General features: G+C 34.7%; 3 protein-coding genes and 1 long non-coding RNA gene across 10 annotated transcripts in view; 3 read left to right on the top strand and 1 right to left on the bottom strand.

Annotated features, from left to right (window-relative positions):
• Positions 1–33,623: 33,623 nt before the first annotated feature.
• LOC129890406 (uncharacterized) lies at positions 33,624–36,234 on the top strand. The gene is made up of 3 exons (XR_008767024.1): positions 33,624–33,884; positions 34,896–34,939; positions 35,941–36,234. It is a non-coding gene; the product is annotated as an uncharacterized LOC129890406 (long non-coding RNA).
• A 7,342-nt stretch (positions 36,235–43,576) lies between these two features.
• Positions 43,577–51,074, top strand: LOC129888987 (integrin-linked protein kinase 1-like). 2 transcript variants are annotated; one of them, XM_055964071.1, is made up of 12 exons: positions 43,577–44,318; positions 45,101–45,175; positions 45,251–45,355; positions 45,776–45,861; positions 47,454–47,574; positions 48,119–48,198; positions 48,339–48,401; positions 48,509–48,627; positions 48,823–48,908; positions 49,078–49,199; positions 49,597–49,728; positions 50,674–51,074. In XM_055964071.1, exons 1-12 carry the CDS (start codon positions 43,884–43,886, stop codon positions 50,678–50,680), a joined length of 1,431 nt encoding a protein of 476 aa, XP_055820046.1. In that variant the 5' UTR covers positions 43,577–43,883; the 3' UTR covers positions 50,681–51,074. The 2 variants fall into 2 exon arrangements, with proteins under 2 accessions (XP_055820046.1, XP_055820047.1); XM_055964072.1 differs by lacking the exon at positions 50,674–51,074 and having other exon boundaries at positions 43,610–44,318; positions 49,597–49,732.
• Positions 51,075–62,505: 11,431 nt separating this feature from the next.
• LOC129888986 (BTB/POZ and TAZ domain-containing protein 3-like) lies at positions 62,506–68,635 on the top strand. 6 transcript variants are annotated; one of them, XM_055964068.1, is made up of 7 exons: positions 62,506–62,582; positions 62,797–62,883; positions 64,530–64,862; positions 65,179–65,309; positions 65,817–66,123; positions 66,292–66,605; positions 68,243–68,635. In XM_055964068.1, exons 3-7 carry the CDS (start codon positions 64,533–64,535, stop codon positions 68,367–68,369), a joined length of 1,209 nt encoding a protein of 402 aa, XP_055820043.1. In that variant the 5' UTR covers positions 62,506–62,582; positions 62,797–62,883; positions 64,530–64,532; the 3' UTR covers positions 68,370–68,635. The 6 variants fall into 6 exon arrangements, with proteins under 6 accessions (XP_055820043.1, XP_055820040.1, XP_055820045.1 ...); XM_055964065.1 differs by having other exon boundaries at positions 64,527–64,862; XM_055964070.1 differs by lacking the exon at positions 62,506–62,582 and adding an exon at positions 66,844–66,914 and having other exon boundaries at positions 62,625–62,883; positions 64,527–64,862; positions 68,243–68,326.
• Positions 68,636–69,638: 1,003 nt separating this feature from the next.
• Positions 69,639–72,089, bottom strand: part of LOC129888985 (formin-like protein 2) — a 4,858-nt gene continuing 2,407 nt past the window's right edge. The window contains exons 3-4 of the mRNA XM_055964063.1: positions 71,086–71,330; positions 69,639–70,510 (exon numbers count right to left, since the gene is read on the bottom strand). Of these exons, the coding sequence (XP_055820038.1) occupies positions 69,854–70,510; positions 71,086–71,330 (902 nt within the window). The 3' untranslated portion in view covers positions 69,639–69,853. The remainder of the gene's footprint in view (positions 70,511–71,085; positions 71,331–72,089) is intronic.

Raw genomic sequence — 72,089 nt, 5'->3', positions numbered from 1 at the left:
CGGGATACCAGTATTGAGTCACCTCCTATAGAGATGGTTCCAGTGGTTAAGGAGTTTTCTGATATATTTCCTACTAATCTTCCTGGTGTTCCTCTGGATAGGGACATTGATTTTGCTATTGACTTAGAGCCTGGCACTAAACCCATTTCTATTCCTCCATATCGTATGGCTCTAGTTGAGTTGAAGGAGTTGAAGGATCAGTTGCAAGACTTGTTGAGTAAGGGGTTTATTCGCCCTATTATGTCGCCTTGGGGTGCACCAGTTCTGTTTGTAAAGAAGAAAGATGGGACTATGAGGATGTGTATCAATTACAGGAAGTTGAACAAGGTAACTATTAAAAATAAGTATCCTCTTCCCCGTATTGATGGTATTTGATCATGTACAGGGAGCGGCATTATTTTCCAAAATAGACTTGAGGTCCAATTATCACCAGTTGAAGATTAGGGCTTCAGATATCCCTAAGACAGCTTTTCGGACTCGTTATGGTTACTATGAGTTCTTGGTGATGTCATTTGGGTTGACCAATGCCCTCGAAATATTCATGGAGTTGATGAACAGAGTGTTTCACCCGTACTTAGATTCTTTTGTGATAGTATTCATTGATGACATCTTGGTGTATTCCAAAACTGAGGCAGATCATGTCCGTCATTTGAGGTTGGTACTTCAAAAGTTAAGGGAAGAAAAGTTTTATGAAAAGTTCTCCAAGTGTGAATTTTGGCTTGATTCTGTGACATTCTTAGGACATGTGGTGTCCAAAGAGGGGATTAGAGTGGACCTAGCTAAGATTGAGGCAGTTAGAGGTTGGACAAGGCCTACTTCTCCAACTGAGATTCGTAGTTTTATGGGGTTAGCTAGGTATTACAGATGGTTCGTGCAGGGCTTCTCCACTATTGGAGCTCCATTGACTAGATTGACTCAGAAGGCTGTGGATTTTCATTGGTCGGACGAGTGTGAAGTGAGCTTCCAAAAGCTTAAGACTTTATTGACTTCGGCTCCTATTTTGATGCTACCCGAGGAAGGTGTGGGATTTATTGTACACTGTGATACTTCCGGTGTTGGTTTAGACGGTGTGTTGATGCAGAAGGGGAAAGTGATTTCCTATGCCTCGAGACAATTGAAGGCCCATGAGAAAAACTATCCTACTCGTGATTTGGAGTTAGCAGTTGTGGTTTTCGTGCTTAAGTTGTAGCGTCATTACCTATATGGTATGCATTACGAGGTCTTCACCGATCATAGGAGTCTTCAATATATATTCAGTTAGAGGGATTTGAACTTGAGGCAACGTAGATGGCTTGAGTTGCTGAAGTACTATGACATGATTATTTTGTCTCACCCAGGAAAAGCCAATGTGGTGGCGGATGCCTTGAGTAGGAAGTCCTCTAGTATGGGGAGTCTTGCGGCGATTCGAGTTGAGGAATGACCATTGGCTAGAGATGTTCAGAGGCTAGCTAATAGCCTTGTTCGGTTGCAGATTTCAGAGAATGGTGGTGTTATTTCCTTTGTGGAGGCACGTTCTTCCTTGGTTGAGCAGATTTAGGAGAGATATTTTGAGAATGAGAAGTTATGTATCATTCGAGACAAGGTATTCAGAGGTAAAGCTAAGGAGGCGGTACTTGATTCGGAAGGCGTACTGAGGATTGGAGGCAGAATTTGTGTGCCTAAGGTGGGTGACCTGACTAGACTTATTTTGGAAGAGGCTCATTGTTCAAGGTATTTCATCCATCCGGGAGCGAACAAGATCTATCATGATCTGTGCCAGCACTATTGGTGGTGTTGGATGAAGAAGGATATCGCAGAGTTCGTGTCCAAGTGTTTGACTTGCCAGCAAGTAAAGTGTGAGCACCAGCGGCCTGGGGGTGTGAGACAGAGGATGCCTATTCCCACTTGGAAGTGGGAAATGATCACCATGGACTTCGTTGTGGGTTTACCTCCCACCGTGGCTGGCTACGACTCTATATGGGTGGTGGTTGATAGACTGACCAAGTCCTCCCATTTTATTCCAGTTAAGATGAGGTACACAACGGATAAACTGGCCTAATTGTATATTAATTAGATCGTTCGGCTTCATGGTGTCCTAGTATCCATTATTTTGGATCGGGATTTAGTATTTACTTCACACTTTTAGCAGGCATTACAACATGGTTTGGGCACTAGACTTGATATGAGTATAACTTTTCATCCACATATCGATGGTCAGTTTGAGCGGACGATTCAGGTGTTGGAGGACATGCTCCGAGCTTGTGTTATTGATTTTGGTGCTACATGGGATCAACACTTGCCCCTAGCGGAGTTTGCCTACAACAACAGTTATCACTCCAATATCCAGATGGCTCAATTTGAGGCTTTGTATGGTAGGCGGTGTCGATCCCCTATTGGATGGTTTGACTTAGCTGAAATAGACATCTTAGACATAGACTTGCTTAGAGATGCTATGGAGCAGGTTCGTAGGATTCAAGGTAGACTCTTGACAGCCCAGAGTAGGCAAAAAAGTTATGCAGATCGGAGAGTTTGATCATTAGAGTTCATGGTGGGTGATCACATTTGGCTTCGAGTGTCGCCCACGAAGGGCGTGATTCGGTTTGGGAAGAAGGGCAAGATCAGCTCTTAATTCATTAGGCCATTTGAGATTTTAGCGCGTGTTGGAGAGGTAGCTTATAAATTAGCCCTACCACCTAGCTTATCGACTGTGCATAACATGTTTCATGTTTCCATGCTTCGAAAGTATGTTCCAGATGAGTCCCATGTGTTATCACTCAATTCAGTGGAGTTGGGTCCAGACCTGACATTTGAGGAGGAGCCTATAGCTATTCTAGAAAAGCAGGTTCGTAAGCTTAGAACCAAGGAGATAGCTTCAGTGAAGGTACAATGAAAACAGCATTCAGTCGGAGAGGCGACTTGGGAATCAGAGGCTGATATCCACGCTAGATATCCCCAGCTTTTTGAGGCTTCAGGTATATTCCTTTACTTTATGTTCGAAAAAGAACATGATTTTTAGTGGTGGATAATGTAATGATCCGTTAGGTCATTTTGAGAATGAGTCATCTTTCCTTCATAAAAGACTCCTTACGTACATTTAAATTGGAAATTTTGGACTATTCAAAACTTCATTTAATTAATTTAAGGGTGATTTTAAATAATTAATTTAATTGATGGGCTAAAGTGTTAATTTATCTAATACTTATACCACTTTTCTTATATTTAATAAAATAGGTTAGTAGGGTTTGTTATTTTAGTACATAATTAATAAGAAAAAGAAGGAAATAAAAATAATATATATATATATATAAAATAAAAAAAACTGATGGCATAATGCCATTAGATGTAAACGAGTATAACACAGCGGTGACAGAAAACTAGAAAACAAAAATATACGAAGGAAGAAAGAAAAGAAAGGGGAAAAGAAAAATAAAGGAGAAGAGAAAAATAGAATTTTCATTCCAAAGCATCAAGGTAATTATTCTCATCCTTTCCATTAAATTTTCATGTGATTATGAACATATTTTTAGGGTATATTGGTGGAGAAATAACGCTGAAATAAGAAAATATGACCCTAGGGTTCTTCACATAAAATCTTGATTTGGGGGTCAAATAACGATCCGTTTTAGCTGAAATTTGACATGTGAGCTTATTTTATCATGACTGAACATAATCGAAAAGAAAATTTTATATTTGACTTCAATAACTCGGGATGACTTTTTGACCCAATTTTTTATCCGAAAATAAATATAGCAATATGGGTATCATTCGATTTGTATTCTTATAAAGATTATGTATTTGAACAAATTTTGATCTTTTGGAAGAGTTATGAAAGGCTCAATTTTTAAAGTGATTATTCAATTTAATTGAGGTTTAACCTTAGTTTTGAAATTCAGAAAATATGGGAGTTGACATGTTATGTGGCATCAAGATTAGGAACGTGATTATAGATTTGTATGAGTTTTTGGGTCTAGGCTAGACATATGGTAATAAGGGTGTTGTTAATTTTGAAAATCTTATTGTGATTATTTATTTGACTAGATTCCGTTGATTTGGAGGCCCAACGAAAAGGGAAGGCTCAAGTCCCGGAGTGACTGCTTGATAAATTAAGGCAAGTGAATTTCTAAACCTCAATTTAAGCTTGTAGATGCTTGTATTTCTATGTTATGTGTACTGGGGAGTAATTAGAATTGGACTGGGTTATTCACTGTATGATTGGCCTTAAAACAATAGAGACGAGAGGTATAAAATGGTGATCTAATGACATGTATTGGTGGAATTGATAAGTTATGATTATGGATTTATTTTGGACACGTGAAATGACTATGTTGATGTGAGATAGGAAAAATTATTATTGTTGTCATGTTATTCTCGTGAATTATATGAACATGAATTGATTGCATTGGTTCTGACATATTGTGTTAAGAATGAAAATGATATGAAATAAAAGGGGTCGGGCCACATGCTCCATGGAAGGTATTATGAAATAAAGGGATCGGGCCACACGCTCCATGGCAGGTATTATGCAACAAAGAGGTCAGGCCACATGCTATGTGGCAAGATATATATATTGAGGGGATGGGCCACACTCTCTGTGGCAGGTTACATGGACAGAAATGTCCCTGATGAGTTTTGGACTGTAATTCAGCTGATGTGTACTGATAGGACAGACATGCATCATCTCATTGCATTGCATCACATTTTTTTTGATATTTGTGAAATTTGTGTTTACCACTTATTGATCTATATATGCTGAAATTGATTTGATATGATTCATTAATAAGACTATTGATTAGTATTCATGGACTGTAATACTATTGTTATTGTACAATTGTAGAGTTGGGTTGGTTTTATGCATGTTGTAGTTGAGGAGGTTCGGTTGGGAGGACAGGAGTACTTGTATCTATTGAGCTTTGCTTAGTTTTAGTTGTCTACTTGATGAGTACCGTGTTGTTTGATACTCACCCCTTACTTCTACACTTGTGTAGGTTGTGAGCCCGGACCTGCTAGATCTCCTACTATTTTCCACTACATCCGAGGCTATCATTCCGAGTGTTGAGGGAGTTGTTACATCCATCTAGCGGACACATCTTACTTTTTTATTATGTTTTAGTCATATTCAAGAGACAAAGACATTGTGACTATATTTTCTTTTGTACTTCAGTAATGTATTAGTGGCTTGTACACGTGATAACCAATATAGGGGGATTTTGAGGTAATTTTAGGTGTTTTCGGTTAAGTTAAATTTTGATTTATGTCTTTTGCTTCCGCATCTACTTTCTTTTGGGTATTAGGCTGACTTGTCTCGGTGAGTAGAGATGAGTGTCATCACACCCGTATTTGGGTCATGACATTTAAATTCAAAAAAATTTGGATGAAATTTTTCCTTTTGGTCTTAGGAACTCAATATCAACAACTGTTTCAAAAACTCATCCCTAAGCAAGTCGCAATCAATGATTTAAGATTTTTCTCAAGTTCTTGAAAATGGCCATTTTCACCCATTCAAATCCCCAAATACATGTTAGAATCATCAATTAATCAATGGGAAATGATGAAGTAGGGTTAAAATAACTTACCCAATGAAATCCCACAAAAACTCCATCTACAAATCGCCACTACCGAGCTCAAAAGTTCAAAAATGGAGAAAATAACTTAAACCTCAGTCAAAACCCCTCTCAGATGTCACTTAAGTAATAGGGGTTCGCTTAAGAAGACCATTGCTTTTGCAGGATTTGGGTCGCCTTTGCGACCCTCGCCCCTTCGTTAAAGCGGCCACTTTGGTCGCTTTTGCGACTCTTTCTCAAAACCCGAGGCTTCACCTTTGCGATAGGGTATTCGCTTAAGCAATGGTCGCTTTTGCGACACCCCCTTCGCTAAAGCGAAGGCACCAAAACCAACAACTTTCAATAAATCTCAAAGTCTCTAAATTGACCCTCGGGATTTGTTCGGGATCCCGTATAGACAAACCATATAAATATTCCCACTAAACTCGATATTTCGTATTCATTGAAATTCGATTTCGATCCCTCCTTGACTTGAAAACCAAAAAGTCGCAACTAAACCAACTTTATACCTCAAAAGACCAAAATGCCCTTGAAGCTTCCAAAAATTACACAAGAACTCTCCCCAGGCCTTAAATCACCCTCTGAATCCAACAAAGTTGTTGAAATTTAATTCCGAGAATCCGATCCTCAAATGTTGACCAAAGTCAAACCCATGGCCAAAACTCAAATATTTTCCAACCCAACCCCTCAAATCCACAATATGACCCCAAATGCAATTCTATCAACTTTCCTAGACCAATTTTAATATTTTGAAATTGATGGAATTGACAGAATTTTATTTTGAAACTCGAAACTCCGAATGAACTCAAATACCACTTTAGAGTCATTATAAACTTCTAAAACTCAAAGTTTACCAAAAATCTCATTTTTTAAAGAAAACTATGAAAAAGACATCAGATATCATTCAAATATAACTGGAAAATTATCAGAAAGGGTAGAATAGTCATTTTTATGAAAAATTCCAAAAATGACTTTCAAGGTCATTACATCCCAATAGGTCTACAGTATCCAGGGTCACGACCCAAGCCTAGGGCCTAGACGTGACATGGCGAATGAGGAACCCGAAAGTACCTCAAACAAGACTCTTAGCATTCCTTTAGCCTTTCATAGGTAATGACAATAAATAAACAAGCGAAAATCATAATAGTAAATCTTCAACTTATATATGTCCAACATTACCTCTAACTTTTAGATTTAATGGGGCTAAGATAAGTCTCTAGCTCACCCTCAATCATAATAGAAAGAAATACCATAGTAAGTGTTTAAAGATCTCAATATATTATAAGCTAGAAAGATAAAGGAGTATTGTTCCCGAAACATGGGAACTCACCAAAAGTAGCCTTCAAAAGAAATCTCAATTAGTCACGTGGAGGAGAACAAGGAGGAGGAACACCTGTCCCTACATGGTGATATCATGTAGGTAAAAGAGTATGTGTTAGTACTTTAAATGTACTAAGTATATAGGCATGCATGAACATTAACAAAACATTAAAATATTTATGTAATATGAAACATAATGCAATGCATGCATAATCAATCATATAGATATCTTTTAAAACATTCATTTTGTGGAAAAATAACCATAACCGATATTTAAGATCATGCGAGCTATTACATAGAATCCAACATAACCCCCTACGTTGGCCGGGGAGATTACTTGCCGGGTAGAACTCCGTCAACATCATTCATTTCTTTAACTTTACTTTAAGGGCTTTCATGGATCCATTAGCCTAAGCCTACAAGGGCTCCTATGTTGGCACATAGTTAATGAGACAATGGGTTGCTACTAGGATTCCCTTATCGAATCCCACCTCAATGACCCATTCGGTGCTAAGTCAATCCCACAAAATAGTTTAATACTTCAAAATATTCATAGCATATAGCTTGAGAATTCAAAACATCATATTCGATAGAATAGCTCATTAAAACATTTGGTGATTCAAATATGCAAGAATTATCCTTATAGCATAAACAATCCATCATTCATAGCATTTCATCATTCTTTTATTTTATAAGACTCCCTTTTTATCATGGACATTGCTTTCATAAACATTCATTTGGAGTCAAAGCTTTTAAGTCAAATTTCATTGAAAATATAGTAAAACTAGGTGGGTTCAAATCACTTCAACTTGCAAATATGTATGTAAATAAATATCATAAATACTTTGAAATCCATTAATTAAAAATCATATTTTAAACAGCCCAACATAAATTTCAAGAACCTTTAAAGAGATAAATAAATAAATTACTTGCAAACTATTAATTCATACATATGAAATCATGTTGCATAAAAATAGACCAATAATCATTATTTTAACCATGATTCATGCTATTAAGTAAAAATAAGAATTATCCATAAGAAAATATTACTTGAAATCAAGAGATTTAATTGAAAGGGTTTTTGGACTACATGGGTGGAAGAATTCATGGATAAACACCCACATAACTTAGAGTAAGGCTTAAAGAAAATAAACATAATTTATCATATAATCAAAATATTTTAGGCATGGGAGTGAAAGGAATACTCTCATTGAAGCCTTACATATGCTAACATAAGATAGGTAATTAAACTTCAAATACTTAATAATCTATGCATTTGGAATCATGATATGAAAACCAATAAAGTTTCATACTTGAATTAAATAGAAAACTTTGATAATTCATTTGGGCTTCATGGATGAAAGGATCCATAAATCAATATGCATATACGTTAGAGTAAAGATTAAAAAAAATAAACATAATTTATTATATAATTAAAATACTTTAGGCGTGAGTGGAAGGCATACTCTCATTGAAACCTTACATACCTAGAATTCGAAGCGTTACTCAGAATCGAAGGACTTAATAAATACTCTTGAGTACTAGTCTTTTCTCCTCATCGGAGCATTTTGTGTACTAGTAGGAGTATATGAATTACCGAAATAGTATTTCTACACTATTAAGAACTAAAACTATATTTTGAGAATGAGTAAAGAGGTGTATAGAGACAAGACTTGCTTGAGAAAGCTTGATGAACAAAATGATGAAATAAGGTGGGTATTTATAGGTGGGAAGGAGAGACTTAACAATAAGTAAAATAATTATAAAAAAAATCTGAAAATTTAATGGAGGATTGTGATGTCATGGGTGATGTCAAATGGATCTAGATCTTTCCATGGTTGGTGAGATGAACCTTCTTTTAATGGAATACCTTTTTTGGAGCTACGTTTGAACAAGATAAATTCCTCATTAGGATTTGGTTTCTTCATATGAATTGTTGCTATAGAAGTCTACTTTTATGTCGTTTAAGAATCAACTAATTTGGAGCATCATACAGTGAGATATGATTTTTTTTTCTATAAATACTCAATTTCATAACAGCACTATGTCTTGCAAAAATTAATTTATTTGACCTACTTAGCCTCCGAATCTTATGATATGGTCTTCAAAAAGGTTGTAGTTCATGATATTGGGGTTATTCAGAAATTTGAATCACCTAATTTGGACCAAACTATGAAAAGTTATGTCCAAAATATAGAAGCTATATCATTTTCATAGAGAATTGGAAAACCATATACAATGTTTTTAGGGGGTGTTACACCCAGCCATGTAAATATTCTAATCCACAGTTGATTATTGTAGACACATTTAAAGAACAAATGCTTAAATGAATCCACCTCCTTTTCACATAAAACGCAATCCATTGGTACTTGGGTACCAAACTTTTGAAGTCTCTCCATGGTAGCAATCCTATTTTGTACAGCTAGCCACAAATTGAATCTATGTCTTGGTTGCATCTGCTTGTATAGTGTGATTTCTTTCCATGGAGCCTTAGGGATGGTAGGCTGTAAGGATGTTTAAGTTTTCTTGATTTAGAATCTCCCCTCTTTGGTAAGTGTGTCTAAGGTTTGTTGAAGGGTACCTTGGTTGAAGCTCTGATTCAGTAAACTCTTCCTACTATCAATGATCTTCTTGACTACTCATGCTGCATTTTTCGGTGAGCTCATTACCTCTACATTTAAGTTCTTGACATAATAATAGTGAATCCATCTTATCCACAAGGTGTCCTTTTTGATGATATAGCCAACAAGTGTTTTAATACTGCAGCTTTATTCCATAACTAAAGGTTTATGACATTCAGACTGTTATGTCGGAAAAGACGATTTAAAATTAATTTTAACTTTATAGAGAAAAAATCAATTTTAGAAAAGAAGAGTCACCAGTTAATTTTTAAGAAAAATCAAGAAACCTTAATTTTAAAGACCCTAACCGATTTAAGTCTTAAAATTGGAGAAAATGGGTAAGAGGTTCTTATTTTCACTTTGAGAAAGTATTAAGCATTCAAAGTGGCTGCTAATGCGTGGTTATCCGGTGATTTTAAAACTCTGATTTTGACTAACTTTCGGAAATTGTGTTTAACAATAATCGAGGCATTAAACAATTTGAAAGGAATATAAACTTTAAAACATTTAGGATAATTTATAAGAGAAATAGACTTGGTATGAAATAATTAAATAAAGCAAGAATAATTTAAAATAAATCATTTAAATGAAACAAATGATCATGAAAATGGTCTTTCTTCAAGGAATTTAATTAATTAAACTAAACAATTAATGTTAGAATTAATACAGGATAAATAAATATCACCAACTAATTAAATAAGAATAAAGGCAAGCAAAATAATAGAAATTAGAGATGCCTAAAAAGAATCATTTCAGTGTTTTAAAATATTAAACTACTCCAAATATGTACAAACGAAAATATTTAAAGGTTGACGGATAAAAATATTTATGTACTTATATTCTTCGGATCAGCACTGGCTTATTAGTCGAAAGATAAAAATATAGTGTTTTATCATTTTTCTGCTCGAGTCAACTTTCAGCATTCTCGAAGGGTCTATCTACCCCTACCCCTCTTAGATTTATTTATTATTATAATCCTAAAGCGATCTAAAAGAAATAATAAAAACTAACGTCCTAAAGGGTGTCTAACGTCCCAACTTAATATCCAAGAGGCATTAGACGTGCTACTAGGGTAGGTTTTAGACTAAAAAAAATATTAGCATCCTAATTAGAGACATCGTCAAAAAAACAGATAGGACGAGCAGTTAGTACATAGAATCTCAAGTAAGCCTCTAGATTAATTAATTAGCATGCTTTAAAACACAGATAAATAGTGAAAAATCATAAAAATTATCATGTGTGCATACACAATCAGACGTATGTATCACAAATATAAAAACTTGAATAACATGGAGACAAGTTTTATTATTTAGACATATGAGGGCAATTTTAATTATTAAGGTGATTGTACTAAAAGAAGGCATGCTTGACAATTTTAGTCATTAACTAATAGTATTAACATGTTTTTTAGTTAATAGCATGCTGAGAATTTATTGAAACTATAGATATGGTTTCTAAATATTGTGTTGAAATTTATTAAAATGTCACATGCATAATCTCTTTATAAAATAACATTATGAAAATATATTTAAAATCCTATAAGCATGATTTCTAACAATTTATTGAAAATTTATGAAAAATAGTAACCATGCTTTCTAATACAATTATATGCTGAAATATTTATTCAAATATTATAGGCACGGTTTCAATATAAAATAATATGATAAATAATTATTAAAATCATATATGCATGATTTCTACACATAATATCATGATAAACATTTATTAAAATTCTATGAACATAATTTCTATACATATTAATATGTTGAGAGTATTAAAATAAGTCCTATGAACATGGTGTCTAAATTAATAAAATATATGTCACCAATATTAGGCATGATTATGTAACACCCTAATTTTTTTTGGCGAAGACTCGAACCATTCTTCGTGTGCGTATAGACTCGAACTGAATGACTTCTAGTTGTGTATATGAGTTAGGATCAATTCCTAAGCATTTGAAGAGTATTAGATGTGATTTAGGTTAATGAGGAATCTCTAACACCAAGTCAAGTCCAAAAAATATCTATCGGCTAAGTTTTCAGATGAGCAACTTTAAATGACCATAACTTTTAGAATATTAATAGTTAGGAGAACCCATGACCTATCCAATTAAAGGTCATTGAGTTCTCTTTCAAAGGCACCGGGTTTGACTCATTCCGAGTTCGGAGTCAAACGTTATGACCATTTTACCAAAGACTACCGCTGAAGCAGTTTATGGGCTTGGTGCGGCGTGCCAGAAGAGCGCCTGAAACTAGCTACAGTAGTTTGGGTGATGGCGTGAGTGCCACTATCCCGCTTGCAGGGTTTTGAACCCGTTTTTAGTTTTTTTTCTTGAGAAAGGGCATTTCGAACTTTTCCCCACCTATCTCAAGTATAACCCTAGCCGTTTTGGGACTGAAAATTAGTTCCCTCATAATATCCAAGGAGGTTTTCCTCTCCTTCACCTTAGGAGATTTGAGACAAGAGACTAGAAAGGAGAAGAAGAGTTAGGATTCAAGATCGTCAATCCATGTCCTTGGTTTTTGGTGAGATAATCTTCATTCCAGGTATGTATGGCTAACCTAAAATATGGATTGAGTTCTTCCATATGCCCCATAGATGTGTTGGATGGAAATTATGAAAGACTTGAACCTTCTATGAATGTTTTCTTGAATTTTTCCTAAACTCTAGATTATTTTTACATACTATTAATTGATTGATGATTTTCATGACTTGAATTCTTGAATAATTACTTTTCATATTTCATTTCATAAATCGTAGCTACATATTGACTAAAAATGATTATGTATATGTATTGATTGGAATGAAAAGAATGAATTGGATAGCTATGAATGTGAATGGCATAAATAGTAACGAAACTGTAATGCCTCGGGAGGGTACCCTAGACGTGGCTGACACTCAAAAACCATTACTGGCTCCCAAGAGAACCACTTGACCTGATCACATATCCGTTCATTCATTCAATCAGCGAAAGACTTAAAATAAAGAGGTGATTAAGTGGGCAACTCAAATCAACAATCTAGCTCAAGGAAGAAAGGTCATGGGCCAAAGAGTCTAACTCCAGTCTTTGTCATTAAATAGTCTGACAAGAACAATTCAAGGAAATAAAATATTCAATTGACCCATCACTATCTAATCTATGAATTCTCTATCACTACTATCTAATTGATGCCAATAACAGGTCCATGGCTACCTCAAATCAGAATGAAAAGACTAAACTCATCGCAAGAACAACTCAACTAGTATCCTCCGAATGTAGGGGAGGATTCACCAATAAACTGAGTATAAACAGATATTCAACGGTGCGCCTATTAATGATCTCTTAAACATGTCTCTACATCATGAAATGATGCAGGCCAAATGGCTTCAATACATGAAATATACAAGTATGTAAAAGGGCAAAATGAAACATGCGTCAAGATAGAATAATATGGATTCAAATATCTCAAGTCAGAAAGATAAGAGATACTCAATCAAGGTTTCATAAGTCTAAAGTAAGAATACAGTTTAGACAGAGACGAATCATATACAATCCAATCCAATCATGTACAATCCAATTCAATACAATCATTTACAATTCGATCAAATTAAATCATATAAAATTAGATTCAATCCAATTCAATCGTATACAATCCAATCACATACCATCCAATCCAATCTAATCATATACAATCCAATCCAATCCAATCATTTACAATTCGATCCAATCCAATCATATACAATCCGATAAAATCCAATCATATACAATCTGATCCAATCCAATCCAATCGTATACAATCCAATCACATACCATCCAATTCAATACAATCATATACAATCAACTCAACAATAAAGTCAAAGGACTCAACTCAATAGATATACAAATTAGAATTTAGCAATGTTTTACAATTCGACTCAATCATCTTCAATCTCAATCAAACCAACCATATCATGCACAATCCACTCAATTTGGGAGTTTCTCTAACCAACAAACATCACCTATGAGCCAGTGATGTAAAACAAGCCGACATTGTTGCCAGGTCTATCCATACTTTTCTAGGGTATGAACGAATCAACCAACCATGGATACAATAATCAATCAAGTCCTATCATTTCAAGACAATGAAATAGGGAAACACCCGACTTTAACGGTCCAATCCCTTTCTACGTTGGCTACATATTTCATGGGATTCGAGTATGGACTATACTCTTACCCAATTCGGTGCTCAATACTCCTCCCAAGAATCAATATGCCCATATCTATCAGGTGAGTAAAATACTCAAAATACTCATTAAGTCTCTTTGAACTTAGTTTCAAATTAACTCATTTAGTCTCATTGAACTCTTTTCAAAACTCAATCAATCTAGTCTCATTGGACCTTCTTTCAAAACTCAATCAATTTCAATCATCACTTCATTCAATTAGACAATCCTTTTAAGACTCATTCATGACTCATCAGGACTCCAATTCAACAATCATTAATGTTTTTTATTTAATACACGCTTTCAACTAAATCATGCAGTAAATATTAAATGTATTTGAAATATAATTTTCACTCCTTAACTCAACTCAAAATAGACGTTTTAATGTAAAAATATTCAACTCATTTATAATCAAAATACTCATGCTCAAAATGATAATTAAGAGACTTCTCAAACTCAAATCTTGTTTAAACTCTTTCTAAATCAAAGATAAAAATAATCATTCATTAAACTCAAAATAGTGCATAAATAATTTATTCAAAAACGTTCACAAATCAATTTTAAAACTCTTTCTCAAACAGTCATTTATATTCAAGATCTTCATATGACTCCAATCAAATCAAATTATGCAAATCATATCATGTAGTCACAATAGACTCCAATTCATTGCATCTCAAAATATCATCATCAACATTACCTCTTCATCAATCATTTTAAAACTAAACATCATCTACATCATCATCAAACATATTTATTCAAAATCCTTATTTAATTCTATGTTCAATTTATAGAGACACAAAGGACATTCTAGTTCAACCAAGGTTTTGTTCCTATTTATGCCATTCACATTCATAGCTATCCCAATTCCTTCTTTCCATTCCAATCAATACATATACATAATCATTTACAGTCAATATGTAGCTACGGTTTATAAAATAAAATATGAAAAGTAATTATTCAAGAATTCAAGTCATGAAAATCATCAATTAATTAATAGTATGTAAAAATATTCTAGAGTTTAGGAAAAATTCAAGAAAACATTCATAGAAGGTTCAAGTCTTTCACAATTTTCATCCAACACATTTATGGGGAATATGGAAGAACTCAATTCATATTTTAGGTTAGCATTATACCTAACTTGAAGAACAAATCAAGGATTTGATGGCCTTATTTGAAGAACTTGAATCCTAACTCTTCTCCAATTCTTGCTCTCAATGTTCTTAGATATTTTTGGAGAGAAAACTCCTTAGAAATTGATATGAGGGCAGACTTTATCCCTAAAAACACATCCAAGATTGTATATATATAATAGGGAATGTTCCAAGTTGCACTTACCAAAATTTGGAAAAACTAGCCAAGTCTACGACAGGTCCGCATCGCGGACATATCATGCACCTCTATGTTCGATTGGGCATAACTTTTTACTCCAAACTCCAAAAAATACAATCTTGATAGATTTGGAAAGAAGACTCAAATACCTTTAATATTTTAGGTCATAGGCAACCTAATTCATTATATTCTAGGAGATATGGTCATTTGAAATTGACCCTTATACGAACTCATACGAAAACTTAGCTGATAGAAATTATTTGGACTCGGCTTGGTGTAGAGATCCCTTATGACCCTAAAACACATCTAATATACTTTAAATACTTAGTAATTGATCCTAACTCATATATACAAGTAGAAGTCACCGAGTTTGATCCAACACGCACATGAAGAATGGTTCGAGTCTTGGCGGAAAAAAATTGGGGTGTTACAAAAACCTTGGTGGAGCTAGAAATTCCTTTGTGTCTCTATAAATTGAATATAGAATTAAATAAGGATTTTTTAGCAAGATTTTTGATGATGATAAAAATTATGTTCATCTTTAAAAAGTAAAATGGTTGATCAAGATATAATGGTGATGATGATGTTTTGAGACTAAATGAGTTGATTCGAAACTAAGTCCAAAGATACTAAATGAGTATTTTACTCACCTAATAGAAATGAGCATATTGAGTCTTGGGAGGAGTATTGAGCACCGAATTGGGTAAGAGTATAGTCCATACTACAATCCCATGAAATATGTAGCCAATGTAGAAAGGGATTGGACCATTAAAGATGGATGTTTTCCTATTTCATTATCCTGATTTGATAGGACTTGATTAATTGATGGATCCATGATTGGTTAATTCGTTCATACCCTGGAAAAGTATTGAACAGACGTGGCAACAACGTCATCTTGTTGTACATCACTAGCTCATAGGCGATGTTTGTTGGTTAGAAAAACTCCCAAATTGAGTGGATTGTGCATGATATGATTGGTTTGATTGATATTGTAGATGATTGAGTCAAATTATAAAATATTGCTAAATTCTAATTTGTATATCTATTAAGTTGAGTCCTTTGACTTTATTGTTGAGTTGATTGTATATGATTGTATTGAATTGGATGGTATATGATTGGATTGTATACGATTGGATTGGATTGGATCGAATTGTATATGATTGGATTAGATCGGATTATATATGATTGGATTGGATCGAATTGTAAATAATTGGATTGAATTGGATTGTACATGATTGGATTGGATGGTATGTGATCTGATTATATAGGATTGTATATGATTGGATTGGATCAGATTGTATATGATTGGATTAGATCGAATTGTAAATAATTGGATTGAATTGGATTGTACATAATTGGATTGGATTGTATATGACTGGTCTTTGTCTAAACTGTATTCTTACTTTAGACTTATGACACCTTGATTGAATCTCCCTTATCTTTCTGATTTGAAATATTTAAACCGATATTATTTTACCTTGATGTATGTTTCATTCTACCATATTACATACTCGTACATTCCACGTACTGACGTCTATTTGGGCTTGTATTATTTTATGATGCAGAGATAGGTTTAAGAGATCATCAATAGGCGCACTGTTGAGGATATGTTCACACTCAGCTTATTGGTGAGTCCTCCCCTACATTCGGAGGATACGACTTATGTTACTCTTGCATCGAGTTTAGTATTTTCAGTCTGATTTGATTACGAACCCAATCAGCATTGCTCAATTCAGCTTCTTGAATGATTCTCGACAAAGGTATTTCTACTTCGGCGGGGATCACGGCTTCAGTCCCATATACTAGAAAGTATGGGGTTGATCCAATTGACGTTCTGACGGTCGTTTGGTAACCTAACAAAGCATATAGCAACATCTCATGCCAACCTCTATGATTGTCAATCATTTTCCTCAAGATCTTTTTGATGTTCTTGTTGGCAGCTTCTAAGGCTCCATTCATTTTAGGACGATACGCGATTGAGTTTCAGTAATTAATTTTGAATTGCTCACATATCTTTTTCATCAAATGACTATTAAGATTTGCTCCATTATTGGTAATGATGGAATATGGTATTCCAAACCTACATATCAAATTGTTATGGACGAAATTTGCCACTACCTTCTTCATAACTGATTTTGTACGAGGATGCTTCCACCCAGTTGGTGAAGTAATCAATGACAACTAGAATGAACCTATTTCTATTAGAGGTGGATGGCTCTATTGGACCAATAACATACATACCCCAAGCCACAAATGGCCAAGGTGAACTCATAGCATTGAGTTTGTAAGGAGGTACTCAAATCAAATCACCATGCAGTTGATATTGATGACATTTTTGCACATACTTACAACAATCGTGCTCCATAGTCATCCAAAAATAACCGGCTCAAAGGATCTTCTTTGCCAAGGTAAGCCAATTTATATGAGTTCCACAAACTCCTACGTGAATCTATTCGAGAAGCTTCGTAGCTTCAATGGCATTGACACATCTGACAAGTCCCATATCTGGAGTCGTCCTATAAAGGTTTTCTCCACTTGAAAAGAAATTGTTAGCCATTCAACGTATTGGTTTCTTCTGATTGAAAGTCACATTATTTGGATACGTTCCAGTTTCTAGATACTTCTTTATGTCAAAATACCAAGGCCTTCCATATGGTTCAGTTCGACATGCGAATAGTGAGCGGGTTGTTCTTTCAAATATATCTCTAGAGGCTTAATGTAACTTGTATCTGGATGTTTGATTATTGAGGAAATAATAGCAAGAGCATCAACAAATTCATTCTGCAACCTTGGAGTATGCCTAAATTCGACCTTATAGAACCTTCTACACAATTTTTGCACTAACTTCACGTACGGTGCAATCTTCGAATTCTTCACGGTCCATTCACCTTGAACCTGATGAATCAGCAAATCTGAATCTCCGATTACCAGCAACTTTTGAATGTCTTTATCGATAGCCATCTTTAGACCCATGATGCATGCTTCATACTCAACCATATTATTTGTGCAATAAATTTGGAGTTTGGCCGCCATAGGATAATGTTGGCCAGATTCTGATATTAGGACTGATCCAATTCCATTTCCTTCATGATTCATTGCCCCATCAAAAAATACCCTCCAACCAGGGTATGCCTCGGAGATATCTTCTCCTACAAATGATACCTATTCATCGAGGAAACAAGTTTTAAGCGATTCATACACTTCGTTTACTAGATTTTCTGTGAGATGATCAGCTAAGGCTTGTGCTTTTATCTCCTTTTGGTTCAAAAACACAATATCGAACTCACTTAAAAGCATTTTCCATCCAACTTCTCGATCGGTATCGCTTTCTGAAAGATATACTTTAATGGATCCATCTTAGAAATGAGATATGTAGTATACGAAGACAAGTAATGTCCTAACTTTTGAGCAATCCAGGTTAAAGCACAACAAGTTTTCTCCGAAAGAGTATAATGGGCCTCGTATGGAGTAAACTTCTTGCTTAAAGAGTAGATTATTAGTTTTTGTCTTAATCCTCTGATATTTAACCACAGTTGGTTGACAAACAATATATCTTGTAGTAATTGTTTGGTGGCTAGTTCATTTAGCATATGAGGATTAAGTTAGGTGAAACTTTCATTGACACCTCCTTTTTAATGATGTTGATATGCATAAGCAAATGATTTCCAGTTCTACATTCTTACTTCAAGTCTTTAACTTGTCACCACAAGAAAAAAATATAAAAGACAATAGAAAAATTAACAAGACATGTAAAAGCATTAATCAAAAGGTATTCATTCATTCCTAGCCTTGTCTTATAATCAATTTCCAGTTCTCCTTCCGTAATCTAACACATCAGGTTTGGTAATGTAAAGGAGCCAGAGGTTATGAAATTGACAAATCATAACTAAATCAAAATATGAACTAGAATTTCAAAGTCATCAACCACATCACATATGTTTAATATTTTCTAAGTTAAACATTACAAAATAGAAATGACAAAAGTTAGAAATTCCTAGTTCATCATCCAAAATGTGATGAATCCTGCAAAAAAACACCAGGACATAGCTAACACAATCCACATTTTACAGACTTTTTTCTTATATTTTTGTTTTTCATCCCTATTATGCACCAAAGACTTATCGACAACAACCTCTTCATTATCGACAACTTCCTCACTATTGGAATACTAATTTCATCTAGACGTTCAAAATTTTCTTCGATATCAAATGCCAAATACTTTTCAAGATCAGCAATCCTTTTCTCCAAAGCTTTCTTTTCACAATGGAGATTATCATTTTCCATTTTTAAATTGTGGATGAGATTTGCAACTCTATGATGGAGTGGATCATCAACCCATTTCCAGAAATCACATTTAAAACCTTGCACAAAATATGAACTTGAAATTAATGGTGGTCAAAAATTTTAAAATCAATAAAATTGTATGATAAATTTACATTAGGCTTAGAACACTTATAAAAGCGTCTTTCAGCATTCGTTGGAGTAAAAGTCGTGAAAATCCTCGTTGCAATACCACAATGACAATTCATCCTCGACCTACTTGAAACACTCGAACCCTGACTCTAGGATTAAAAACTTGAAATGCAATGTTTGGAAGTAATCTTCTCAAAACCCTAGTGGCGTGAACTTCTCATTACTTCTTCTCAGAAATGCAGCGGCGCAGAAGAAGAAAGTGGAGAGGAAAAGACCCATTTAGGGATTTTGAAGAAAATAGGCCTAAAAGGTTTTTTTGGGGCCGGGTGGGTCGGTTTTTTTGGTCAGATGGGTCGGTGTTTTTTAGGTCGGATTAGTTAATATAAATTTCATGTGTCAATTAAATGATGATTTGGCAATTACTCGTGTAATATAAAATAAATAAAAAATTCCAACAAAGCAACTAACGTTGAAAGGGTATATATGCGCCTAAATGTAGACGGCGAGGGCATGAGTGAGCTAAACTTCAAACGGAGGGTATATCTAGACATTTTTGATAAGTTCAGGGGCATATTTGATCATTTTCCCTTCTAAATTCTATATAATATAATATTCTCAAAATATAATTAAATCTTATAGGCATGATTTTCTAGATGATATAATATGATGAAGATACATTTAAAGCTATGGGCGTGGTTATAAAAAAAATAGCATAATAACTATTTATTTGAATCCTATTGGCATTGATACATGCTCTAATGAAAACTTGATCATTTAAACAATTATTCTAATATTGGTGATTTTAATTTAAACAAGTATAAACATGTAAAAGGTTAGGCAAATAATTTTGAAATACATATTACAATATACAATAAGGCAATATTAGGATTAGATTATTTGTATATTAAAACTTTAGGCCATTTTTCAATTAAATAAATAAATGACTATAGAAATAATACTCAAACCCAAATTTAGAATTTTATCTAAACATGATAATAATGGAATGATATTAAAAATTACACTCAAACACTTACTAATATAGACACATGCACACGCAATACATCATTTAAAAATAAAATAAATACAGATAGCACATTACTTCTCATCCCTCTTAAATAGTCCCCAAATATTTATTATTATTATATGAGCAGTTTTTTACATACAGATTATTGTAGAGTCAAAAGAATAAATACAATAAAGTACGTAAGCGCGTCAAAAACTTAAACTAAATACATCCGAAAGTCCCCTCCCGGCAACTCTTCTTATATTTAACATCTAGAGTTCAAAACCTGCTTAAAGGAAATGAACAAGCAATATACGATAACACACAACACACATACGATATTATGACATTTATAGGCAAACAGAGAAGAGAATAAAATTATCATATCTCTGTAAAATTAACAAGTATACACAAAGAGAGAAGGGATTTAAATACTAACTGGATGCTTACCATATTTTTTATTTAACAAACTATACTATACAAGAACTTAAAGTAAAGACTATTAATAGAATGAGAAAAGAATTACTAACCGACTAATAGGATTTTTATCAATATGCAAAAAAAAAAGTAGCAATATCCGAGATCCAAACCAATAACAGAGTAACCAAAATGCCAAAATAAAGAACTTGGGAGCAATGAGTATTGTTTGTTAAAAATCTTTTGTGTTCTAATGAATATTAGGTATAAAAATGGAAAGTAGAAAATTATGTTCTTCTCTTTTTATTTCTCTACTCTTTGTATGTGTTCTCTCTGTGTGTATGTACCTCTCTATTTTTAAAAATGAAGATGTAGTCTCATTTTATAATAATCAAAATAATCATCCAGCAAGAAAATCCACAGGCCACTATTTTAGTAAGATTTTTTCTCCCAAAATAGTCAATAAGAGGAGCCAAAATTTCCAAAGAGGCACCAAATTTCAACAAAATCAAATAAAATTTCAACAATAAAATTTGTCAAGTTTTTTCAACAAGTAAATCATTTATTGTGATTTGGTCAAACTTAATCAAGCCTTATTTCAAAAATTGGTGAAAAGTCATAAAATACAACTAAGCAAAGTCTTAAAACCATGGTAAGAGGGACCCATTATCAATAATTATAAAGAAATTATTCATTTAATTTAAAGAAATATTCAATAATAGGCAGAAATAAGGTAACATTTACCATAATAGGAACAAGTGAGAATCCAAAGAAATTAAATTTAGAGTTGTTCAAATTTTAAGAACATCAATTATATAAGCTATGGAAAGAAAAATTGATTAAGGAATATCACATCTTACCATAAATAAACTCCAGAATCAAGTGACTCATTGACAAATTAGATTACACACAATTAAACTAAATACAAAATTTATTCTAATTTCAAAAGGCTACTGAATCAGTTAAGGAAATGAAATGCGTAGAAAATAAGGGCATAATCAGTATGCTAAAGGCTTTAATAATGTCAAGATCAGTGAAGCACAACCAAAATTAACAGAATAATTAGGTCAAAGAATTAGTGAGCCAATATCTAAATCCCAACGATTCAAGCTTGCCACAGAAATGGAATTTTTAACTAGAAAAACATAGAGCATACAATGTCAAGTGTCAACAGATATTAAAACTTAACACCAAACACAAGAATACTCAACACCAAAAATGAAATGATTTCACAAGAAGAACAAGTATGAAATAGCTCAAAGATTTAAATCAAAGAAAGAGAAGAAATAAAAATGGTCGAACCTGCATAGATCTTGACAGATCCGTCTTTAACGAGTCGATATATCAGAATTTTGTTCAGCCAAGTTCTATCCATGGTGTTGCATGTCGTCGTCGCTGGAGTCCAGTTCTTCACTAGAGAAGGGAGAGAAGCAAGAGACAGCGCCGGTGGTTGCTAGCCTCGTCGGACATCCTTGATTGGGGTTTCATCTAAGGAAGAGAGAAGGGGTGACGCTGGTGTTATCATCACTGGTGGTCTCTGTAATGACCCGTTAGGTCATTTTGAGAACGAGTCTTCTTCCCTTCATAAAAGACTCATTCCGTACATTTAAATTGTAAATTTTAGACCATTCGATAACTTCATTTAATTAATTGATGGGTGATTTTAAATAATTAATTTAATTGATGGGCTAAAGTGTTAATGTATTTAATACTTATACCACTTTTCTTATATTTAATAAATTAGGTTAGTAGGGTTTGTCATTTTAGTACATAATTAATTTAGAAAAGAAAAAGAAGGGAATAAATAATAATAATAATAATAATAATAATAATAATAATAAATTATATATATATACACACAATCTGATGGCATTAAGCCATCAGATGTGCGGCGGCAAACAAGAATAAAAAAACCCCGCAGAAATAAGAAAAAAAAATACGGAGGAAGAAAGAAAAGAAAGGGGAAAAGAAAAATAAAGGAGAAGAGAAAAATATGGATTTTCATTCCAAAGCGTCAAGGTAATTATTCTCATCCTTTCCATTAAATTTTCATGTGATTATGAATATATTTTTAGGGTATATTGGTGGAGAAACAATGTTGAAATAAGAAAATATGACCCTAGGGTTCTTCATATAAAATCTTGATTTGGGTGTCGAATAACGATCCGTTTTAGCTGAAATTTGACATGTGAGTTTATTTTATCATGAGTGAACATAATCGGAAAGAAAATTTCAGATTTGACTTCAATGACATAGAATGAGTTAGTTCCTGAATTTTGATATATTAAAATAGATAATTAAATATTAGGTATATTATATATTATGAATTACATTAAATTTATAATATTGGAGAAATTAGAACCTAACCCTAGGCTTAAAATTTGGAAATATGAGAGTTGACATGTTATTTGACATCAACATTAAGAACTTGATTATAGATTTGGGTAGGTTTTGGGTCTAGGTTAGACATATAATAATATGGGTGTTGTTAGTTTCAAAATCTTATTGTGGTTATTTATTTGACTAGATTACATTGATTTGGAAACCCAACGAAAAGGGAAGGCTCAAGTACCGGTGTAATTGCTTGATTAATTAAGGCAAGTGAATTTCTAAACCTCAGTTTAAGCTTATAGATGCTTGTATTTCCATGTCATATATACTAGGAAGTAATGAGAATTGGACTGGATTATTGACTGTATGATTGACCTTAAAAATGGAGATGAGGGGTATAAAATGGTGATCTAATGACATGTATTGGTGGAATTGATATGTTGTGATTTTGGGCATGTGAAATGACTATGTTGATGTGAGATAGGAAAATTTATTGTTGTTGTCATGTTATTATCGTGAATTATATGAACATGAATTGATTGCATTGGTTCTGACATATTGTGTTGAGACTGAAAATGATATAAAATAAAAGGGGTCGGGCCACACGCTCTGTGGCAGGTATATGAAACAAAGGGGTCGGGCCACACGCTCTGTGGCAGGTATTATGAAATAAAGGGGTCGGGCCACACGCTCCGTGGCAAGTTATATATGTTGAGGGGACGGGCCACACGTTCCGTGGCAGGTTACATGGACAGAAATGTCCCCCATGGGTTCCGGACTGTGATTCAGCGGATGTGTACCGATAGGACAGACATGCATCATTTCATTGCATTGCATTGCACCTTTCTGACATTTGTGAATTTGTGTTTACCCCTATATTGCTCTGTGTATGTTGAACTTAACTTGGTATGATTCATTGATGAGAATTTGTGGACTGTATTACTGTTGTTATTGTACAAGTGTAGAGTTGGGCTGATTTTATGCAGGTTGTAGTTAAGGAGGTTCGGTTGGGAGGACAGGAGTACTTGTACCTGTTAAGCTTTGCTTAGTTTTAGCTATCCACTTGCTGAGTACCGTGTTGTTTGGTACTCACCCCTTGCTTCCACACTTGTGTAGGTTGTGAGCCCGGACCTACTTGATCTTCTACTGTTTTCCACTACAGTCGAGGTTATCAATTCCGAGTGTTGAGGTAGCTGTTACATCCATCTAACGGACACCTCTTACTCTTTTATTATGTTTTAGTCCTATTCTAGAGACGAAGACATTGTGACTGTATTTCTTTTCGTACTTCGATAATACATTAGTGGCTTGTATATGTGACAACCAGTCTTGGGGGATTTTGAGATTATTTATTTATTTTTGACTAAGTTAAACCTTGCTTTATCTCAATCACTTCCGCATTTAATTTCCGTTGGTTATTAGGCTGACTTATCTCGGTGGGTTGAGATGAGTGCCATCACACCCGGATTCGGGTCGTGACAGTCTCCACCAGTGATGGTGGAATAACGATGGCGGGTGTCTTGTTCTTGCCGGCGCTGGCAGAGCATCGTGGAGAAGACGGAAAAGGATAAAAAAAGAGACAAAGGTGGCGTTTGGTTGTTGGAGGTTTTTCCGGCAAGAGGGAGGAGCGGTGGTTGCGCAGTGAGGAACAGAGAAGGGAGGCGGTGGCATGTGTGGTGAGGGAGAGAGGGCGGCGTTGAGGAGAGTTTAGAGAGAGAGTGAAATCTTTCATTTTTCAAAAGAAGAAGAGTCAAAAATAGTTTTAGGGTTTTGGGTGTTTGGTATATTGAAAATAGGAAAAATAATAGATTAAATCACAGCCATAGATCAATATAGGATGAACGGATGAGAATAAAATTGAGATTTAAAATTAGGCCATATTAGATTCATATGGGTTGGAACTGATAAGATTTGCACTAAAATTGGCTAGAATTATAATTAATTGGAAGCTATTTGTAAGAATTTTAATAAATTGGATAAAGAAGACTATGCTTAAAATAAAATAGAGAAAAATTGAATAAATTTCTATCTAATTAATAACCATAATATATATCATAAACTTTAACAAGTAATATTTTTTATAAATAAATTACATACTTATGTATATATCATGTATATATTATATAATGCACATATATATATAATACGTACTAAAATAGATGCATAATATATATATTAATATAATTAAGTAAAATATATAATAAACTTAATTAAGCAATAACTTTTTATATGCACAAGTGTATAAGATGTATTAGAATAAATATATATATATATATATATATAACTTAATTAAGTAATAAATATATATTTTCATATAAAGAAAATGGATACATATACATAATATATACAAATAGTCATGTAAAAATGTTTGAACGTATGAAGCTTGTCATAAAAAAATAAAAAAAAATAAAGATAAAAGTAGTACTAATTAAAACTATTGTAAATTATGAATGTCAAAATATACAATTTATTGGTTAAACTAACTATAAACTCACTTACTTAGAGTAATATTTTTTGAGAAATGTCTATCCATTAAGATAGCAATCCGAAAAGTAGTTATGGGTTGGTCAAAATTGAGTGTCAACACAGACCTCCTGCTGATTCAGGATGACACACCCTTTCTGAAGCTACTAGAGCTTTCCTAGATATTTCACCAGTTCTAGTCCACAAGAATGATCTACAGACAGACTCCACAAGCTATATGATCTTCTTTGGTAATACAAATATTTGAGCCCAGTAGCTTTGCATGCCAAACACTACAGATTTTATAAGTTATAATCTACCAGCGTATGATAGCATTCTGGCTGACCAGCACCTAACTCTCTGAGTAATTTTTTTCACAAGTGGCAGACATTGAACTATGGTAAGCTTCTTGATGGATAATGGCACTTCTAAGCATCTGAATGGTAAGCTTCCCATGTTGAATACCAGCATTTGAACAATATCCTCTCTATCCCACTGATTCAGGCCAACTATATATATGGAACTCTAATCTGCATTAGCATGTAATCTTGAAGCCTGTGAGAACTTCTGAGATATCTCCTGCATCAGACTAATGGAGGTTTTGTCTACTTTGCAAAACATCAATAAGTCATCTGCAAAACACATACGTATTACTCCAAATCTCTTACACTCCCTATCTGCATTTGACACAAATCTAAACACATAAGGTCCAGTCCGTCTAAAAAACCTTTAGAGTAAGTTAGTTAAACCGAAAATAAAAAAAATTAGGTTGTTGAGCCAACATTTCGAAAGGCTCAATCAATCATATTTTTAAATTTTGGCCTTTATTTACCTTTTTTATTATGTAACAACCCCTTCGGTCGTTATGGTTAAACCAACGGTGAAAGAAATTGGGTAAAAAAAATTTAGAATAGTGAATTACTTTTTTTTAGCTACGCGAGTCTCAAATGACATCTGAGCAAGATGGGGTCTAGGGCGATAGGGCGATCCGAGAGAGGATTGGGTAAAATGTCTAAACTTTGATTGGATTTTCTATTATCTAAGACATTAAGGAGTCCATAGGAAATTTCAAATTTGAATTCGTAAATCCCGATATTGAACTTGGCGTGAAGGGGTTAATCTAGAACGTCAAGGAACTGAAGGTTCGAAGATGTGTTGTAAAATTGAAATTTTTGGGAGAATTTCTGAGTTTTTGTCTCGTGTAAGCCGCTATAGTGTGTGGGATCAATTGTAATGACCTGCTTCCATCGTTAGGGATAGGATAATGGGGAAGGACTGTGGGCCAGAAAACTTTGGGGAGTAACTTCGAAAAATTTGAGTCAAGGTCAGACTTGGACGAATTCTGAGTCAGGTGAAGTCTAGGGTGATCACATGAACTATGGGAGGTCAAATTTATAATTTGATTAGATAGGCATATATCCAAGGTGATACGGAGTATTTACGGCTTTGCGGAATCGCATTTAGGCAAGTAAAACTCCCAAAATCAAAGTTTGCATGAGGGGTATATATTAATACGTCTTTGAAAAGGGGTGTGTTGTGAAATGGGGGTTTGGAGCACAAACTCTGAGCTCACTGTTCTCCATATCAAGCTAGAGCGGGCCGCCAAAGTGGGACAATCGCGACTTAAATCGTGAAAAAGACCAGAAATGGTCTTTTCTACAAGAAAACAGTTTCTAAACCCCCAAGAGGCGACCTAAGTGATTTTCATTGATTTTCCATGAAATTCTACGCTTAAGGTAAGGTTTTTACTCCCTAGATTCATACTTTAATTCTTAAAAACTAGAAGTATGGGCGATAATCATTGGGGGAGGGTTTGAATTAAAAACCTATGGTGGGAAATAGCCCTAAGGTAAGGTTAGGATCAAGCGTTTGGCCTGGGGAATGAAATTGTGTTGTATTTCTTGATAGTTAGGCCATTTTATTGATTCTTGATATGTGTTTAATGTTTCTAGACCAAGAATGAGAAGAACAAATCCGAAAAAGGAAGGCTATTGTGTTGTAAGGTTCTGAAAGTTTGAATTTGAGGTAGGTGATGGTCTAGTTTCCTGTATGTGTTTCATATACTTGTTAATTTGCTTCATTATATACATGTATGTATATGAATAGAAAACCATGCTAGATTATGTGTGAAATGATCATTTGCTGGCCTGTTATTGTGATAAACCTGTTCTTGGTGGTATAAATATTGTAAACATTGAATGTTCTTATGATTGTGTTATCTTGAGATCGGGTGTCACATTCTGACAAGTAATTTGGATTGGGTATCACATTTTGACATGTATTTTAATCGTATGTCACGTTCCGATACATACTTGGATCGAGTGTGATGTCCCAACACAAATTTAACTGTTTATCGGTCCCTTAAGAGGACCCTTGTGTGAAATTATAGCATGTAGAAGACATTGAGCTATGATATTGAGATGTGGTCGACTTATTCTGCATATGTATATGCCTATTATATTGAAATTTACTTGTCTATGATCCTCTTACCGGATAACCGCATGATTCTACTAGTACACCATAATTTTGTGCACTGACACTACTCTTGCTCTGCCTTTTTTTTTAGTACAAGACATATTCAGCCGGTTGCAGAGAGACCTCAGTTAAAAGATTAGCAGGTTGTTCAAATTCCAAGGGTGAGCTATTCTGACATGATGTCGTGGACTTTTTTATTAATCTCAGTCCCTCTTTTGGGACTTAGATGTTCAAACATTGTTCCTATTTAATTATTTGTTTCTATTAGGAGTTGTACTCCTATTCTAGACTTGTTAGTTAGAGTTTTGGTACGATGACTTTCAGTTCCTAGGAGGTGTTTACTTCCGCACTTTATTGTTATTAACATGGTCGACTGAGTTTATGGGAACTCAGCATTATTTCTGGTTTATTCCTGTTTTCGCAAGTCTTAAATTGCTATCTCTTAAAGCTTGATAAGATGGTCTGTAGAAATAGTTCTCCCACTAGAATAAGTATTGTGGGTGCCAGTCTCAACGGGTTGGGGTTGTGACAAAGTTGGTATCAGAGCCTAGGTTCGTTCATCTGGTCGTACCAAAACGAGTTTAGTAGAGTCTTGCGAAACGGTATGCAGACATCTATACTTTTCTTCGAGTAGCTACTAGATTTTAGGAAAAGTTTCACTATCTTCCTTTTTGTGCTATAACTTGGTTCCAATTGGTATTTGGTGATCTAAATTGATATCTAATCGCTTTCACTCTCTTGTCCACAGATGGTTAACACATGTTACAACGGTGTCAGGACAGCAGCTCCACTTAAGCTTGAGGAATAGCCAGTCGTTTGAGGGCATGGCAGAGGGAGAGGCGGGAGAGGTAGGCAAGGCAGGGTAGAGGGAGGGCAGCTCCTGCTAGAGCATATGTCCCTATTGAGGAGGTGTTGGCAGGTGAGGCCCATTTGGCTCCCAAAAATGAGTTTAAAAGGGTGGTAGGAGTTGGAGAGGAATATGAGCGGGCAGAAAAAGAGGAGGATACCCGAAATGAGGTTGTTGGTATTCCCCCTCTGAATCTAATCTTGACCAAGCAGATCATGGTATTATTGAGTGGGCTAGCTGTCACTAGCGTCATTCTCACCATGATCACAGCGCTAGCTCCTGTTGACCGTCCATTTGCTGCTGCTGATCAGCCAATAAATAAAGTGATAGACACAGATGCGTTCTTCAGGACACTAATGGGTTCTGTGATGATTGGTACTGAGCATGACATGCTCACCAAATTTCTCAAGCTCAAACCTCCAATTTTCCATTATACTGAAAATGAAGATGCCTACAAGTTTATTCTTGATTGCTATGAGAGGCTGCACAAGCTAGGCATAGTGTATCAGTATGGAGTGGAGTTTATGACTTTCCAGCTGTAGGGAGAGGCCAAGCAGTGGTGTAAGGTCTATGTGGAGTGTTGCTAACCTATGTTTACCCCACTCACTTAGGCTCAGTTCCATGCTCTATTCTTAGAGAAGTATGTGCCCTATACCTTGAGGGATAGGAAAAAGTATGATTTTATGGCCCTTGAGCAGGCAGGGTTATCAATGGCTGCTTATGAGGCCAAATTTCATGCACTGTAAAGGTACGCTAGTTAACTGGTCACTACTGAGGAGGAGAGGATTAGGTTGTTTGTAAAGGGGTTGAACCTTGAGTTGCAGGTACTTTCTGTTCATATGCCTTCATTTGGTAGGATTTTCAATGAAGTCACAGACTTTGTTAAGAAAGTTGAAGGTGTGAGAAAAGATAGACAGGCCAAGGCTTTGGCTAAAAGGACCAAAAGTGTAGGTAACTTTCAAGGATCTTATTCCAGAGGGTCAGGCAGGCTGGTGATGGATGCCCAGCCAATTCATTCAGCACTGTCCGCTTCCACTGGCAACTTTTGAGGTACTCCACAGCAGTATCAGACCCATAAGGGATAGGGAGCATTATTTTCAGGTAGCCGTCCGTCTTTTAATTGCGGTTGTTTTAACTGTGGAGAGCTAGGACATATACGGAGAAAGTTCCCTCACCCTCGAGGGACAATTTTAGCACCCTAGTAGACTAGAGAAGTAGTCCCCGCAGCTGGAGGGAACAGTGACAGAGGAGTCCATAGAGTGAGCGAGGAGGAAATCTGAAAGGCTGTGGGGATGAGGCAGTAGTAATACAAGTCAGGGAGCAGTCCATCCAGACAGGGAGGTGGCCCATCAGGATGACCAGACTCAGTTTTATGCATTCCCAAGCAAGACCGAGGAAGAGGCATTTGATGCAGTTATCACAAGTACTATTCTTATCTGTGACCGGATAGCTGCTGTTTTATTTGATCTGAGTTCCACTTATTCCTATGTATCTGTAGGATATGCCTTGGGTTTTAATGCATTGTTGATATATTGGATGCCCGTGTTTATGTTTCTACCTCTGTTGGAGAGTCAGTCATAGTCACCCATGTATATCGTTCTTGTTCTGTTGTGTTTATGAGATATCAAACTTGAGTTGACTTAGTGATCCTAGACATGACAGATTTTGATGTGATCTTAGACGTGACTTGGTTTTCCTCCTACGTTTTTGTGCTCAATTGCAATGCAAAGACTGTGGATCTAGAGATCCTGGGATGAAAAGGTTAAAGTGGGAAAGGGTGTATAAGCCTAAGCTAGTTATGGCCATATCCTTTCTCCAGGCTAGAAAAATGGTAGGGCAGGGTTGTTTAGCTTATTTGGCTCATATCCATAATGTGAAAGTAGAGTCTCCTTCTATTAAGTCTATTCTAGTAGTGTGTGAATTTCTGGAGGTTTTCCTATCAAACTTGCCTAGTATGCCTCCTGACTGAGAAATAGACTTCTACATTGATTTAGAGTCGGGTACTCGTCCAATTTCCATTCCTCCCTACCATATGGCTCCGGCAGAGTTGAGAGAGCTTAAGGCTCAAATTCAGGAGCTTCTTGACAAGGGGTTCATTCATCCTAGTACTTCCCTTTAGGGTGCTCCAGTGTTGTTTGTCAAGAAAAATGAAAGTAGTGTGAGAATTTGCATTGAGTGCCGACAATTGAATAAGGTCACCATCAGAAATAAATACCCTTTGCCTCATATTGATGACCTATTTGACCAGCTTTAAGGTGCTTCAGTCTTCTCAAAGATTGATCTCAGATCTGCATATCATCAGTTGAAAATTAGACCTGAGGATGTGCCCAAAATAGCTTTTAGGACCAGATATGAGCACTATGAATTTTTAGTAATGTCCTTAGGATTGACCAATATACCTACAGCGTTCATGAGTTTGATAAATAGGATGTTCAAAAGATTCCTAAATTTGTTTGTGATAGTGTTTATAGATGACATATTGGAGTATTCAAAGAGTGAACAAGAACATATGGATCATCTTCGAATTGTATTGGATGTTTTGGAAAGACAAAGGTTGTATGCGAAATTGTCTAAGTTTAAATTTTGGCTACCTTCAATTATTTTTTTAGGCCATGTTGTTCCAAAAGAAGGAGTAATGGTGGAAACACAAAAGATTGAGGCAATTAAGAATTGGGTTATGCCTTGTTCGGTGACAGAGGTTAGAAGTTTTGTGGGACTAGCCAGTTACTATTGCTGGTTCGTGAAAAACTTTGTTTTTATTGCTACTCAGACCAGGTTGACTAAAAAGGAAGTACCATTCGAGTGGACTAGCAAGTGTTAAAAGAGCTTCCAAAAGCTCAAAACTCTCCTGACCACAGCACCAATTTTGACCCTGCCGGCCGAAGGTAAAGATTTCATTATTTATTGTGACACTTCATATTCTGGTTTGGGTGCTGTGTTGATGCAGGATAAGAATTTTGAAGCATATGCTTCATGACAAATGAAGTTCAATGAGAGGAGCTACCTGACTCATGACTTGGAGTTGGCAGCGATAGTGTTTGCACTAAAACTCTGGAGATATTATTTGTACGATGTCAAGTGTGAGGTTTTTACTGATCATCGCAGCTTGCAGCACGCGTTCACCCAGAAGGACTTGAATTTGAGACAGCGAAGGTGGATAAAGTTGCTTAAGGATTATCATGTCACTATCCAGTACCATTCAGACAAGGCTAATGTGGTAGCAGATGCATTGAGTCAGAAGCCGGAGAGCATGGGCGGTTTAGCTTATTTGGGGGCCCTTAAGCTGCCCCTGGCTAGAGAAATTCAGGCCTTGGAGGCCAGATTCATCTTAGAGAAATGTGGGATAATGGTCGGAGTTGATCTAAGGCCTACTTTTATAGAAGAGATCAAGACCAAGCAGTTTGAGGATGTACACTTAAATGAAATTAAAGGAAAGGTGCTGATGGTCAAGGTTTCAGACTCAAAACTAGATGTAGGAGGGGTGCTCCATTTTAGGGGAAGGATTTGTGTTCCCCGAATAGATGGACAAATTCAAAAGATCTTGTTTGAATCTCGTTGTTTACTATACTCTATTCACCCTGGAGTGACTAAGATGTATCAAGACTTGAAACGACTATATTGGTGGCTGGGTATGAAGAAAGACATAGTTGAATATGTAGCCAAGTGTTAGAACTGCCAACAGGTGAAGTATCAAAACCAAAGACCTGCAGGTTTATTGCAAAGAATGTCCATTCCTGAATGGAGGTGGGAGAAAATAGCCATGAATTTCGTGGTGGGACTTCCTAAGACTTTGGGAAAGCATGACTCTATTTGGGTAGTGGTTGGCAGGTTAACGAAGTCAACACACTTCATTCCAGTTATAGTGGATTACAATGCACAACAGTTGGCTAGAATTTATATGAAGGAGATAGTAGGGTCGTACGGGGTGCCCCTTTCCATCATTTCAGACCATGGTACACAGTTCACTTCCAAATTTTGGGGTAAGTTGCATGAAGAGTTGGGTACTGAACTCACTTTCAGCACATCTGTTACACCCCGAAAAAAGTATTGTTTTACTATGGCTATAGATGGCTTAACCGTGAGCTGAGGTGGAGCCCACTTAATAGATTTTTTATAAAAAGGACATATGATAATTTATATGGATAATGTATGTGAAGTTAAACACAACTCAAGGAGGACCCTTGAGCCAAATCCAAGTGTGAGCCCTCCAAAAAGATGTTTTTAAGTTATGTTTTTGGGCAATCTGACTTGGGGAGACCATAACGCCATCATGGCTCAGGAATTTGGGAAACCTTATAAAATAAAAGTTGTAGATAATTGGATTATCTTTCCAACCATAGGTTGTGGTAATTTATTTGATATCGGTAACAAGAGATATGACAGGTTTACTGAACAAAGGTGCTGGCTGCGAATTTTAATTCCAAATTTTAAAAATGGCTCGACCGGTTTTCAAATTTCTACTGATATAGAAATATTAATTGAGATTAGGGATTAATTAACCATGGTTGAATTATTAAGTGGAAATTTGAGATTAATTGAGATGAATTAAATTAAATAGTGGGATGAAAAGTGATCCCACTGCCACATGGCCAATTCTAATTGGCCCATGCTTTAGTAGGGGACATCTAGTCACCTTGGGCAGCACACATGATCTTCATTTTGACCAAAATAGCAGCCAAAAACGTGTCCCAACTCCAGAATGTTCAAGAAAGAGAGAGAATTCCTCATCTTCTCCAAATTTCCTAAACTTTTGAGAAAGAAAGAATAGAGAGAAGTAACGACATAGAGAGGCGGACAAGCTTGAGAGTGAGGGAGAAATTGAGGGATTAAGTGTGGTGATTATTCAAGGTTATGGAAGCAAGGATGGATCCATTAGAGAAGCAAAAAAACGTTTTTGACCAAGCCCTCAAATTTTCAAGCAAATTGTTTCATAAAAGCCTAAGGTAAGATTTCATCTCCTTTTTCGTTTTTCCCTCATCTTGAAGGTAATTGAAGCTTGTGTGAGTTGATGAATGTATGAAATTATGGGTGTTGATGTTGAGGCATGGTAGGAGACGTTTGGGGCTGTTTTGGTGTGGAAAATAATGAATTAATTTTGCTTAGTATTTGATTGTTATTGTTATGGATTTTGGGATGAGAATGAAGGGATTGAATGGTTAAAGTTGAGGTTGAAATTCGTTTGTGGGCTATGATAGGACTTGTGGTGATATTAACATGGCTTTCTTGAATTTAAATGAGTGATGTTTATGTTGAGGGCTGTTGCAATAGGTCACGAAAATTGTTGAAAAATAGTATGAAATAAGGTGTAAAAATTATAGGTGTTTTGCTTGGCTTGTGGTAGGTGTTCATGAGGTTTTTGAACATCTTTATGTTGTTAGTTAAGGGCTATTTTGATAGGTTGTTATTGTTCTTGTTGAGATTGGAATATTAATGATAATTAAGGTTATAATGAAGATATTAACTTGTATTAAATGGACTTGGAAGCAAAAAAATCTCATGATTAGTGTTGGTATTAAAATGGACAGATTTGGAGTATTTTTGAATATCGTCTTGGCTTGTCTTGACATGGAATTTGAAGGTGTGATTATTGATGTTGCTTGGGGATTTTATGACTAATTTGAAAGTGGAAAAAAAGTGAGCAATATAAGGGAGTTGCTGCCCAGAATTTTGTGTTTTGCAAACCCGTTTTTGGATGGGACTGCTGTTAGTAAATTTAGCATAACTCCTTGTGTAAAGCTCCATTTTGGTTGATTAAAGATGTTTTGGAAAGCTATTTGATAGAGCTATTTAGACTCTAAAACCCAGTTTTACATTTATATACTCGAAAAAGGGTGATGAAGTTAAGGGAAGGTGTTGTCCAGTTTTTTTTGTTTTTGTTTGAAATAATCTACTAACGATAAAAACGTTTTATGCCTTTCCATATATTAACCATAACGCTTAACCTATTAATATAGGTATGAGGCAGCATATACATGTTGTGTGTGGATAAACACTAAAGGTATGTAAAGCTAACCTTCTTTCTTTTGGCATGATTTATATGAAACAAACGGATGAAGGTATAAATTCCAAAGAAACTCCTATTCTTAGAGACACTAGGATGGCTAATGTTCGTAAATTCCTAAAAATTATATCTTTATATTTTGATACATGAGTTTGATTCCAGCCATCCTATTTTGGTATAATTCATCTTTTGATATAATTCATGCTTTAGTATAATTCATAATGACAATCGAAGGTTACTTGAAATAACTATTATCTGGATTTTTAAATGATAGTTATTTCAATTATTCAATTGATCCCCATATTATGTTTCGAAATATGGAAAATGATTTCTGAAAGACTGTTCTGACATAGACCATCGTGACATAGGAAAAAAGTACACTATGATTATAGCTCAGTTTCTTTTATATGACTTGTCATCAGGATTACGCTATTGAGTCTCTATAAATGTTTTTATATTTTAAATTGCATTTAGTTTCTCACTACTCTACTCGTGCATACTGTAACCATTCCTTCACTGAGCCTGGGCCAGGATATGTTATCAAGCGTACTTCTCTGCATTTTTCGTCGTGCCCCAACGTGAGGGGGCAGGTATGACATGTACATGGGTTGTGGTGTATGTTATGCCACGGAGTTATGCTGTGCCATGTACACATATGATTTGATATGATTTGATATGATTTGATATGGCCATCTGATATGATATGATCTGTTACGGAGATATTCCCTACTCTGGTGTTATGATGTGCTGTGGCGCCAATGACAGGAGGGCGGCCACATTTTGTTCACCGAGTCCCATGACATGGGGTCGGATATGGCATATGCCTTTGCATATATAATTTGTGATTATGATAAGCATTTTGAAATTTTGAACATTTATTTCGTTTTCTGCACCTACTATTCAGATTATGGTTTTACTTATTACAGTTCATTTTTACATATTCGGTACATTTTTCGTACTGACCCCCTTTCTTCGGGGGCTGCGTTACATGCTCGCAGGTACCAAAGTTTGATTTGCTGATCCGCCGGTTTAGGACATCTGCTGTGTTATTGACAGTGCTCCCTTGTTCGGAGCTTGTATTTTGGTACTGACTTTATTTCTGTATATTTGAATATGTTGGTCAGGGGTACGACGGGGCCCTGTCCCGTCATATGGCTATGCTATCATCTGTAGAGGTCTGTAGACAGAGTTATGTTGTGGGTTTTGTATATATGGTTTGGGTTTTGTGTATTTTGTGACGGTCTATCAACCCTCGTGCCTATATCTACTTTTATGATATATTTAGTAATTTCTTCTAATCACTACATATGTTTATTCGATTAAAAAGGCTAATTTGGGATTAGGGTATGTTTGGGTGCCCAACTCGGGCACTAGTCGCGGCCTACGGGGTTGGGTCGTGACAACATCTTTCCATCCCCAAATAGACGTACAATCAGAAAGGGCTATCCAAGTGCTGGAAGATATGTTGAGGGCATGTGTGATAGACTTTGGGGGACATTAAGACAAGTTCTTACCCTTGTGTGAGTTCTCCTACAACAATAGCTACCACACTAGTATTGATATGGAACTATTTGAAGCCCTGTATGGGAAGGGATGCAGGTCTCCCATAGAGAAGTTTGAAGCTGGGAAAATGGAGCCATTGGGGGTTGACTTAGTAACGGATGCTCAAGATAAGGTAAGAAGCATCCAAGCTAAGCTTCTAGCGGCTCAAAGTCGTCATAAAGAGTATGTTAATCGCAAGGTGAGAGACATGAAATTCGAGGTTAGTGAGCAAGTACTTCTAAAAGTATCACCCACTAAAGGGGTGATGAGATTTGGCAAGAAGGGCAAACTCAGCCCTCGCTATATTGGCCTCTTTGAAATTCTTAATTATGTAGGGCCAGTGGCATACAGGTTGGCCTTATCACCTAGCTTGTCTGGGGTACACTCAGTGTTCCATGTATCCATGTTGAAAAAGTACAATGGGGATTGGGACTACATTATTAAATGGGACTCGGTATTATTGGACAAGGAACTTCGATATGAGAAGGAGCCAGCTGCAATTCTTGATCGTGACGTACAGATATTGAGGACTAAGGAGATCAATATATTTAAGGTGAAATGGAAACATTATTCGATAGAGGAATCTACTTGGGAGACTGAGAAAGACATGGAGATAAATATCCTCAACTGTTCGACGAAACAGGTACTACTCTATCTTTACTTTAGCCCTATTTTCCCTAGTTAGTCACTTAGGGACGAGTGATGGGTAAATTGATATATATTGTAAAGACCTGATTTCATCGTTAGGTATTGGCTAATGGAGAAGGATTTTGGGCAGAAAACTTCGAGTAGTAACTTCAGAAAATTTGAGCCTAGGCTAAACTTGGATAAATTATGAGTCAGGTGAAGTCTAGGGTGATCACGTAAATGATGGGAGGTCCAATTTATAATTTTATTAGACAGGATAATAGACAAGGCAATAAGGAGCATTTACGAATTCGCAGAATCGCATTTGAATGAGTAAAACTTCTAAAATCGAAGTTTGTGTGATGGGTATATTTTAATACATCTTTGAAAAGGGGTGTGTTGTGAAATGGGGGCTTGGATCATAAACTCTGAGCTCACTGTTCCCGCATATCCTTCCAGAGAAGGATTATTCCAGCTAGAGCGAGGTTGTCAAAGCGGGACCTATCCCGTCAGAGCAGAATAGTCGCAACTTAAATCGTGAAAAAGACCAAAAACGGTCTTTTCTTTAAGAAAATAGTTTCTAAAACCCCAAGAGGCGACCTAGGAAAATTTTCATTAATTTTTCATGAAATTCCACGCTTAAGGTAAGGTTTTTACTCCCTAAATTCATACTTTGATTCTTAGAAACTAGAAGTATGGGGTGATAATCATTGGGGAAGGGTTTAAATTGAAAACCTATGGTGGGAAATAGCCCTAGGGTAAGGTTAGGATCAAGCATTTGTCCTAGGAAATGAAATTGTGTTGTATTTCTTGATAGTTAGGCCATTGTATTGATTCTTGATATGTATTTAATGTTTCTAGACCAAGAATGAGAAGAACGAATCCGGAAAAGGAAGGCTATTGTGTTGTAAGGTTCTGAAAGTTTGAATTTGAGGTAGGTGATGGTCTAGTTTCTTGTATGTGTTTCATATACTTGTTAATTTGCTTCATTATATCCATGTATGTATATGAATAGGGAAACATGCTAGATTATGTGTGAAATGATCACTTGCTGGCCTGTTATTGTGATGAACCTGTTCTTGGTGGTATAAATATTGTAAACATTGAATGTTCTTGTGATTGTGATATCTTGGGATCGGATGTCACGTTTCAACAAGTAATTTGGATTGGGTGTCCCGTGACGACACGTATTTAGATCGGGCGTCACATTCTGACATAAAGTTGACTGTTTGTAGGTCCTTTGAGAGGACCCTTGTGTGAGATTATAGCATGTGGAAGACATTGAGCTGTGATATTGAGATGTGGTCGACTTATTCTGCATATGTATATGCCTATTGTGTTGAAATTTACTTATTTATGATCCGCTTACCAGATAACCGCGTGATCCTACCAGTACACCGTTGTTTTGTGTACTGATATTACTCTTGCTCTGCCTTTTTGTTGAGTACAGGGCATATTCAGCCGGTTGCAGAGAAACCTCAGTTGGAAGATTAGAAGGTTGTTCAAAGTCCAAGGGTGAGCTATTCTGTCATGCTGCCGTGGACTTTTCTATTTATCTCAGTCCCTCTTTTGGGACTCAGATGTTCAAACATTGTTCCTATTTAATTATTTGTTTCTATTAGGAGTTGTACTCCTATTCTAGACTTGTTAGTTAGAGTTTTGGTACGATGACTTTCAGTTCCTAGGATGTGTTTACTTCTGCACTTCATTGTTATTAACATGGTCGACTGAGTTTATGGGAACTCAGCATTATTTCTGGTTTATTCCTGTTTCCGCAAGTCTTAAATTGTTATCTCCTAAAGTTTGATAAGCTGGTCTGTAGAAATGGTTCTCCCACTGAAATAAGTATTGTGTGTGCCAGTCATGGCAGATTGGGGTCGTGACAATCCTGCTATGACGGTGCCGCTATAGCGGATTGGAGGTTGCTATAGTGGAGTTAGTCCCTTTTTCTTCACCTTTACCACCAACAACTTCACACAACAATAGTGAAGTAACAACAACTGTCAGTTACTCGATGATTTTATAGTCAGTATCATTCTTAGCTAAATGATTAATATGGGTTAGATTCATAGAATTTGATTAATTATATTTTCTGACGTTAAGGTGGGAAATGAACCAAAAATAGATTTGAACAAGTCTGGGAGAGTAAATGGAACACCGCTTATTCACAGGAGGTGGGATAGTTTAAGAATAAAAGAAAGACTTTTAAAATTTATGATCAAGATAAGTCATAATTATGATAATCATAAATTATCTCATATAAATTAAAATAAATATTATTAAATATCAAAAATATATCAAATCATTTTTTTTTAACTATAACTAAACAAGAGTATCACATGGAAGAGAATAAATAATAATTTTGTATTGTAGAAGTTCAAGAAATTACAGAAGCAAAAGTAAGTGATTAGTCAGTTTCTATCACTCAATTGAAGAGTGAGAGCAAGTAGTCCTATGCATATAGTACTATTTTAATGGAGTAAATTATAAGTGAATTATTGCAACGTAACTCTGGCCCCATCATATCCTCTCTTACAAATTGAGCAACAAATATGTCTTTATCACCCTTTCATTGTCCCCCTTTCATTTTGCTTCCACGTTTAATTAGTCTTTGATTTTGTCTTTTTCGCTTATGGTGGAGGATCAAAGATTTAATCAAGTATAGAGTTACTAACAAAGAATGATTAGATTAACAACAATACCAATAATTACGTTTCAAGATCAACTATATGAATTTTTATTTTTTTAAATCTATTTTAGTGCATATCATATTATCATCATATAATAAATCAAATAACATGTAAAATATGTTTAAAATATACTCCCTCTATTCATTTTTACTTGTTACTATTAGCATATCAATAAAACAATTATTATTATTTTTTTGTTTTACTCTTAATATTAATTACTTATTTTTTAAATTATTTTTCAAGACCTAAAGTAATATATTAATTAAATATGAATATTATAGTAAAATACTCATATTAATCATTAATTTTTTGTGAAGCGTGCAAAGTTCAAAATAAATTAATAAAAATAAACAAATGGAGTATACAAATACTAGTTAACAACACCAACAATAATAATAATAATAATAAAAAATAAAAAGGAATGATTAGATTAAGATTGCTATATAAAACATATCTAATTCCAATGTCTTGCCAAAAGTTTATACCTTCTTTCATTTATTGATATTGATAATGCTAATGATAATATATTATCAAAGCATAAAATTATTTCTGGTCTCTAGTGTATTCGTTAAGGACCAAAACTACCCATATTTTGTATACATCCAGAAATATTTAGGTTTTCACTTATTTTTTCATGTTGGATAAGTAAACAAATTTTTTTTAATCTAAAAAATATTTATATATTTTCTAGGTAAAGAAGGTATTGGGGGTAGGAGTATGGGTGCATGGGTGAGGTTAAGATGTGTTCGATGGTGAAGACAAAATAATTAATATAGACTGTGACTATAAAATTTGTTCGATGGTGAAGACAAAATAATTAATATAGACTGTGACTATAAAATTTGTTACTCTCTACTTTTACTAGAAAAGTCATTTTACTTATTTCTTAGTCAAAATATCTTCAAAATTTTTAACCAAACAAACAAATACGAATTGAACTCATTTTGCAAAAATGTTTTATGTATCATTATGTAACTAGAGTACATAATGAGTTGAGGATCTATTTGTAAATAGTCTATATGTCCTCCAATAAAGATAAGGTGTGACTAGGGATGGGCATGATATGGTAGATATCGAATATCGTATCGAAATTGAAATTTTTAACATCATGATTTGAGTTTTATGGTATTTGATATGCATTTTTTACAAGTTTGGTATTCGGTATGGTATTTAGTATTTATAAAAAATATATCGAAACACCGAATATCATACCGAAGTATATCGTTACATAAAATTCATATATTTATAATTATATAATAGTAGCAATTATATAAAATAGTAACTAATTATTTAGATGTTGAAATTTTGATTACTCTATCTTTATTTAAATGCTCTTTTTGGGTGATTGTTTAACAAAGAGAATTGTTTGTACTTTATTTTGAATATTTTAAACATGTATAAGGTATTAGTATGATATAATTAAGACGTTTCTTGAAAAGCCAAAATCATAATTATTTATTATATGAATATATATAAGTTGAAGACTTGAAGTTGATCAAACTATGGTAATCGATTTACAGAACCGTAAAATATCGAACCCAAACTTTAAAATACCGAACCATATCAAATTAATTTGATATGATAATAATATTATATTTTTTAAAATCATAAATTAAAATTATCGAATCGAATTTTTCAATACCATACTATACCCTCTACATATACTCTATTTTTGTCACATTTCACCTGTGAAATTACAGATATGTTTCGTAAAGAATAAAAAATGAGCTAATTTGAACCTAGAGCAAATAAAAGGAAGAGATAATTATAATAGGTCGCCATCATTATATATTTGGTTAATTTATTTGAAAGATATTTTAGATCATTTGAAGTCAACATCTTATAAATTTGTTTGACAATTCCAACTTACAAGTTGACTGCAACAACTATCTTATTCTTAGCTGTGGGAAATACATCTACCCAACTTAAGGCAGCTTTTGTGGTCCACATTGAAATGTAGACCATTTCAACGTCATCTCTTGATGACAACGACGATAATAATAATAATAGTTTTTTTTAAAAAAATAAAAACTAAATTATTTTATATTATTTTATTGTTATTATTGTTTCAATTCTTTTTTATTAGTCATTATGTTTTCTTTACTGTTCTTATCTTCTTTGAGTTGGAATTGATATACTTAAGTCGAGGGTTTTTCAGAAACAACATTTCTATATCCACAAGATAGTGATAAGATCTGTGTATACTCTATCCTCCCCAAATATTACTTATAGAATTTCATTAGATAAATTGTTGTTGTTATTGATTAATTGAGCTTCATGAGTGAACATGTATCTTAAGTTTTTTCGAGAGAAAAGGTCCATATTTATTCTTCAACTTTTGATTAAGGTGTTAAATTACACTCAGATTTTAATACATTTTTGGATGAAGAGGAAAAATAAGACTTTCTCTTAACAATGAGATGATATTATAGACCAAAGTAGCGATGATCAATTTCTAATATTACAATAATAAATCTAGCCAATTTTTTTCTAATAATATAATAGAGTTGTAATATCTCTAACCCAAGAGATTGTAAAAACATAGATCAATTTTTTTACAAATGATTTTGAGAGTTGGAATATGTTTGAAATTGTACCATGTGACAAATTGTAAAAGAAAAAAAGAAGAAATATTTTTAGTTTTATTTTGTATGCGGAGGGACGAGTTTTTTTTCCCTCCAGTTTAGTGATATGGGTGAAAATCAATATCAATGATGTGGCGCAGCAAATGAGGTTGTTTCTCCCTTAACTAGAGATTTTAGGTCCAAGTTTTGATATGAAAAAAATCTTTGATAGGGAGCTTTCCTCCCAAATGGAATCCTACGTAGCGCGAATTCAAATTAATCAGGCTCCAACACAATTAGCAAATACAAACACCAGATGAAAAACAAAAAAGAAAGAGAAGATATTGATGAAAACTTTTTCGAGCAAAGAAAGGTGGATTTTCTAGCATCTCATTAAAATAAATTTAAGTAGGCATTATACATAAATGTGCCGTTTAATTTGGTTTCAGCTGATATTTATATTCTTTAATTTTGGATATACACAAATAAACACTTAAATGTATACAAAGTTAAACAAATAGATACACGTGTCCTACATAGCATAATACACATAAGATGTGAATTGCCATGTAGGATGTCATGTCGAATGCATGTGTCTATTTGTCCTTCTGAGTCAGGATCAAAATCTTTTTTTGAGTATGATTGGGCCCTACAGTGGTAGAACCTGGTGAACCGGCACAATTCCCAAACTTAAGAAGTTGGGGGCATGCCCGCCGCAAAGAGTCTTACTATAGGGTTAAGTTGGGGGCATGCCCGCCGCAAAGAGTCTTACTATAGGGGTTACCATTCCTGCAAAATTGATTTGGGTTCTAGAACTCCATCCACTAGATTTTAGTGTGCTGAATAATTATCCCTTCCTCGTACAAGTAAGTGTCTACTTGTACACACTAAAAATTGGAGGGTATAAATTACAGTTGAGGTTAAGTTAAAAGTCGCATTTATGTATTGTGTCTTTTTTAGTATGTAACCATTTTTATATGATATCGATAAAAATAGACATAATACATAAATATGATCTTTAACTTGATTTCAATTGTCATTTATGTCCTTCAACTTTAAGTGTGCTCAAATTAACACTTAAATTTGTATAAAATTGAAAAAGTAGATACATATATCTTACGTCACCTAATATACATAGGACGTCGTATAAGACACAAAATTAATAAAATAAAAAAATCCTTTAATTTTTATTGTATGTATACTTAAAAAAAAAAACAAGTGGAGTATTGACGCAAGACATATCAGCAGAGCATAACGTATTTTCCGTGAAACTGTGTGGATGTTTGTACCTGAAAATATTTCAGTTCAAACATCTTCCTTTTCCTCCATTGTAACGCATCTCTCTATCTCTCTGAGAATTTCATTCTCAATATTCTCAACTATCAATTCCCCAATTTCAATTCTTTCACAACAAAATTATCAAAAATCTCCTTATCTCAAGCATTTTGATGAAATTATTATAGTTTTGTTTTTGAAAATCTCCAGGTGAAAAAAAAAGTTATTAAAGTTGAATTTTAGATGAACGATAAGATGGATATGAAAAAGCGATTAACACGAGGAATATCTAGGCAATTTTCAACAGGTTCATTGAGAATGAGTGGGAAATTCAGTTTCAAAAGGCAAAATTCAATGGATCCAAGGAATAACAATATGAGGTTTAGTTTTGGTAGGCAGTCGTCTCTCGATCCGATACGGAGGTGTCCGTCGTTTGAAAATGAGACGATTGCTGTACCGGATAATTTGGATTCGACGATGCAATTATTATTTATGGCGTGTAAAGGTGATGTGAATGGAGTGAATGATTTGTTGGATGAAGATGTTGATGTTAATAGTATTGATTTAGATGGAAGGACTGCTTTGCATATTGCTGCTTGTGAAGGACATGTAGAGGTTGCTAAGCTTTTGTTGAGTAGGAAGGCTAATATTGATGCTCGTGATCGATGGGGAAGCACGGTAAAGTTTTTGGATCATAAAACTTGTATATGTGTGATATATTGTGTTTGGTATGATGAAAAGGGGTATAGAATCTTACCTTAAATTTTTTGTGAAGTTATTGAGATTTGACGTAACGGATAAAGTTGTAGTCGAACTGTGAAAATAGTCTCCAGTAGAAAGGCAGGTAAGAGTGCATATGATAGACCTTTGTAGTTCGGCCATTCTCTGAATCCTGTGCTATCATAGCGGGAGCATTTTTACAGCTTTTATGATTATCAATTGTTTCAATCAACATTTGCACGCCAATGAAGCCGAATTATGAGATTTTTTTCTTATCGTTCCTTTGCTGTTTTCTTTGATATGTTGTCCCCGGAAAATTGATGAAATTTTAGTACAAGTAAATATGGTGAAATCGTAATTGGGAAAATATGTAAGGGGGAGCTGGAATTAAATTTTGAAATCTGAAGAAACTTAGCTAAGTTTTTGGATAAACTGTGAAGATATTGTGAGTGAAAGTTGGTTTGTACGAATTTCTTCTGTAGTTTGTGAAGAATCATGAGGAAGGACTAGAGAAAGAAGACAATTTTAGTGACAGAAGATGAGAAAGAGCTTATTTAGGTCTTGTAGAATCAAAAAGGGTTCAAATGGCTTCTGCGAGTTGAGATTGAAAAAAGCAGACCTTTGACATTTACAGACTATGTATCTCCTTATTTTTCTAATTTTATTCATCTTTGTGCATTTGGAAATACTATTTATGAGTTTCCAAGTGCATCCCTTGAACTTCCTTATTATTGTGGCAGGCTGCAGCTGATGCGAAATACTATGGAAATAATGAAGTTTACAATATCTTAAAGGCCCGGGGGGCCAAAGTCCCGGTAAGTGGGAAGATAGTTTTCTGGTTAAAGTGAGCTTTATGATATTATGGCGCTGAGTATTTTTCACGTTGCTAGAAACTCAGAAACACACCAATGACTGTAGCAAATCCTCGAGAAGTTCCAGAATATGAATTAAATCCACTGGAGCTTCAAATCCGGAGAAGGGATGGAATCTCGAAGGTAAGGTGTTTCTTTGATTTCAAAATAAGCATTTGGATTTTTCAATTTTGAGAAATGATGAAAGCATTAATATGGCACCAGCATAAGCAAAATTCAAAAGTTATAATGGTTATTTCTTTGATTTTAACTACGAGAATTATACACTTTGTAGAACCTATATTCAAATGTTATCAACTATAGTTCATTTGGAAGCAAGTTACGATTAACAAAAATCTAAATTACCTCATAGGAGGCTTAACCTCAAATTTCTAACTTCTGCAAACGTTAGAACGTTTTATTTCCTGCTTTTCTTCCTGAAGAAAGCTATGTGACATCTGCACTGACTTGCCTCTCCTCATGCAATTTGTGCTTGATTTTGCATAGTTAATTTTTCAATCTTCTCTTAAACAACTTTGCTGAAACTCCTTTGTCATTTAACAGGGTTCGTATCAAGTTGCTAAATGGAATGGGACAAAAGTTTCTGTCAAGATTCTTGACAAGGATAGTTATGCAGACCCTGAAATTATGTATGTTGTTAACTTATTTTCTGTTGATCTCCTGACTCACGACCATAGGGAAAATTTCTATTATTGGATTTGGAAAATATGCTTACCAAAGGGACGTGCGAATTTTGAACTTCAGCTAGTAACCATGTTGCCTGATTCTCTATGACTAGCAAAGCTTTGGCATGATATATTAATCTGGATATTAAATTAGTTTTGCAGCTTTGGTGGATGATTTATGCAGCTTAGGCTGGCTTGTCAGATGTTGAAACCATAATTTCCTTCACTTTCACTTGGGGGACATTTCATGTATCCCTTGTGTACTTGTTTGCTTGTTATGTGGGTGCAGCCCAGGCTGCTTTTTTAATTTTGAGGTCCATCGTTTGGAGGAATCGGTCTGAAAAAACTAGGAAAACTTTCCTAGTGCTAGTCAACAAGTAATTTCCGACCAAAAGAAATCAGGACATATTGGATTCCTTTCATGTTTGATTAAGTAGGATATTCCACGAAGTTGCATTCTGTTATATCACAGTCTTGTGAGCAGCTTGATCACATCATTATGTGTGCTTACATCCAACACTGACCTTTGTTTACAGATTCATAGATAGTTCTTGCGTTTTTTACACAAGGTAGATTGGGAACAATGACTCTATAAGGTGCCTTTATCAAGTTATCATAAGAAAACCAAAATCCCTGAAGCAGCTTTATGTGAATAGCATCGGGTCACCCTGCTTCATGTGAATAGCATACTTCAACAGTCTTTATACATGAATCTGATCATTTGAGCATTAAAAGTGGATAGAATGATTATGAAGGAAACTCAGCCTTGTAGGTAAATTACTCTTTATATGCATATGTTTCCAAAATTCTGGCAGATTGAGTTGATGATGGACCTGGATCTTTGATTTGTAGTTATATGGAATAAGCTGAGGATCACACCCGGTTCTTTCGGAGGCCTTTTTGTTAGGGATTTTCACAATTTCATACTAACATTTCTCTGAAACCAAAATTTTTGAATTCACAATTGTATAAGCTTCTTTATAATTTTTTACTCCCTAGTTAAGAAGACCGGGATTCCTCTACCTTGGTTTGTAGCATAATACATTAGAACTCGATGCTCTCATCTTTTGTTTGTGGTAGCCTCCTTGTGCAGTTTACCCCGTTTCATCCTAACCTTTCTCTGAAATCCAAACTTAGGATGCATATAGCCCAGCTTCGTTTCAGGGTTCTTCGTAAGAAAAACTGATGGCTCTATCCTTTTTCTGGTTCCTTTCTAAATTAAAAAAAAAACTTATAATCTTCACTCTTGTGTAATTGCCACAAATTTTTTCTCAGACATTGAAGTGATTTGGGGGAAATGCTTTATTTCCAAGTGTCTTGATTCATGAGAAGACAACTTTAGTTTTATTTCAACATTATTAGATCTTTTAGATTATCTTCTGAAGTGTATCTTGGTCTAAATGATAGAACCAGTTTTTGTTATTATTTTCTTTTAGTTATTCATTTGAACAAATCATTTTCAAGTTGTTATTTAGGATTGTCAAATCTTATTGTTCAGTTAACTATTTTTATTCTTGATGTTAAGATGGCCTTAATTCCATTTCTTTCACATGCAGAAATGCTTTCAAGCATGAATTAACTTTGTTGGAAAGAGTACGGCATCCTAACGTGGTTCAGTTTGTTGGAGCTGTTACACAAAATATACCAATGATGATTGTATTAGAGTATCATCCACGTGTAAGATCTCTCTATTTCTCTGTCTCGCCCTGCTCCCCACATAATCCTTCTTCATTCTATCCACCTACACACTATATTGTCAATATTATGTGTTATTATGCATACATTAATATTGAGAAACCCTTCGGAGTGCCTCAGATGGTTTGGCTTGGAACTTCCATAATGAAGGTCTAAAATTTGAAACCCCTTGCATGTGACAATAGGGGGTTGGCCTTCTGGACCAAACTTGTCGCACAGGGTTTGCCTAGTGCGATTTACCTCTCATGTGTGGTTTGCGAGCTATTGCACAAAAGCGGGGTTTACCTTGTGCGCACCCAAAGGGTAGCGACTGAGGATTCCCTTGTCAACAATTTTTTTTTTTAAAAAAGAACAAATTAATATTGAGAAATATTCGATTAGCACTTACATCAAGAATATATTCAATTTTGTGCGGTGAGATCTCTCCTGCTGTATTTTCATTCTTATCGATTTTATGCGCTCTACTACTTGTTTCTTGGCTTAGCTTTCCAATGGATATTGCATTCATGTATTGTTGACTTTTCAGGGTGATCTGGGTAGCCATCTTCAGAAGAAGGGACGTCTATCTCCTTCTAAGGTTCTAAGATTTGCTCTGGATATTGCCAGGCAAGTCTGATCTCTTTCACACGTACTGAAAAAAAAAATCTATAAGTACATCTGAGATATTTTATTTCTATTTTTATGCTGATAAGATGTTTTAATTTCTTTGGTTGCATCTTGTTTCCGACATATGATCTTATTTTCAGAGGCATGAATTATCTTCATGAATGTAAACCGGACCCAATCATCCATTGTCTTTTAATGCCAAAGTAAGAAAACTAAATGCTTTATGATTCTCATATATTAAATGACCATTTTCAGTGTACTCATCACATGTCTACTTCTTTTAATGTTTGTAATTTTTGTAAGGTGCCAGAAATATTTTGCTGGACAATGGTGGTCTATTGAAAGTTGCAGGATTTGGTTTGATTAAATTCTCAAACATTTCACCTGACAAAGCAAAGTCGCTGCAACCTCAAGCCATTGATCGTGCAAGTAAATATTTTATTTTTAGCACATATAGTTAATTACAATAGTCCTTATAAAAGGCAGAAAAAGAGCCTTCTAGTTTGATACTAGTGTTCACTCTAAAAACATCGGTGGTGGATGTAAATGTACAAATTTCATGACAGTAGGAATTGTAACTACAATAACTGTTGCCCACTGCATTCTCTGTCTTGTTACTTGTAGGTACCTATATAGCACCTGAGATTTATAACGATGAAATATTTGATAGAAGTGTGGATGTATATGCTTTTGGAGTTTTACTTTATGAGGTACAGATTCAATTTCAGATAATTTAACTTATGGCTGCCTTTCATTTTGCTACATAATCCTTTTGGGCTTTTTCTTGAATCAGTCTTCCTCAAATATTCTAGAGCTCTTATCTTGTGCAGTATACGACTTAGTTTACTGTTGAATTTTGGCTAACTTTGTTGGGTTTAGATGATGGAGGGATCACCACCTTTTCATCCCAAGTCACCTGAAGAGGCTGCTAGATTGATGTGCAAAGAGGGTAAAAGACCACCATTCAAGTCAAAATCTAAGTATCCGCCAGACCTTAGAGAGTAAGCCCAGCTATTCATTTTTATTTTCAATACTTGGATGCAATCTGGTATTTTGCAGTTTGTATGCAGTTATAGAGTAGCAACATCACGTACTAAATATACCAGATGTTCCACGCAGTGGCGAAGCCAGAATATTTAGTAAGGGGCTTCAAAATCTAAAAAAGTAGACACATAAACTAGTCAAAGGGAGTTCGACATCTACTATATATACATAAAAAATTATCTTAACCATGTATAAATAGTATAAATTTTTGCCGGAGGGGGTTCGGATACTATAAGGTGGCTCCGCCCCTGGTTCCATGTCATACTCCTAAAATACTTTTGTTGATCTCATTGCTTTAGGATAAGTTCAGTGGCAATTTTCATGTTTCGTTTACAAAATTTGCTGAATGTCTAGGTTGATTGAAGAATGTTGGCATCCAGATTCTTGTATACGGCCTACATTTTCGGAGATTATTGTGCGCATGAATAAAATTGTTGCAAACTGCTCAAAACACGGATGGTTAAAAGATACTCTAAAGCTTCCCTGGTAATGCTTCCGCTGCACTATTTTTGCATATTTTGGATCCTTTTTCAGTTGTTTATAATATTCAAATGTCCTTGGACTAAGAAGAAAAGATTCAGCACAGTAAATAATTTCTACAAGTACTGAAATAAAGCCTACACGGCGATTCAAGCAGTATAATTTTTACGTTCTCACGCACTCTGTTTTAATTTCATTTAATTGTAACAACATATCCATGTGCAAAGCATAACTGACTTTAGTGGCGAAAACTGAACTCTGTAACTAGCTTATGAAGCTGTAGATCAAAGTAGCTTTTAACTTTCAAGAAAACCGACGGCATAAAGTCTGTCTCGCTAGTTGAAATGTGTGATAATCTCATCTAAAAGTTTAAGCTGTTAGAGAGAGCACACTTATATTTCCTTAATTATGTCCTGCCGTGATTCTTCTTCATGGACCAAGATGTAGATTTTATTTTTTTAATAATGGATGATGGTAAGACTCGAACCCAAGACCTTTGTCTGTTCTTGATACTCTGCTGAAAGCTTCAAAATACCACCAAAGAGTTCAACAAGATATACCATGTTGAAAGCTCTAAGCTGTAAGTCTAAGCTGTAAGTAAAGAATAAGTTAGGTGCATGTGGAAGATTCAGCAATAGTTGTATGGAAGAAATCTAGCAAACTAGAGAGAGTACACATTTACTTTTTGAATCATCTTACTTTATCAAACCAATCACCCCATCACATATCAAGTGTACTAGTTCTGTATAGAAGTTATGCCAAAATTACACTATGGCTGCACAACTTCAAACTTCATGTTTAGCTCACTTTTGTCCATTCGTCTTGTTTATATATTTCTTTTTTCCCATTGTTTTACCTAGTGCATTACCTTGTAACGAGACAATAAAAGCAGATTACAAGATTTGTTTTTCCATCATAGGGACCATACCTTAAATGAATTTCTTGGTGCAGGTTATAGAGAGCAACAAACTACATTGTCCATGGACAAAAGCTTAAGATCCGGAGAAGTATACTGGCATAAGATTCTTTTGACTATTCAATATAACGTGGATGTGTGGCAGATTATGATATCATACTAAGCCTTATGCTGTCTTTGCAAGAATCATCGATCGTGTTGTTGGACCAAATAAAGGAAGAAGGAAGGATGTGAGTGATTGGGATAAGAAGTGAAACTTCATGCGCAGTGCTTCTCTAATTTTGAGTAAGCTAGAACTAGAGAAGTTTCTTTCTTAGTCTATTTATAAGCTTTCACTAGAAACAACTTGTATCTTGCTGTATAAGGAAATGTTAGGCAAACTACCAAGAATTCATTCTGCATGCAATTACTGTATAAATGTATCCCTTATCGCCTTTCCCGTTTGTCTATGTTATTTCCTGCACTTGTAGGAATTACGTATAATAACAAACTTGCAAAATAGATCGGCTTATCATAAAGAGATTTGTCGTTCCTGACTGCTTCACCCGTTACCTACACATGGAAAACCAAAAGAGTGAGCAATTATTGGTCTGGCTGTTGCCATTTTGTTCGATTTTTCTTAACCTATGTTTTCCTTCACTTTAAAATCCAGAATATTAGTACTTTGGCCCCCTAGTTAACAAAATATGTATAAATTGTATAGGTTGTATTAAGGATGTACAGGGCAAATCGATAAACCGCACCAAACCGATAAATCGAATCAAATCGGAAAAAAAAAAACTGACTAGTTGTTTGGTTTGACTTGATTTGGTGTTTGAAAAAAAAACCCGACCATTATAGGGTTGGTTTGGTTTTAACTAAAAAAAATCAAACCGAACCTAAACTGACCCAATTATAGATATACTACTTTTAAATTATGTTATACATAAAAATATTTATTAAAATGTAATTTATAAATATATTGTTAAAATTTTTCATAATTTTTGTTTTCTTTCTTACATTTAGATTTGGACTTGAGAAGGCCATCTAAATAATATAAAAAAAAGCTCATCTTATAAAGTTATATTATAAAGTTAAAATTTCAAACAGTGTTCTGCCTCCATCTTATATGTTGATATTTTATACTAGAACTCTTTTTAAGAAGCACCGCTCTGTGCTTTTTATTAGATACTATGAAAAATCCGAAAAACCCGAAAAAACTCAAAAAAACTCGAAAAAATCCGAAAAACCCGAGAAAAATTAATATCGAAAAACCCGACTTTTATTGATTTGGTTTGGTTTATAGATTTAATAACCCGACACAAATGATTTGGTTTGGTTTGTAAAAAATCTGAACCAATCCGATCCATGTACACCACTAGGTTGTATATATTTTATACTAAATATACATATATATGTACCTCTAGAGGGTGGTTTTTTCCACAAAAATATAAAATATAAATGTAACTGTATATCTTAAACCAACAAACACCAAATGTCTAGTGGTAGAGATTATCCACAAGATATACAAAAATATAAAGGTATGATAAACTTGTGACATAAACAAGGCATTCATCATCTCATTTAATTAGTATTCTTTCTTTTCACGATTTCATTAAATTGTAGGGGTGTATTGAACAGTTATTTGATGAATAATGTCATATTTCAAACATATTTCTTCAAAAGGAAATTCATATCACCCCATCAATTCTAATAATATTGTTTTTCTTGTTAAGTTGCGTTTAAACTTCATATTTTTGTATTGTTTAAATGCATTATTTGCTTAAAATTTGCATGTGAACATTCAAATATTCTGCTAGACTTCCAAAGATAGTTTATGGACAAGAATAAAGGATGAGTGAGGGCTTCCAATTCTCCAACTTTTGGTGACCGACCTTACCACACTAGGGAATGACAGTTTCCAACTACACGTGTCACTCTCCTATTGCCTATGCGCCTCAAATGACCCCACCGCCAACTTCATGTAATGTCAACCACAATTATCATTTGCTTCTTTTCTTTTAGCCATAATTATTAAGGAGAATCAACTTAAATATTGTTCAATCAAGGGGTATGGTGCTTGATGTACCCATGTGCAGAGATGTTTCTGAGTCATGTCAATTTGATAAAATGCAAACTCTATCTACGACAATAACATATTTAGTGAAATTTTATAGTAAGATTTGGAAAATATAGAGTGAACACAAATTTTATTATTATTTTATGAAGGTAAAGAGATTGTTTCTGAATTATCGTTGGTTCAATTGAATCAAATTCAAATAAAAAAAAAAGATAACAATGAAAAAAGCACAACCGTTAGTATGAAAAGCAATGTAGAACATAACAATATTAATAACAAAATAGTATAATAATCAAAATACAATACACAATATATGACGATAAATAATAAAAACAAGACAACACAACACTTTATCCCTACTATCCTTCTATATCCTAATATGCGACTTCTATTCTTTTTTATCTAGAATCATGTCCTTAGTAATATAAAGCTACGTTACATTGTTCTTGTCCCTGCTACTACTCCAAACCTCCATATCTCTCAAAAAATAACAGGAATCAAGTCACTCTATTTAATACTCGATCGATCATAAGGTCGACACATAACAGCAAAAGTTGAAACTGACATCATCTATCTCGAGATAAGATAATTGTCATTATGGCACTCGACATGCAATAAACATTAAATATTGTATATTCATTCTGAACTTTTTATGGACATATTGGACAATATGAATATTCTAAATAATCAAATGCTTCTACAAATATACCCCACATGCAATACTAGAATATTGGTGTCCACTCGTATCACCGTCAAATCCCAGAAAAACTTAAACAAAAACAAACAAACAAAGGGCTAGTTGGTATTTTATTAACGTCGACCATTCGTATTATTACGAAACATTTGAATTATTACTCTATTCATTTCATTTTATGTGATACTGTTTAATTTGATATCATATTTATAAAAATAAAAATAAGACTTGAAAATTTTATAATCTAATATAATTCTTAGATATTTATGTACTTATAAATTATTTATTAAAAGTTAAAGTAAAATTTTCAAATTAAATTATTTTAAATTATAATAAAATAATATTTTTTTTAAACGGACTATTAAAAAAAGGATGTCATATATATAAAAAGGACTGAGAGAGTATATTATACCAGAAAGAGAGAAACAACCTTTCTTAGTGTGTATTTGGTACGGATGATTTTTTATTTTTTTTATTTGTTAAAATATCTTCTTTTCTTTTTTTTTTTTAGAAAATAAGTTGTTTAAAAATGAATTCTCTAATAGAAGTAAAGGAAACAAATTCCATAAGCGACATTTTCATTGTCCCCTCTTCATCCACTCAATCAGGGCAGAGGGCCGGCCTATTGCGACAGAAAATTATATTGTTTATACATTGTTAAAATTATTTTTTAGGTAGATATAGTAGATGCTGATCATCATTCGACTTCTTCATGTGTTTACTTTTTTATATTTTAAATCCTAAATAAAAAGTCTTACTTCACCGCCGAAATGCCTCTAATTACCTAAATCACAATATTAATAATAATTAGGTTAAAATAACTATTATAAAGAAAACTAAAAATAAGAGAGATAAGCATAATATTGTAAACCACAGTAAAGTAGGGATTACAAAGTCAAAACTTGATGGTAAATTTATATAATTATCCCCTTCAGTTTTTTTATTATAATAATTTTAAGGGGAAAAAAACTAATTTAATTTAAGTGAGTTTGTTAATACAACATAAACATGATAATTTTAATTAATAATTTGCTATCATTGGGTGACCATAAGTTAGTTATTCACTCCGTGAACAACACCATTCATTGTCTTATTTAAAAAGCATAATATATAAATAAATGTGTTCTTTAATTTGGTTTCAACGGATATTTATACCCTTTAATTTTGGGTGTGCACAAATAGATATTTAAACTTGTACAAAATTGAACAAATAGGCACATTCATTTTATGTGGCATTCTACATGATAATTTTGTATCCTACATGATGTCCTACGTGTATTATGTCACGTATGACGTTTGTATCTACTTATTCAATTTTATACGAGTTTAATAAATTTCTACTTGTACACATCCAAAATTGAAAAATACAAATAAAATACATATCAGATGAAACCAAGTTAAAAAGCATATTAATGTATTATGACTATTTAAAAATTTTACTTGAAAGATTATGCTCATCTCTTCAGAAGATAATTCTGTACTAGATGACTTAATACATCATGCCTTTCTTTCCTTGTTTTAGCCGTCTAGTCTTAGAGACTTTGGTACTTTAAATTATTTTAATCGAATTAATTTAGATTCACATAAAATTTAATATTTGAAGGGAATTGAAGTGTCTTTGTAAGAAATTTTTTTATTTCCTAAATTCAAAAAATTAATTTAAAATAAAAGAATCTAATTCATCCGGTCAGATGATTCATATCGTTAAAAGGGTAAAAAAAACAAGCTTTGATGTCTTTAGAGAAATTAATTAGTGTTACCTTTGCTACTTTTGAACTTACATTTAATTTCTTTTTAAAAGATGTAGAAAATAAATAAATTAAATTAAGCCTATCCTTTTATCACTCTTTAATTGTAAAATATCACGTGAACATGAAATCAAAGACAAGTGGATTCTTTTGTCAAATGGACCATGATGTTTATTATTTTTCAGGTTAAAAATAGATAGAGCATGATTCATGAAGTGTAGAAATGCACTTTTTGTAAAAAGTGACCAATCTTATCGACCATTAAAATTCATCAATATTTACTCTTACAAATTATGAGATTAAAAGGGGGGAAATGGAAAATTTAAACAATCTAGATTCTAAGAAAAACAATTTAATGATGAAATATATAAACATAACATTAATTACTCTCCCTTTCCCTCTCATCTTCCTCTCTCTTTAATTATATATACATACATGTACTTCCCGTCATTCACAATTTATGTAACATTTTTCATTTTTCGAGAGTCAAATAATTTAAGTTTAATAAAAAATTTGCGGATGAAAGCTTCAATTTTTTAAAATAAAATTTATATATTTGTAAACTACGTAAAAAATATTATAAGTCACAATAATTGATGATTCAAAATATTTATGATTAAAAATAGATTTGTTTAAATTTTAAAATTCAAAAGGTATCACATAAATTATAACGGAGAAAATATCTGTTATAGAGGACCCATTTTATTTATCTTTCCAATGAGCCTATTGTTTCATTTGAAAGACGGTTCCAAATTCATAACAATATATTATATTGTATCCTCCATAAATTTTACTAATTCACCCCTTATTAACTCCATTCGTAAATTAGTGTTGATTAAATGTGGTGTTGGACCACTATACTGTGAAAGTTTTAGTTGAATGTTACAATATTCTTTCAAATACGACATACTTTTTCAAAAGTACCATATGTGGTAAGGATTTTCTAATTTATAATCACAAGGTACTTATTCATTATTTATTTTTAATTAAAATCTACTTCGAGAAATTACTTTTTTTTTCTTAAATTGGGTGCATGAATATTGAAGGGTATTTTTTCTTAGTGGAATTAAAAGACGAATTATTTTATTAGAAAATAGAATCAAGACTTAAAAATTATGGGAAACTTACACAAAATAGATCAAATTTTATCTAAATTGAATCCAACCCAAACTATTTATCTTTAATAGACTCATGACTCAAATGATTTACCCTCTTACCCCACTTTCTCCTTTTTAATTTTGTGCATGACGTCATGATGATGTCAACATCACTACTATGAAATAATCATATGTGATACTCCATCGGTATATTGATATCATACTTCATGATACTCCATCGGTATATTGACACCAGAGACGGATCTATTAAGCCTTGTGGGGGTGTCACGCCACCCACAAGCTTCGACGGAAACTCTATGTGTATATATATATATATATATATATATATATATATATATATAGAACATACATATAAATTAAGGACGTGCCAACTAAAAAACAAAACTACTCTGGTGTGCCAGTGGTAAAGCGGCGGAAGTTTGAGATTGAAGTTGCGGGATCAAATCCCATTGGTAGCTTTTTATTAAAAAAAAAAAGTTTAACGGTTGTGGCAGCCAAGCTTGAAGAACGTTTTCTTTTATTTTTTTCTTTTTCATTTTTTCACATAGATCGAAAAGATGAATAATTCGATCTGAACCTAGAGTTGATTTAATCGATAAATTTACTTGGCACGCAGAGACTCTAAATCCTGAATCCGCCTCTGATTGATACCCTATCGGTATCATATAAGATTGAACTCTTTTTTTAAGAAATAAAAATAAAACAATTAAGAGAAAATTATTAAAATCACCATCTTATTTAATAAACTCTAAATTAGTAAATATATTATTTGTGATACTACATCAGTATATTGATACCATATCGGTATCATATAGGACCAGGTTTAATCTTCTGTAATACTCCGTCGGTATATTGATATCATATTGGTATCACGTAGGGTGGACACTAACATCAGTATGAAGTCAGTGAGCGAATTTTAAAATAAATTTATGTCATTTTAAAATAAAAAGGGAGTATGAAAGTAATGAGACATTTAATGATAAATACTTTTCCTTTTTGTGGTATAAGTGTTGTTTTCCTAAAATTTAGTAAGTATTTTGGTGAATTTGATTTTTAAGCAAAATAAATTAAGGATTTCTTAAACTTATCAATAAATTTCATTAAACTTGTTAGCCTTTTAAACTTATTATGATATTTCATTTAAACACTCGAACTAAGTTATGTTCTAATTTAACACCTCAACTCCTAATAAAATATTTAACTGGACACTTCAAATTAAAAAAAAATTAAGAAAAAAATGTGTGATTTCATTTGTCTATTAAGTAGTTAAGTTTGCTCTTTTAATTATTCTCATTATCCTCAAATGAAAATGTCTTTTACGGCTTATTGAAGCGAATCCATATAATTAAAGAAAATAACATATTTTATGTGGTTAACTTAATTGCTTAATAAGCGAATGAATGCACACATAATTATTTTTTAAAAAAATTTGAATCGAAAGTGTCTAATTTGAGCACTTTATTTAGGAGTTAGCATGTTCAATTAGAACAAAACTTAATTCGAATGAGCACTTTATCTAGAACAAAATTTAATTCGAATGTCTAAAATTAAATGTCTTGACAAATTTAAGCCACTAGTAATGTATCGAGTCTAAAGTATATGCAAAATTCATACTAAAATACTAATTTGCGGCCGTTTAATAGATTTACTAAGAGCAAATAACACAAATCTCATTAGTTTAGGATCTAATTGAGTGCCTTCACTTTAATTTTCAAAATTATCTTCCGTACCATATTTACTTCATCAGATATATCTGATACACTTAAATGTATGTATTTTGAATACATGCGGGTCAAATTAGGTACAATTTGTTTCAGATACATTATATTCAAGTGTGACTTACATGTATTCGGAGTACACTAACTCTCTCGCTTGCTTCTCTCCCTCTTTCGCTCGTCTGTATTTGTATTTCAGAATGTATCTAGTATCTCATATACATGTATTTAATGTAATATGCATGTATCTGGGATACACTAACTATCTCGCTCACCTCTCTCCTCTCTCTTTCACCTCTCTCCTTATGTATCTGTATTTCAGAATATATCTAGTTTCAAAGATATGTATATCTAGTATCATTATTACATGTATCTGATTTGAAAATTGAAGGAAGAATGTATCTGACATTCAAATCTGATACGAAATTACTCCCTCCATTTCAAAAAGAATTATCTGGTTTTACTTGACACGAAATTTAAGAAAATAAAAAAGACTTTTCAATTTTGTGGTCCTAAATTAAAATTATGTCAAATATACCAAAATATCTTTTAATCTTGTGGTCTTAAACATGTTATGTGAAAAACTGAAATTAAAGTGTTACCTAAAAGGGATCATTCTGTTTGAGCCATTTTTTAAAATGGAAGAAATATTAATTAGTATGTTAATATGTAATTATTTTAAATTATAGAATGAATTAATATTTATGATAAAAATATTTGTATAATTAGTAATTCTTTTACTAACATGCCATAATAATATGTCAAACATTATATAAAATAGTATATATTACTTAAATCCAGACCCAGCTAGTAAAAGTTTGACCAACAACAACAACAACGAACCCAGTGTGATCCCACCATGTGGGGTCTGGGGAGGGTAGAGTGTACGCAGACCTAACCCCCACCTTAAAAGGTAGGGCGGCTGTTTCCGAAAGACCCTCGGCTTAAGAGAGAAGAACAAGGGAGGAGAAACAAGGAAAAACAAGGAAAAACAAGACATAGGTCAGTAAAGCCAGGCATATAACAGACAATATAAAGATATAAATAATGAGAGCGATAAAGCGATAAAGTCAGGGTAGGAAAGATCGGGGATAAAGGGGCATTAACTACTATAGATAAAATAGGATACCCAAAGTAGACTGGGCCAACTAATATAAGCAGTAATCCCATGCAAAATCCTATGTTAAGACAAATGAGCGCGACTACGACTACTATGGAGAACCGATCGGCCACCTAGCCCACTATCTTAGTCTGAGTCCTCCATAGCCTCCTATCTAAGGTCATGTCCTCGGAGAGCTGCAACTGTGCCATATCATGTCTAATGACCTCTTCCCAATATCTCTTCGGCCTCCCTTTGCCCCTCCTGAAACCGTCCATAGCCAACCTCTCGCACCTCCGCACTGGAGCATCTGTGTCTCTCCTCTTGACATGCCCAAACCATCTCAGTCTCGCTTCCCGCATCTTGTCCTCCACCGATGCCACTCCTACCTTGTCTCGGATATCTTCATTCCTAATTCTATCCATCCTAGTGTGCCCACACATCCACCGCAGCATTCGCATTTCCGCGACTCTCATCTTCTGGACATGAAGTTTCTTGATTGGCCAACACTCCACCCCGTACAATAGGGTCGGTCTAACCACCACTTTGTAGAACTTGCCTTTGAGTTTTGGTGGCACTTTCTTGTCACACAGCACTCCGGAGGCGAGCCTCCATTTCATCCACCCTGCACTGATGCGGTGTGAAACATCGTCGTCGATATCCCCATCTTCCTGTATAATAGACCCAAGGTATTTGAAGCTTCTTTTCTTTTGAATGGCCTGGGTACCAAGCCTCACTTCCCCGTCAGCCTCACGCGGCAGGCCACTGAAACTGCACTCCAAGTATTCTGTCTTGGTCCTACTCAATTTAAATCCTTTAGACTCCAACGTCTGTCTCCAGCCCTCCAGCTTGTCGTTAACTCCGTTGTGAGTCTCGTCAATCAGGACTATGTCATCTGCGAACAACATACACCAAGGCACCTCACCTTGTATTTGTCTAGTCAATTGATCCATCACCAGGGCGAATAGAAACGGGCTAAGAGTCGATCCCTGGTGCAACCCCATCGTAACAGGAAAGTGCTCCGAGTCCCCCCTACCTTCCTTACCCTGGTCTTAGCTCCATCATACATGTCTTTAATCGCTCTAATGTATGCCACAGGTAAACATTTCGCCTCCAAGCATCTCCATAGGACCTCCCTTGGAACTTTGTCATAGGCCTTTTCTAGGTCAATAAATATCATGTGTAAGTCCCTTTTCCGCTCCCTATACTGCTCTACCAATCTCCTTAAGATATGAATGGCTTCTGTAGTCGAGCGCCCCGGCATAAATCCAAACTGGTTCTCTGAAATAGACACACTACTCCTCACTCTCATTTCTATCACCCTTTCCCACACTTTCATAGTGTGACTTAGCAGCTTGATACCTCTATAGTTGTTGCAGCTTTGAATGTCTCCCTTGTTCTTGTACACGGGAATGATTGTACTCCACCTCCATTCTCCAGGCATCTTCGATGTCCTGAAAATGACATTAAACAGCGCAGTCAGCCACTCCAATCCTACCCTACCTGCATTCTTCCAAAATTCCCCAGGGATCTCGTCAGGTCCGGTCGCTTTTCCCCTGCTTATCCTACGAACAGCTCCCATAACCTCCTCAACCTTTATTCTCCTACAATACCCAAAGTCGCGACGCCTATCCAAGTGCTCCAAGTCTCCCAACACAAAGTCTCTGTCCCCTCCTTCGTTCAAGAGTTCGTGAAAGTATGACTGCCATCTCTGTCTAATGCGGGATTCCTGTACCAGTACTTGACCATCCTCGTCCTTGATGTACTTCACTTGATCCAAGTCGCGTGACTTCCTCTCTCTCGCCTTGGCAAGCTTAAATAGCTTCTTATCTCCGCCTTTTTCCTCTAGTTCTGCATAGAGGCGTTCAAAGGCTGTCGTTTTGGCCATCGAAACTGCCATCTTCGCCTCCTTATTCGCTACCTTATACTTTTTCCTGTTCGTTCGCTTCTCTTCATCATCCTTGCTATATACCAACTTTACATATGCCTGCTTCTTTGCTTCTACCTTTTCCTGGACTTCTCCATTCCACCATCAATCCCCTCGGTGTCCGCCATGGCGGCCTCGTGAGACCCCCAGCACCTCTCTAGCTGTTTCCCTAATGCAGCTGGCCGTCCTATCCCACATACTGCTCGCCTCCCCCCTACTATCCCACGCCCCCATAGCCATCAGCTTCTCCCCCATCTCTAGGGCACTAGACGGAGTCAAACGACCCCACCTAATCCTCGGTCGGTCATCCACGACCCTCTTCTTCTTCTTCCTTCTTATCTCCAAGTCCATGACCAATAGTTTATGTTGGGTCGTAAGGTACTCACTTGGTATGACCTTGCAGTCCTTACAGAGGCTTTTATCCTCTTTTCTAAGTAGCCAGAAGTCTATTTGCGTCGCCGCCCTCGAGCTACGAAAGGTTACCAATTGTTCCTCCTTCTTTGGGAAACTCGAGTTGGCCACCCTTAAACCAAAAGCCTTTGCGAAATCCAAGAGTGAGGCTCCTCCACTATTCCTGCACCCGAAGCCAAATCCTCCATGCACCTCGTCATAGCCCGTCGAAACAGACCCAATGTGCCCATTGAAATCTCCTCCTATGAATAGCTTCTCAGTAGGCGGTATACTGACCACCACTTCGTCCAAGTCCTCCCAAAAGCGCCTTTTTGTCTCCTCGTCCAACCCCACTTGCGGCGCATAGGCACTAATAATGTTCAGGGTGATCCCTTCAACGACTAACTTAATCGTCATCATCCTATCATTTGTCCTCTTAACCTCTACCACCTGATCTCTAAGCTCGCTATCTACTAAGATCCCTACTCCATTCTTAAACCTCGACTTGCCCGAGAACCAAAGTTTGAACCCATCCACCTCCTTAGCTTTAGGTCCTACCCATTTAGTCTCTTGGACGCAAGCTATATTAATCTTCCTCTTCTTAAGAATCTTAACTAACTCTATGGACTTTCCCGATAAGGTCCCAATATTCCAAGACCCTACTCTCAATCTAGAAGCTCCCTCCGCCCCCTTAGCCCTCCCAACCTTAAGTATATTCCCTCCATTACTTTTTAGTTGTAATTATATTAAAAATGTTTATCTAAAATAGTTATTATTTAAATAATTAAAATATAATCAATTTTTTTAATTTTTTTTTTAGCATTAATTATTTTAGAATTAAGAGACATATGTATAAATAAAATTAAATAATTAATAAAAAATATATTAGTCAAACAATATTTTTAATTATTTTTTTCTCAAAAATTGTGCTAAATTTTATCAATACAACTAAAAAAGGACTTTGAGAGTAGTAACCATCATCATTAATATATACTCCTACTATAAGATTTGTATTTATTAAACCCTCACCCCACACCCCCTTTCTTTTTCAATCCTACTTGGCTGCACCTCATTATAAGTACTTCCTCTCATCTTCTTCCTCCTCGTTACCCATAGTCCACAAGTCTTGTTTTCTCCAAAATTTTAAAAAAAGTTTTGTTTTTATCATACCCAAATTCCAATTTGTCCATTCAGGTTATTTATTATTATTATTATTTGATTTGATCATCTTCATCAATGGAACATAAGTTTAAGTTTTCCTATTCTTGAAAATCAAAATTATTTTCCTCTGTTTTTTGGTACCCTTTATTTTAGCTAATGTGACAGATATTTGAGATCAGAATTTTCTGGATTGGCGGCCTAAATTCATGGAAATTTATTTGATTAATTATTTTTATTAACTGTACAGGTTTTTTTTTTTTAACTGAAAGCTTGAACAATTATAGAGGGAATTTTCAAAGAGATTTGCAGATTTTATTACTCTATCTTCTATAAGGTATGTTGTTGTGAGTCTATGACTTGTCTATATTATTATTAATTTAAAAGGGTTATCAAGTTTTGATTTATTTTTTTATCTAATGGAGTTTACACTATAAGAAAAAAATTGATCGGTAGTTGTTATGTAGTCTATAATTCAGATATGTTTTTTTCTTAATTAAGACTATTTATTTTGAAAAAATATATATTAATTTTTGATCAAGTGACGGAAATTGGATACTCGGATCTAGATTTTCTCGTACTTTTTAACTTTGAGAAATTTATTTTTTTACTATTATATATATGGAATGTTTTTCTTCTTGCTTTCTCTTGGTGGGCAAGTGTTGCATGATTATGTTCGGGTCAGCTTGAGCATACTGTAATTAGTTTTACGAGATACTTGTCAGCTTCCATCATACAATGTTAGATAACTCTGTTTAATTTTTAATCTCATCCTTGCCATATTGATTATAGAAAGGAAATAATAAATAAATGTTTGTATATCTTCATAACAAGATTTATGTATTTGAATAAAGAGAAGCTTTTAGGACTTGTGTGTCTAACTTTTTTTTTTTTTTTGCCTTTTAGTCTAAAATGGTACTACTTGTGAATGTTGCGGAATTTTGGGTTCTGAAAAAAAGCATGGAATAGGCTTCTGACTTTGAATGGAAGAAAAATGGGTTAAAGCAAATAGCAAGTTTAGAATAAAGTTATTAGTCCCTAAGATATTTGAAGGTTCTTAGTGTTGGTTCTTTTGAGCTTTTATTCCATTATTTCCATTCATTTTTTTTGTTTTATTTATTTGGCATGACATATACTAATCAGCAACATAGAATTGTTGGGTTGGTTTGGATTGTTTGGACTGGATTTGCTATATTATAATGGATGTCTAGTTTACTATGCAAAACTTCAGCTTACCGAGGATTGGGGTAGAAAGGTATAGGTAGCTGAGTGTGGTCACCCATTAGGTGGGAGAGGCAGGGGGCTTGCCCCATATTCTCTTCTGCTTAGTACTCCCCGTTCCTATTTACTTGTCAAATATTTTCTAATTTGATTTTCTTTTTTTACTTGTCAATTTTGACAAATCAAGAAAGGACAATTTTTTTCTTTCTATTATACCCTCAATTTATTAACATGGAGTTAATCATGTAGTGAGTAAATATGTTTAAAACTCTATCAATTAATACGAATAAAATGATAAACTTACTATTTCAATCATTATTTTCTAATAGGTGGGCCAAGTCAAAATTTGACAAGTAAAAAGGAATGGAAGGAGTAGTATTTAGTAATCGCACTGTTTCTCATTCTTCTATGAGTTTCTACTATTTGTTCAGCGACATATCTAGGAAGGGCGACGGTGTTCACCGGAACCCCTTGATAAAAACTTACGTTGTACATATAAATTTTTTTAGTGTATAGATATGGATTTTGAATCCCCTAAACGCAAGACTAAAGGTTGGCTCAGTGGTTTAGGGGTAAGGCTTGCTCACATTTTATCCTTCCCAAATCCACTTGTGAGATTATACTGGATGTGTTGTTGTTGATGTTTAGTTTGTTAGATATTCCCGGTTAAAGCTTGAAAGTTTGCATCTTGGTTTTCACATTTTATTTCATTCAATAGGTGGTCCTAACATTTCTTTGTTGACTAAATATTTGGACCAGTAGTTGATGGCATCACCAGACTTGCATACCTCTTGGCTATCATCAACTGTTGAATCTTTTGGTGGATCCTTTAACATACGCATAGAAGGAGAAGGCTCAACTGACATTGTCGAATTTCTTGAAGATCAAACGTCTCCTGTTTGTAATCTACCTCTTAGTATTCCCGAACCCCCTCCACTTCCTGGTAAAATCCATTCAAGAGCCCTTGCTAATTCTGATTGTGTCCCAAAAGAAACAAAAGATACATGGGACAGGCTCTTCAAAGAAGGATTTGAAGCTGATGTACATGTAATTACAGAGGATGGATCAGTTATTCCAGCTCATTATACCCTTCTGGTCAGTATTCCTTTAATAATAACCTACCAATTGCATATCGTACGCATCTTTTTCGTTGAGGAATGCACTAGATCACTGTTTTGTTATCTTCGTTTTGACTGGATTCTGGTTTTCCCTAAATTGGGATTTTACAGGATTACTGTACTATTTTGTATCTGTAAAGTAGGGCCAGAAAGTGGTTACACTTGTTAACAATTATACGAGAAAGTCGAATGTTTGAACTTTGAATGTTTGAATTTCTTGTTTTGTCTATCAGGTTTTTTTTTATTAACAATGCCTACTAATTATTGCTCTTTCTCCCTTATGATTTCCATAGACTGTTGCATCTCCAGTGCTGGGGAATCTTCTGCAGCAATCCAAAGTAAGCAATGGTATTAAATGCATAAAGATCGTGGGGGTATCTCATGGTGCGGTCTATGTATTCATCCGTTTCCTCTACTCAGCCTGGTATGCAGGAAGTTTCACCTTCTAGCTTTATTGAATCTTTAGTGAGTTTAATATTACTAATAAAAAATGCATATCCAACATGAGCTATTCAGGATAAGATTGGTTATAAATGATCTTAAATTTCTTTAACATATAATTGAGTCAAAGGGCAATGTTTGCATAGCATCACAAATTTTGTGAAGATCTCCGACATCAAAGCTATCTACGTGGTACTTTTGTCTACACATAAAGTTATCCTTGACTCTTCCCTTGAGAGCAATTATTATTAGCAGTTTCTTTTGGCCTTTGCAATGACATGTCTGATTCGAGGGATGAATATATTAACTTTTTCTATGCAACTAAGAGAAAACTTGTTAGGAAGAATGCTTCTGGTATGTTTGTAGAGGTTGCACTTCCTTGGGAGGAGAGGGGTGGGGGGAGCAGAGTTAATCTTTTACCTTTAGTTGCTTTGCAATTTTTATTTCATAGATCAATTTAAATTTATGTCACCTTTTTAACCTAATGCAGTTACGATGAAGGAGATGTGAAGAAGTTTGTTCTTCATCTGTTGGTCTTATCACATTTCTATTCAGTACCTTCACTTAAAAGAGTGTGCATAAACCATTTGGAACAGGGTTGGTTGACCTTGGATAACGTGATAGATGTGCTTCAGTTGGCGAGGGACTGTGATGCACCACGGCTTGCTCTCTTTTGCATTCGTATGGTTGTGGGGAACTTCAAGAGCATATCATCCACTGAGGGTTGGAAAGTAATGAGACGTGCTAATCCTGCACTTGAACAGGAACTTCTAGAATTTGTTGTTGAAGCAGATACGGTAAGATGGTTACTGCAATTTGTCTAGTGAATATTGTGTTCTCCTTTATAATTTGAACACCCTGTGATTTGTCCCAGATCCACTGAGATGCCATGTCATTTGGAGTAGATTGATTGGTGTGGTAAGCTATAGTAGAAACAGATAATCTTATTATTATTTGTTTTTCAGAGAAAACAAGATAGGCTGAAGACAATTGAAGAGAAAAAGGTGTATTTGCAACTTCATGAAGCTATGGAAGCTCTGGTTCACATTTGCAGGGATGGGTGTCAAACTATTGGACCTCGTGACAAGGTACTTAAAACAAGCCACGTGGCCTGTAGTTTTTCTGCATGCAAGGGGCTGGAGTCTCTGGTCCGTCATTTCTCTAGTTGCAAAATTAAAGTTCCTGGTGGATGTGTACATTGCAAGCGAATGTGGCAGATGTTTGAGCTACATTCACGCATTTGCGAAGAACCTGACCATTGCAAAGTTCCTCTTTGTAGGTAAGTGGATAAATTTTCTGGTGATATTTTATTAGATAAATTCAAAATTCGTGAAGCAGACATTTAATATCGAGTTAAGATGCATACAGAAAGTTTCGTGATACAGTAGATGACTTGTATGTCTGGACTTCACCTGCTAGCACTGTGTTTTAACGGCTTTTAACTGTAGTTCTATGCCTTAGTGGAAATTTTAAAACAGACCAGCATTTCAAACAATTGTCACGTGTTCACTCAGCAGGGCAAGTAAGTGGAAATTTTAAAACAGACCAGCATTTCAAACTATTGTCACGTGTTCACTCAGCAGGGCAAGTAAGCTTTTCTTTGCATTAAGGGTGACTCATTGTATATATTTGAAGCATCTGTTGTTTTACAACTAACACTCTACCTGTTAGAATATATGAGTCCACCACACGAGTCAGGGGATCAGGTCCCTTGACACAGTCAGTCAACAGAATGCTCAAGTTAAGTGCAGAAGGTAAAACGACACACAATGTTTACGTGGAAAACCTCCTTACTCAAGGAAGGAAAAACCACGACTTGACCCTCAGGATTTAGCTGCCAATCTTCACTAAGGTACAAGAGCAAAGTAAACTATTACAACCTATTGTACCTAGTTACTAACCCTCTTCACCCCTTTGCTTGCAACACCACTATTACAAGCCTCAAGCCTAAGCAATGTCACTATTGCCCACTACACCACTGCCTTTCAATGATGTAGACTTTTCAAACACACTCCAAAACTAACTCTAGCAATGAAGTCACAGTAAAACAATACATCTGCAAATAATCAAGATTCTTTTATACATCAGGAACTGATTTTACAATATTACACATAAGACTCAAACTACAACACAGCTACAACGAAGAGTATCTTTAGCAGCTCTATCAGGTCCCGTGCAGCTTTTGTTGAAGTTCTTCTTTTCTTGAGAGAGCACCAACACACGTTTTTGATTGTCAAATTTTGGAGAGAAAAACTTACTCACTTTGTTGTCCAAGGTTTGAGTATATACCTTGGAGATCCACAACCTAGGACACATTTGATTGGCTTCAGGTCTGCTGTCTCTGTTGGTTCTACCAACCACAGCAGAGGATGGCAGCTTTACAGCTAGCTAGTCTGCAACTTGACTTGCTCATGGGACCAGGTCGACCAGGTCCGTGTATCATGTTCTATAGTTTGTTGATCATCAAAACTAAATAACACTACCTTTGGAGCATCTAGCTGAAGTTGGGTCATGAAAGCTGAAAAGTCAAAAACTTTCAATATATAAACGTCTAACCCTACTCAATTTTATAAAAAGAGAAGCCCGTGTAGCCCTACTCATATTGGCAGTCTATCCAAAAAAAGAAACACCAAGTTGCTATTCACAGTACCGTATCTAGTTTAAGATGGACAAATGAGTGTTACAAGATGCATGGTATGCATATATTTAGCTGTTGAACATTTTTGTAAAACTCATTGAACCCTCAAGAATCAGCACAAAATTATAAAGGACGTGTGTTGCTTGGAATTGTAGTGATTCTCAGATTGAAAACCAAAATCCTGTAAATGGTGGTCAACTATTTTCCTTCCGTTTGTATCTTCCCCTTCAGTCATCCACTGATTCCACCATTAACAAACGTCAATTTTATTGCTTCAGGCATTTCAAGGTGAAAATGCTGCAACAGACCAGGAAGGACGAGGTGAAGTGGAAGGTGTTAGTAAGCAAAGTTAGAACAGCAAAGAATGCTGTGAGTTTATTCTCATCTCGGCGGTCATCTTTTTAATGACTCAGAGAATAGTAATATGATGCTTATAACAACATATGGCCAATATTTTAGCTGGCCACAGAAGCTGTGTTAATTACAGCTTATCACATATAGAATGTCATGTAACCGTTTCTATTTCTGATTACTTTATGGCCGAAATCTTATGGTCTGTTGTCCTCTTTAAAATAAGACAATTGATACAAAAAGTTCAAATATATAGAACTTATTTTCCAGAGCTGGATCTGTCTTATCATATTTTGAATAAACAAGAAGAGTATTACTACAACTTAAAAGAGTATGGTACAACTGCACAGTTGTGTTATTTATTATTGGTTGTCTTTTATCCTTAGGTTCCTGGTTGATCTTCTAGGCTGCTGAAGTAACATTTGAATGTTTTTTTTTATTTAATATTTTTTCCCTATACCATTTATATGTGACAATAAGTATATAAGATTATAGGTTAGATTATTATCCATTGTTCAGGTATCATAGCCAGTTTGAATGAGAAGCAGAAGGCGATAGTCGAGGATCTATCGGAAACAACCTCTCCACCTTCTCAAGGTAGGGGTAAGGTTTGCGTACACTCAAGACCCTCGCTAGATCCTACTTGTGAGATTTCAATGTTTTTTTGTTGTTGTCGTCGTTTTTCTATCAAAAGTTCATTGTGAACTTTCAGGAGATAAAAGTTGCTACATCATATTTTCAAGGTTATAGCGTAGCTATATTATTACCCGAGGAGGGGTGTTCTATGACAGGTTCAACTGAATATATTGCTTTCGTCTTGAACTATGTCTACATATATTATAACATATACATATAGTAAGATCACATTCATTTTGAACGCACAACTCTAGATCCTAGATTCACCACTATACGTTGCAATAACAAACTGCAAAATCAAGAGCATAAACTAATAACATAAGTAGTTAACTCCAACCATCCCATAAAGTAATTAACTATAAAATCACGATATTATTCGCCAGGGGCGGATCTACAGTAGCGGGTGGGGTTTCCCGGGAACCCACACCCACCACGTTAGATCGTGTAATTTTATTGAAAATTATACTAGGTATCTTCTGATGGGAACCCATAACTAAATGTATGCCTGGTTCCATAGCAAGGAAGGGACCCCTAAAGCGCTTTCTTCCAGTGCTGCACGTTTTTCTCTCTTTTATTTTAGAAAAAAACAACATATTTTAACAAAGTCAACTAAAAAGGAAACCAGTCAATAAATATTAATTTATTTTTTATTCAATTATTATTGCGTAATTAATTTGTTTTACTGGGAACCACAGGTTTCAAATTCTAGATCCGCCTTTATTATTCACTTCCTCAATATAGTAATACATATAACTTTTTCTGATACGGAAATATCTCAGTAAAATGCATATAAAATACATATAGGGATGAAGAACTCCATGATATTTCATCTTTAGAGGAGTTACCTTGTTGCCTTCACTGTCAGACGCGAAAAACTTGTGAAAAATACAATGTTTTCTCTGTTATTTTCCCAAATCTGTGCACACTTGATCAATGATAGAGAGGAAGTCCTTAACTACCATAAATATCCTGATCGGTCGAGCTTCTTCCTTAGCCAAATCACCATAGAAATATTCTGCTAGCTCCTTTACCATGAATAGAGCAACATCCTCTTGGGCTCGTATATTCATAATCTCTCCCTCTGCTTTATTCAAGAATCCATTCATCGACTCGGAAAACTTTCTGCTACTCTCATCCAAAACCAGCTCTTGATTCAGCTTTAGAACATCAGTAATCATAGCAACTCCTGCTGCTAGTTTTGCAACTTCATTGCTAAGAATATCCGAGTCCATCACAGCTGCTTTCTTCACATTGGAAAGCCCGTGGCTCAAGCCAGAGATAACGTGAACACCATTTCTAAATTCAGCCTCATCGCGAGACGTTAGATCAGCATCTGAAAGATGAGAACCTTCTGCTCTAATAGTTTCATGAAGAACAAAATGCAGAAGGGTGGTTTTCCCATCAGAACCTTTAATATCTACAAGCTTAAGAAGTGTGTCGAGCTTGAAGGCACGTGCATCTCCTCTGTCCGTTCCCACATTCATGCGGTTTCCGGTTCTGAGTACAGCTTCCAGAAGCCGTAGAAATGTCCTGCTATTCCTTAATTCTTCACATGCAGTCTGCAATAATGAAATAGAAAAAAAAGAAAGTGACAGAAGTGAATTTTGGGCAGCAGAACCTCTGCTTTTGGAAATAAACTAGTAATTGAACTGAGGGAATTAGAAATTCAGATGCCTACAGATTGATTAAACATGTCATAACAAGAAGGATAAGGCACATAGAAAGGTTAGAGATAAAATGTTAATTATAGAATGGGTGTATCTCTGAACCTATGTCGATCAGACTCTTCAAATATGTTGAACATTTGTGTCGGATCCTCCTAAAGTAGTGCATTTTTGGAGGATTCGACAGGGGTGCAACATCTCAAACTCCAAAAAGTATATATTCAATGGGATCTTAGATGGTAGCAAGAACTGAAGGTCCCTAATGCTACTAGGAAAACTTCAGACTAGAAGTTTGCTCATACCAAAATATTAGTGAAAATGCGTAAAAACACCCTCATACTTGTCTCGGATTGTCAGTTACACATACTTTGTGGGGTTCCTATAACCCCCTTGGACTATTTTAAAATGCAGGGTAAGTGGTAGATGAGTTCAAGAATATGGCACACGAGAAGTTGGCAAGCATAATTTACCTCTAATGTCTGAAATGACATCTTAAGGTATTCGATCTCTGAATCAAAACAAGCTATGTAAAGCATTGCATCCACCCTCTTGAATGCAAAAGGTATATCAACCACTGCCTTGAGAAATTTCTCAGCAGGGCCTAGTTTGAATGGCGATTCATCTTTGATATTCTTCAGCTTTCGTTCTTCTTCTTTCGTGGGAGCCATCTTGATTAAACTCTCCAGTAGCTCCATTCCGAGTGTGCCAGCATTACCTAGTTTACGTTTCGAGTATAAGAAGATACATAAGTAGTTCTCTGATGCAAAAGCGCCTTAATTTTAAGATCATTGCATATGGTATTGCGCGCTTGGGATTGAGGCATACACTTACATTATTATCAGTAGTAGTAATAGTTGTTGTAATCTACATATGGGGAAATACACACAAAAATCAGAGCTCATTCATAAACATGAAAATACGTTAAATTAGTAATAGGTTCTTGTTATAACTTTCTTTTTCACTTTTTGGCCTAGACTGGGAGGAGGTTTAAGGGGCAAAGAGAATTATGTTAAATGAGTAAATATGTAAAACAAAAGGTTAGATGAGCATCAGAGCTCATTCATACACATGAAAGTGACATCCCAACAAAATAGTACTAGCTATGGCTCAAGATGTGAATAATGGACGCATCACTTGATTGGACCAGAATTTAATGTCACCATATTATAGTAGTGCAAATTTGCAGTTCTTCATTTTAAAACTAAATTGTGAAACTACCAAAATCCAAAGTACATAAAAAGGCCTTTAAACTTTTTCATAAAACTCATACAATAATGAGACATAAAAGAAACCGGCATGACTTTGATCTAGTGATGAGAGTCCAACGCGTGATGTGTGATGGGCTAGGGCATGTCATAATATGAAATCTCTCATATATAAAAACTTGGTATTTAAGTGGGGAAAAAAAGAAGCAAAGTTTATTTTATTCACCGAGTTTCGAACCTTGTAACACTTGGTTGGAGATTTCTTAGTT

The sequence above is a fragment of the Solanum dulcamara genome, chromosome 5 (assembly GCF_947179165.1).
Source record: "Solanum dulcamara chromosome 5, daSolDulc1.2, whole genome shotgun sequence".
Classification (NCBI taxonomy): Eukaryota; Viridiplantae; Streptophyta; class Magnoliopsida; order Solanales; family Solanaceae; genus Solanum; species Solanum dulcamara.
This window is presented reverse-complemented; position numbering and strand designations above follow the sequence as displayed.

What these genes read in the sequence shown, in the direction of transcription:
- LOC129888987 (XM_055964071.1), top strand. Translation starts at nt 43,884, where the DNA reads ATGAACGATAAGATGGATATGAAAAAGCGATTAACACGAGGAATATCT. An exon ending in CCCGGGGGGCCAAAGTCCCG is followed by an intron (nt 45,176 to 45,250) that starts GTAAGTGGGAAG and finishes TCACGTTGCTAG; the next exon opens with AAACTCAGAAACACACCAAT. An exon ending in TTTGCTCTGGATATTGCCAG is followed by an intron (nt 48,199 to 48,338) that starts GCAAGTCTGATC and finishes TCTTATTTTCAG; the next exon opens with AGGCATGAATTATCTTCATG.
- LOC129888986 (XM_055964068.1), top strand. Translation starts at nt 64,533, where the DNA reads ATGGCATCACCAGACTTGCATACCTCTTGGCTATCATCAACTGTTGAA. An exon ending in CAGCTCATTATACCCTTCTG is followed by an intron (nt 64,863 to 65,178) that starts GTCAGTATTCCT and finishes TGATTTCCATAG; the next exon opens with ACTGTTGCATCTCCAGTGCT. An exon ending in CGTTTCCTCTACTCAGCCTG is followed by an intron (nt 65,310 to 65,816) that starts GTATGCAGGAAG and finishes AACCTAATGCAG; the next exon opens with TTACGATGAAGGAGATGTGA.